Genomic DNA, 72,089 nt, shown 5'->3' with positions numbered 1-72,089 from the left:
ATTGGGTTGAACTAACTACATTTCTTTTTTACTTTTTAAAAATGAGGATTTTAGAAAATTTTAAATTAGGCACACGGTTCACACTGTATTTCTATGGGCAATGCTGTCCTAGAGGTTAGAGATGATACTTTAGTGGGGAGGGGCAGTTGTCTAGCTTGGTGCCGGGTCTCTAATTGCTCCATAAATAAATATGCACTCAGTCTTCGCACTTGAGTCCCTGCTCCCCCTCACTTGTGGAGGTCCCCTGCTGCCTGGACCTGGGCCTATGGGCTTCTGAGATGCAGATTAGGTGGCTCTTGGTTTTGCTCATTGCCTGGCTAGAATCCAGTTTCTTTGGGTTTGCTTGTCAATTACCAACTAGTTGTTTGCTTTTAGGTTTCCAAAAGTTTATTGCTATTGACTCTTTATTCTCTTTTGTCTTTGGGGTTTATACTTTAAAAAATCATTTACCATTGCTTTAGTGGGGTTTTAGAAGGGAGCAGAGATAGAAATGCTCATAGTGAATCCATTATCTTGAACTGGAAATCCTAAATATCTTTGACTCCCTTTCTTGATCCATCTTACTTTGTGTCCTCATCATTTCTTAGGAGGAAAATTGGTCAGCTTTCCATCAGCTGAAACTTCTAGTCTCTCCCCATGCAAAGTTATTTTCTAGGTTACAAACCTGACTATATTGCTCCTCTGTTTAAAACCCTTCAATGGTTTTCAACACACAAACAAAACCTCTCAAGCTCTTTAGCATGACAGAGAAGATTCCTCATGAACTGACTGACCCTTTTGTACCTCTCTGCCTTATCTGTTACTATCCCCTTTTCCAAATCTCATTCATCATCCTCATGATAGAGTTCCTCACATACAACATACCTTTTTTTTTTTTTTTTAAAGATTTTTATTGGGGGAATTGGGGGAATGGGAACAGTGCTGGGGGAATTGGGGAAAGGGGAACAGACAAGTTGCTGTCATCTTGTTCTTCAATCTAGTTGTGGAGGACGTTGCTTCACTGGCCCAAGTTGGCACCATCATTGCGCTCTTCTCTGGCGAGGCAGATCAGTCGCCGGCTTCTGGACGGCCGCTCACTGCGGCTGCTGGCCGCTCACGCTGGCTGCTGGCTACATACGGTAGCCCATGGCAACCCACTGCCACAGGGGCTGCAGCCTACGCCGTCGCCGGCGACTCATGGCAGCCCAGCTCCAGGTTGAGCTGTTGTTCAGCATCTTAGCTGTGGAGGGCAGTGTCACTGGCCCTCATACAACATACCTTTTAATAAGCATTTTCTTCGCTCATGCTATTCGCCCTTCCTCTCACCTTCTCCATTTGGCTAACTCCTCCACCATTGGAAGCACAGCTTGCCAAGCCTTTCCAAAACCTTGTTTTGGTGATGGTGGGTGAGGAGATGGGGCCTAGGCTGGGTGTCGTGTCTATTATAACAACCACAGTAAGGGCCAGCACATACAGCATGTAGCAGGTGCTATTGTGGGTCTTTCACACTTTAACTATTTTTTACTATACTCACTTCTTAAAGGAGTAAAAGAAGCACACAGGGGCTCAGTGACTTTCCCAGTTGAGTGAAAGAGTTGGAAATTGAACTCTAGAGTGTCTGCCTGTATAGGTCAAAGCTGAGGCCAGGTCTTTTTAAAAGTTCTTAATCTCTGTATCATAAATGCCTGGCACAGGGCCTAGATACAGTAGGTGCTCAAAATATGTTTGTTGAACAGACCTGCCATTTTCTACGCATCTTATTGTGGTCTCTCCCTATTTCCCTCCTGTGCACGCTGTGGTCCTTGGACAAGGTTTTCACCCTATTTCATTCTCATTGGTTTCTGTTGCTGTTGGAAGATTAGGATCCATCAAAAGACGTTTTCAGTAGCTTTCCAGGCATTTACTGAAACACATTTTGTGTGCTTTTAAACTGGTAGTCATATTATTATTATTATTATTTATTTATTTTTATATATTTTTTTTACAAATCCACTGGTTTAAATCATCACAAAAGTTTAAATGATGTGGAAAATTCTAGCGATGCTCTTTTGATGAAAATATTATTTCCTCCAGACTTAGCATAATCTTCCTTTGAATGATGCCAGGAAATCTTAAAACCACAGGTTTATTTTTTTCTCATTGCTATTCTCTTCTTTTTGGATGCCATGCCAATGAACCATGGAAAGAAGGAGGTTTTTGCATGCATAATCGGGATGGCTGAATGAGGGGCAGAGTGGGTGCAGAAAGCTCCCAAAGCTTGTGGGCAGGAGGGCTAACAGGGCCTGGAAAAGAGCCCGCTAGCCAGGGCACAAGGCACAGCCTAGTAAAAGGAGTCTTGGCCATAGAAAATAGTCCCAGGAAGGAAAAATGTTGATACTAGGAGGCCAACTGGGTAGGCAGGTGCACCCGGAAGTGATCTAAACCCTGGATCTTGATGGAGGAATCAGATTGAGCGGCTCCAGAGTTTTCATGTTGGAAGGTTTTAGGGGGTGACAGTTGGACTAAAACAGGATCAAAACTGCGAAGAGCTTAATAGTCTATATTAAAGTATGGCAGTGCTGATGGAGTTAAACTCTGATCACCCCATCTAAATGGCATCCCCCATTACTCCTATTCCATGAACCATGTTTGTTTTCTTTCTAGCCCTTCTGAATAAATTATGGGAGAGATAAAGCCTTCTGCTGCGGCATGCTTGGCAGTGCTACTAGACAGGTGCCACTGCTGGAGGGGTGGCAAGATAGAACGGTGCTTATAGACATGGGCTCAGAGTCAGATAGGTCTGAGTTCAAGGCCTGGCCCTGCCACTTATTGGCTGGGTGACACTGAGGATTCTATTCTTGGCTTCTTGGTTTCCACATCCATGACATGTGGACAACACCCACCTCTTTGGATGGTTAGGAGGATTAAATGAGATTCTAATGCATGTAAAGCTTTAGTAGAGTGCCTGCATGTGGTATATATTTAATATGTGTATTATTATTATTTGTTATTATTACCCAGATGAACTTTCTGTTCTCAGGGATCTTGGGCAGTACCAGGAGACCATGGTGTGGGGGAGGGCAGGGATCATAACTGCCTTTGGGGAGCGGCTGCAGGAATATGGTAGGTGTCTCTCAGGGTTGGACTCAGGGCTGGAGGGAGGTTGGGATACTTAGAAGGGAACGTAGCAGGCTTTAGGGTGAGGGTGGACAGAGAAAACTCTGGACAATGGACACAGCATCTGTGAACTGGGCATGGAGAGGTCATTCGTCAAGGCTCACCTGCTATGTAGGGCTTTTCAGGTCTGGGGCAAGAGAACTTACTTCCAGGCTCAAGATGGTGGAGCTAAAATTACTGAGACCTGCCCTGGTGGGTTGGGGTCGGAGGACCTTGCAGTTTGGGCTCGCCCAGCAGTGTAGCAGCAATGGGAAGTAGGCCGAGCACCTCTTCCTCTGCACTACAGACTCCTCTTCCAGCCGAGGGTGGCCTCCATGTATGTGTGGGGGGAGGGGCAGTCACACCGAATGTGTGGGGGTTGGGCAGTGATCAGGCAGAGCTTGGCAACTTCATCTCAGAGAGGCAGCCAGGCTTTGAAACTGTAACCTTCAGGAAGAGGTGGAGACCATCAGGAAAATGAGGGCTGGTCAGCCTCAGGTGCCTCCATAAAAGGAGCCGCAGAGGTGGCAGGGCTTTCTTTGTTCAGGGGAGGGAACAAGGCCCCGCCTGCACCTGAATCTGGTTCTCTATCCGGCCATCCCTCTGAGGGTTGTGGCATCAAACCTTCCAGGTCACCCCGCCCTGGCTCCATGCTCACCAAGCCACCTGCTGGCAATTTGGCTTTGTAAGAGGCTGTTTCCAGGGACACTGAGCCTAGTCAGGCCCATGCATGCGGGCCACTTGGCACTCAGAGCTCTCACGGCAAATTAATATGCTGACAACTAGTTAGATGTTGGTCCTCTGTGACTGTTGGTCTGAATTGGGCGTCCTTAGTCCTCTTCCTCTGAAGACTGACAAAATCCTGTTTCTGGGCCTACGAGGCTGAGCACCAATCCCCAGACTGGGAAATTTGCTAAAGTAGTGACTGCCATCCTGGGGGGCTGTCGGGGAGCAGCCAGCATTCTTGCTCCAGTGAGGCCCATGCTCACCTCCGGCTTTTCCCTCAGATGGCTGCCATATGTGGATGTGTCTGTATATGTGCGCATGGGTGTGTGTGCACATGTGCGCGTACGTGTGAATGTGTGTGTGCATGTGTGTATGTGTGTGCGCGTGCATGCCCCTTCAGGAGGTATATAAAGGGTCGATGTAGCATGAGACACCCGAGTCTAGACCAGTCCCACCTCCCTCCCTAGGCCCCAGAGAGTCACTGTTTGTTAAAAGCCACAGTTGAGGCCTTAGCCTGGGAGTTAATATCCTGGAAGTTAAGAAGAGCTGTAATTCCCATCTTTCTTTTTTAAAAATTTCTTTTAGCTGAGCCATCCTGCCACCTGTTGGCAGCTCAGCAGCTGCTCAGCTTGGGCTGGGACTTGAACTGCTGTTGCTCAGAGCTCAAACTCTTGAGCGAGCTCTTAACCAACTGAGCCACTCGGCCGGCCCTCCCATCTTTCTTACAACATCCTGAGAAATAGCCTGGGCCATGAAGTCAAGTAGGCGTGGTTTACAAACTAGATGCACCATTTACTAGTTAAATGCTTTTGGGCCAGCCGCTGAGACACGCCGGGCCTGTGTCGAGAGGGGGATAATAATGCTGCCCTCATACGGTAGACATGAGGGTTAAATGAGATGATGTATGTGCGGCCATCTAGCACAGGACCACAACCAGACACACAGAAAATGCAGAGTCAACGGCAGCCTATATTGTTTGCCAGATTCTGAATGGGATCCTGCACAGAATATTGAAGAGACAAATGTAGCTGCTTGCTTGGTTTAGCAGATTTTGCTTTCTATTTCCCCCAAAAGGAGTTCAGGTTGGTAATTATGAAAGGCTGCACGGAGGAGGATGCAGACCTTGATTCTAAGATGCTGTCATTTATAAGGTGTGCCACGCTTTTAGAAATAATGGCATGTGTGGTAGGAGGGAGAGAAGTAGTACAGATGAATATTTATTATAAGACATAGTCTGATTTCAGAAACATTAAAATACAGAAAATAGTGCATCTAAAATTAAGAAAATGCTATACTACTACTCTTAATAGCTTATAATGATTGAGTGCCTGCTATGTGCCAGGAACTGTGCGAAATTCCTTGCATAAATTATATGACTGAATCTTCACAATGTCACTGCAAGAGCGGCACTGTTAGGATCCTCACTTGGCCAATGAGAAAAGTAAAGCTCAGAAAGTTTAAGTAACTTTCCAAGGCCACACAGCTAGTTAAGTGTTAGAACCAGAATCTAATACCACAAACTGATGCCAATGCATTTGTTTTTAATCTTTCTACATTATTGCCTCCCCCATTTAGGATACCCAGTTCAGCACTGGAATGGACATCCATAGTCGTTATCCATTTCTAAACCCATTTCTGCTGTTAGGGGCATATATGGCTCCATTACTATATTCATCACTTTTTATAAATTTTCCTCTGGTTTTAATAAAATATACTTTCTGGAAAGAACCTCTTAACCATTTACACTTTAATGTGAATTCAAGGCACAGAATCATATAATCTTACAGTGACAAGGGACCTTAAATTGCATTTGGCTTTACTTTCCACTCAGAAACAGTTTTCTGAACAGTGACTCTAACGTGACCACCCAGACTATCCATTAACACTTCCCATGGCTGGGAGCTCACCATCTACCATTTCTCTCTATCCTCAGAGCTCTAATTGCTAGATTATGTTGAATTGAAATCTGTTTCTCTGCAGCTTTCCACCAGCAACTCTTACTCTTCTCTCTGGAGTGATCACAGAGTAAACTTGCTTCCTTCTTTCTATAACAACTTTCCAGATGTATATGAGCTCCCAGATCTCTTCTCTTTTCCAGGTGGAGTGCCCCATTCTCTTGATATAGTCCCTATAGGACTGGTTTTGGATTCATCACCATCCCGGCCACCTGGGTATCTGTACATGCTTCAACTTAAAAAAATATGGCACTGAATACATCTTACCAGGCAGGGTCCTTCTCCTGGGGCATTTGAAACTCAAACCTGACCTCTTATTGCTGGAGTAGAGGTCTTTGTTCCCTGGGAAAGAAATTTCAGAACCAACTTCCAGCTGGGAGAGCCATTATGAACCAGGTGTCACTTATGCCTAACCACCCATGACACACTTTATGTGCTTTTAACCTGATGAGAGCAATCTGTGTATCACTAGGGTCTTCCCTGTTAGGCTGTTAAGTTTGTCCATGGTGGGTATCACCTCTAATCACTCCAGGTTCCTTCCTAAGAACCTGTTGCATTGGTCTCCCTCCTTTGACTGCCAATAAATGTGGATGATTGATGGTCTCACTGGGGCCTAAGAAGTCATTTTCTGCTCTGTTGCATCTCAGAATCCAGCTGTGTCCTGCTGGAGCCAGCCCTCCCGCTCACCTGTTTCCTCTGTGAGCATGGACCTTGGTCTCATAACTTGCCCATGCATCACAATAGGATGAATCTCATTTTGGAGCTCCACCCTCTTCTACCCCAACTGGGGAGAAACCAGAATCCTGCAGGGAATGGTACATTCCAATCTGCAAAGGGCCCTGGACTCCAGCCCCACCCCCCACCATCCTTCTTCTTATATTTATCTGCCAAAGCTCAGGTAATGAGAATCTCCCAGGCATAGGCATATCCCAGGGCTGCAATTTGTGGAGAAGGGGGCGATGTATCAAACAGATGTTTCCAATTGTATTTTCATCGAGCCCCTTGTCTTCACTGGACCTCCTGGCCCCTCCCTATTCCTCCCTCCTCCTCCCTGATGTCGCCTATGAATCAAACGTCTCTTCTTAAAATTGTAATCACCAAAATAAGGCGGTGATTTATAAGGAATTCTGAAATGCCAAATAATCAGCTGAACACTTCAATTTAATGGCAGCAATAAGTCAAGTGCCTCCACGCTCATCTCGGGAGGAGGAAGCACGTCCGTCCTGGTTGTTTTGAAATGACAAATGCTCTTTTGTGTGTTGTAACAAATCAATTATCCACATGTTGAAAACTGAGCAACTCCTCTTTAAGATATACTTGTATGGATACATTTAAAATAAACAAACAAAAAATCCCAGGAAGGAGGGTACCAGAGCTTTTTAGTTATTTTTCTGGCATAAGAAAATTGGGGAAATAATAGCTCAAGGAGAAAGCTGTCTGAAATGACATCAATCAGAGATCAGGCACCCCCATGCCTACCAGAGGTGCACATGGAATTCTCAGGGTCTGTTTTTCATCCAGTCTGAGTAGGTAAAAAGGCATCTGCCTCCACCTGCAGTGGCATTTTCAGTCAAACTTACTGGCTCCTCAAAGAGCCCTGTGGGGGCATTCAATCCCTAACCTCTCCTTGGGCACATTTGTCTGCCTTGTATTTCTCATTTCAAGGAGAATTTCTTTCTTTCTTTCTTTTTTTTTCTGTTAAGAAGGAAGTCATGCCTCAGCGGCTGTCCCTGAGATTAGAACCTGTGTTATCTTGTATGTATGGCCCCATCTGTTGGGGCCGCCCAGAAGGGTTGGTGCTCTTTCCCAGGTTCTGTTTTTCCTCTCCTCCCACACTGCATTCATTTGCTACATAATGAAAGACAAGGGCATCTGCTGTAACCTCGTCTGTCAAAGCAGGCGGGGCTCAAAGTCATCTCAGGCCTTCTCCCACCTGGCGAGTTTGTCAGTTTCAAAAGGCCTTGAGAAGGTCATGCCATCACGATTCCAAATGTCACTGTTGTCCCAGTGCATAGTGCCTCAGCCATGTCTGGTGCATTGGGTACTGTTGTGGTCAACACCATGCAAAAGAGATCTTAAAACCTGGAAACTGTCATGGGAGTGGGTGACCAGAGGGTGGATGGTTCAGCTACTATCCCATGAAGAATGATTAAGGGACTATGAATGCTTAAGTAGAGAAGAAAAGACTAACTGTGTGGGGTTGATGCATAACTGATTCTGGGAGTGAGCACCGTGTCCATTGCTGAAAGTGCTCAGGCACAGGAGGGTTTTGTGTTAATAGCAGGTGACTCCGTCAGGCTTTGTGTCTCGGGCTGGCATGACACTGTCCCTCTGAAAAGTGCTGAAGCCTTTGCTGGCACTTGACTTGCAGGGCAGCTGTTGTTTTGGTGTTAGGCTTTCTCTGCCGCTGCTGTCCGCTGTCCTACCTGGCCTGTTCTCTGCCATGTTTCCTCTAGCTTGGCTTCTCTTAGCAGTCTTCCTTTCCACCTTCTTTCCTTCTTCCTTAAACCCTAATTTGTCTCAATAATTTTTTTCCCTTTGTATTTCACCCCTACCCTTTTCCCAATGCCCAACTTGCTTAGTTTGGATGCTGGGTGGGTGGTTGTTTTATGATCCATTCATTGGGTCATTCATTCAGCAATTATTCTGAATGCTTTGTATGTATTAAATAAGTGCATATATGTGATGGGTAATTTTATATGTCAATTTGCGTAGGCAAAGTGTTGCCCCGATTGCTGGTAAAGCATATTTCTGGGTCTATCTGTGAGGGTGTTTCTGGAAGAGATCGGCGTTTGAATCAGTAGACTCAGTAAGGAATATTGAATCAGTAAGGAATATTGCTCTCAAAAACAAAACAAAACAAAACATAAAACCAAAAAAACAAAAAACAAACAAAGAAAAAGAATATTGCTCTCGCAAATGAGAGTGGGCATCATTCAATCTGCTGAGGGGCTGAACAGAACAAAAAGGTGAAAGAAAGGTGAACCTGACCTTTGCTTGAGCTGGGACATCCATCTTTCCCAGCCCTTGGCATTGGTGCTCCTGTCTCTCAGGCCTTCAGACTTGGTCCAGGACTTACGCCGTTGGCCCCATTACTCTCAGGCCTTTGGACCTGGACTGAATTACATCACCAGATTTCCTGGTTCTCCAGCTTGCAGACAGCAAAGCACGGGACTTCTCAACCTCCATAATCATGTGAGCCAATTACTATAATAAGTCTCTCTCTCTCTCCTATTGGTTCTGTTTCTCTGGAGAGCCCTGACTGATACAACAAAGAGTTATACTTTGTAACAGTAAAAGCTGGCGTTGTCAGAGAAAACAAGGAGGCCACACCTTAGACTGGATAGTTAATGAACACTCCTCTGAAGAAGGGATGTTAGGACTGAAACCTAAAAATGAAGAGTCATTCAGATGAGAGCAGGGGCAAGAGTGACCCAGTAAAGGAACCTAGTAAACAAAAGCAGAGTGGAGCTTGGAGTGTTCCAGAAACTGAAGGAAGAAACGTTCAGCACCCGTTATTATTATTTGTCACAGCATTAATGCACGACAGGACCCTTCCTACCTCAGGGCCTTTAATCCTGCAGTTCCCTTTGGCTCAGAAGCTCTCAGATGGCCACATGGCTGGGTCCTTCCCATTGTTCATATCTGGGCTTAGTTGTCACCTTCGCCAAGGGTCCTTCTTTGACCACCCGCTCACACTCACTCTCCCTCATCCAACTTTATACATATAATTTTTTTTTGCACATCTATCACTAAATGGAATGATATCATTTATTTGATTACTTCTTGATGGATGATCTCTTGCCATTAGAATGGAAAGTCCATAAATACAAATCCTGTGCTAATAAGCTGTCATATTCCCAGCACCTGGCAAACAACAGGCACGTAATAAATGTTTTGTGAATTAGTGAATGATGAATGATCGGCTGGAGAAATGTATTTCCATTATAATCAGGCACCCACAGAACAAACGCTGAAAGGGAAGAGGGGGGATGTGTTAGGGATACACATCAGGACATTATTAAAGAGGTAGGAAGATGTGTAATGAGCAAATTTATTATGTGAACGTAAAGGCCAGTACGTAAGCTTCCTGCTTTTAAGTAGGCTAACATTTTTTGCAGTTTGCATTATGAATTTGCTTAGCAACTCCTGTTGCCTTTATGATAAATAAATACAGACACATTTCTGTAACAGGCGTTTTTAATAATTAAGCTGCTGCTTAGTCCCCAGTGAGTATAGTGTTTGTCACTGATTACAACAGATGCTCTGTAGCGAAAGGCTCTGATCTGCAAATGTGGGTGCCCGTTCCATGGCCGTGCTCTTCCAAGGGATCATGTCTGGTGGTTTAATGTTTTCACAGTCATGAGGGGATGAAAAGGAAAGCTGATCTGAACTTAGGTTATTCATAATTCTTTGTTGAGCCCTTAAGTAGCAGTCATTTATGAATTCCTTCTGCTTTTTCTACCATGATATTCCAGTTGCAGCTGATAAAACATAGTTCCATTGTCAGATCTCAACATAAAACAAAAAGATCCATTGCAGGAGAAGCTGGTATCCTTCATCGCAGAGCTAGTATGCACCTGGCCCAGCAGTGTGAGATGCTGAAGGGAGAGACCCAGCAGGAGCTGGAGTTGCTGCCCATCTGGCCGTTACCTCACATGGTGAGGGTGGCCAGCAGATAAGCAGCAACAGCACCTGTTTCCCTGCAGCGGCCTTTTGAGAGTAAAACAAGAACTGTCTCTGCTTCACTTCCGCCTTTTGAGTGTCATGTAAAATATCTCTTGAGGTCCATGCGACTGAAACTATTCAGGGATTATGGGAAACAGAAGTCCAACCAAGCTGCATCAACAAATCCCCCACAATGGGGATTGACAAATCCTCAAGCAATGTAAGTGACGTTATGGTTGTGGATAAGGTAACTCAGGGATTGTGTTGAGTCAGAAAATACCCACCGTTGGAAGAGTGGACAGAAGATAGGAACCTACTGTGGACAAAGAGGAGAAATCAGAAAGGTAGGAGAGAGCCTGTGGGAGTCAGGGCTGAGCTTCTGGGTATAAATGTTTGTGAGAATGTGAGTGTATTAATGATGATGATGACAATGAGTATGATGCTAACCAGGCATGATATTGAATTTAACAGCTTGTATCTATGGCACTGGCCAATCAGAATGAATGCTGGCTGTGAGGAGATTCCAAGGGTCCTGAGAGAAGGCATCCCATCACCATGTGATGGTGGTGGTGGTGGTGGACATTGGGCAGGCAGGAGCTTGGCGAAGCAGCTATTTACCATCCCATGTGGGAGTTCCCCACATTTTGACAGCTGCTATGCTATCTTTGTGCTTATTAGCAGAATATCAGCCCTACTGGTAGCTAACATTGAGAGCCTACTATGTGCCAGGTACTCAGCTAAGCACCGTGAGTCTATGTGATCGTGGTGCTATCTCTGGGGTGCTCTACCCCACCCTGACTGACTCTGGGGAGAATCAGAATCTTAGATCCTGGCAGAACAAACTGTTAGGCCCATCATCAGCAAACATCTGCTCCCTTGGCATTCACCACTTTCGCAGGAGGATGTATTTTGGGGAGGTTTTACAGGCCCTGCTCCATGTGGGGGAGAACATTTAAACACGCAGCAGCTGTTAATGAGTGCCATGCTGCTAATTAGCCTGGAGAGGTGCAGCTGCCTGCACAGTGGTGCTTTGGCGTGACATAGGCGGCAACCTCTGACTGTCGGAGTCCTGGGCCCTGTCTCTGAGGGACACATTTTGAATGACTAGGATTCACAAAGACTCGTGGAGCATTAAGCTCAGAATTTCTTGGCTTGACTGATCTGATGAGACTGTTCACCCAGGTCAAACAGCAGAAGATTTCTAAGGTGCCATTTTGATTGGTTTACGCATACAGCTTTGAGTGTACTGCCGGAAAGGATTGTGTACTCAGAAGTCACCCGGAAGTCACTCACTTTGGCTTCATCCTGCAGCATGAAGAATATTGTTTTCGACCTGACCTCTGCCTTCTGATAAGTCAAGGTTGGTTCTGCTACCTTTCCATTTCTCAGAGAGAATCATTGAAGGGGTACCAGTGTATTGTTATCTTAAATGATCTGGGCATTTGTGTTAATAATACTACTAGATTGACCAAAGGACATATACCCAGGATTGTCTCATTCTCAAATTGTGCGTTGCCATTTGGCTTGGCATTAGTTGAAGTCACAGTGAACAGGTTCAATTCACATGTGAGCCAGGCAGCCTCACTCTGGCCACAAACGTGTCTATAACTTGGGCAGTGGGTGCCTCTGAACTTTGGGGACTGGAAGAGAGGGTGAGGGTAGCTCATTGGCCCTCTCACCTCAGCCACTAGGGAGTAGCCCAAAACACATGCTTTATTAAGAGTGGGTCACTGAGTGCCACTTTGATTTATGGGGCATATCATTTGACTATACGTTCTTAGCCTGTTCCTTCCTTGGGTATTGTTCCCTACGTAACAAAGCAACTTTCAAGTTAATTCATCACATCAGAGACCTGAGTTTGCAATATGGGTTCCTTACCAATAAGTAGCAGTGTATTATTAGTCATTTGGTACAAAATACCAGGCCCTATAACTGGAAGTAAGAAGAGGGTTCCGGACAGGGACAATGACACAAGCAAAGGTGTGGAAATGTGTTTGGGGAGGAGTGTGTGTGTGAGGGGACAGCCACAGACAGGTTAACTGGAGGGAGTGAAGTATAAGCAAAGCTCCATTTTTATTTTAACAGCTTCAAAAGAAAGACTGACAGCTACTGTTTGACACTCCCCAAACTGTAAACTGGGGTTTTATATTGTTGGTCAATAATGGGGTTTAGGCAAAGAAAAGAAGAAGAAAAAAATTTAATCATTTTATGTTTAATTATATCTGAAGTAACTAGTAATTATTAAGAATTTTCAACTATTACAACCTCCAGTTGTGTTTCTGACTTCCCATGGCTAGCTAAAACATTTCACAATTCTTGATATTTGTTTATAAACATTAAAGTTCTGAGTTTCCAATGGGAAAAAACAGGCGTGTCAAAACAATTTGACAGAAAGACAGTCCTTATCTCTTTCTATAGAATGGCAGCTGAGAAATCTGTCACTTCGTGGAACATAATCTAGTTTGGTTTTACTGGGGGACCTTGTCTCAATATGATTTGTAAGCAAATAGATTCTTTAACTGCCTGGGTTATAAATAATGTTTATCTTCCAGCTTCTCTTATCAGCCAAGAAAAGCAATTTACAGCATAATGCCCAGATAAACCAAAGTACTTTTAGGTCCAAGTGATTTTCTCCAGTTCCCTTTAATTAAAGCTGATCCCCTTCTTAAAAGGTGATTCATTTCTCATCTCAGATTGTTCTTTCTCGAAGAGGGGACGTACATGATTCTGTTTTGGCAGAGATTAGTATGCTTCTCCAATATCCAAATGTGAAATGGCCTTCCATAGCCTGGAGGGTCAAGTCAGAATCCCACGAAGCCTTGCTCTGGTGTTGACTGTGGCTGCCCTCCCAGCCCCATCCTGTGCCTCTTTCACTCCAGCCCCTGCTGAACTCGCGCTTCTATGCACCATGTTCCTCCCCACCAGCAATCTTGGGTTTCCTCTGCCTGGAACATTCTACCTTCCTTCACCATCTACTACTAGCCAACTTTTGTCTTCGGTGATACGCCCCTTCTTCAGGGAATTTGCTCCGATCACCCCTTCCCCACACATTCTGGTAGTCCCTGTGCTTGTTTGTGCAGTGTTCTGCTTGCTTGTACTCATTGAATTATTGATAACTTATTTATTTAGCATTTGTCTTCTCTGCTAAGCTGTAGTTCCTTGGGGACAGAGACCAGATCTGTTCAGACACTACTGTATCCAGAGTGATTGGATGTGCTCAGTTAATGTGTTGTCTGATTGGCAAAAATGTACCTCTTTATTAAAGCAGCTAACTGCATTGAAGTAAAAACACATTACACACTTATCAATATTAACACTATATAGTTTAAAACTATTTACGAAGCAAGATTCACTTCAGTAAACTCTAGACACATCTCAGTATCTTTTTCATGGATCCTTAACTGCTACTCATCATAAGAACATTTCTTAATGATTTGTCCTGGGATCATTATCTTAAAGTCAGAAGCATCCTCAAGATGGCATTCTCTTTGTGACTTCAGCTCAATGATTCCAAGATAGTAGTTTGGCAATAGATGTCCCTCCACCCTAGAGCCGCTAGTGGCATTTTCTGCCTCAGTCACAAAGAGTTTATCATCTGCTGATGGAATCGAATCAGACAAAGTGGCCTTAGCTGTCTTGCTAGCCTCCAGTTAGGAATCCTTCCACTGTGGAATAAATTGCACCTGTAAAAACAGTTCATCAAGTCACAAAAAAGAAATTTTTTCTCGCTGTCCTACCTTTTAGAAGCACAGTGAATATCTTAGACAGTAAGTCCTGGAACACAGGGGTGGGGGTGATTTCTAAAGAGCTTATGTTGATCTCTCAAAAAGGAGAAGACTTTTTACCCCAAGTTTCACATTCTCCACTCTATTTCATTCATGTCTCAGATCCAAAGTCACCTCCTTAGAGAAAGAAGCCTTTTCTGACCACCCTGTCTAAAATAGACACACACACGCTGTGCCATTTTCTTCCCCTTTCTCATGCTTTATTTTACAGCCTCCCCACTAGAAGTAAACTCCAATGGCAGAAGGATTTTGTCCTGATCACCATTGGATCCCCAGCACCTAGAAGATTGTTAGCACATAGTAGGCACACATTAATGTTTGCGGAATAAATGAATGGGGGTTGTGCTGATTGCATACATGGGGAAAATGGAAATCCATATGAAAGAAATGGCATGAGCAAGGGAATGGAGGCTGGCTCAAAGCATACCATTTTGGTGGGAGGGAGTGGCTCATTTGAGGGAACAGCGGAAGAGTTGACAGTTGGTTTATGAATTAGGATAAGGCTAGATCATAGAAGGCTTTGAACAGCCAACTGTGGAGTTGCTATAATTAAAGGATATGTGGGTTGGACCTTGCCTAAGGACATGGCAGTAAAGATGAAAAGATGGAGAGATGTTAGCCAGAAGCTATCAGTAGGATTTGGAAAATGACTGGATGTAGGGGAGAGGGAATCCATTGAGGTGGTTCAGCTATTGAAGCTTCAAGAGTATTGGTGCTCTGGCAATATTAGCAAAGTCAAAGTAGAAACTGATTTTGGAGTACAGCCATGGGTGCTGCCAGATGGATGCTCCCAGGTGAGACTAAGGTCTGTTTCTAGTTTGCCCTGAGAGCTGGACCATGGAGTCACTGGTTTCCACTACACTTTTCCAACAGTAACCACCTATAGTTATAGCATCTACTGGTCTACTTGTGCCTGTCCTGTTGCAACCCCATTTTGCTTAAAGCCCTGTTGCTCAGTCCCTGTGTAAACCCTTTTCCCATTCTGATGAGGCACATTTTATGCCTAGCTAAGAGCCAATAGCCAGGCATGCCAAGCCTTGACCCAACTCTTGTCATCAGTCCCGGGTGTGACCAGCTATTCACCTCCCAGATCTTCTTTATCTCATAGTGCCAACCTTCCAGAGAAAGAGGCATTTCCTGTTCCTACCCCTTTCTTGATAAAGACCAGTGCTCATTTAGACTGACAGATACTTCACTTCAAGAACCAGAGCAAGGGTAACTGAAAAAATACAAGTTGTCTTTGGACCCTCTACCTCCATGCCAGTGGCCTGTCCTGGTCATCCTCTCCCTCTCTCTGTGGCAGCTTGCCCAGGCCTGCTCTTCTCAGTTGGGTTCCCCATTTTCCTCACTTATATTAGAGCCTGTAGTTAGAGAGTGGTCTGGTGGGAAAAGCATGGTTTTTAGACACAGATAGATCTTGGATTATATCTAGGGTCTGCTACTATCAATTGAATGACCTCGAACAATATATTTAATCTCTTTGAGCCTAATTTCCTCACCCGTCAAATGCAGAAAATACCATCTCATAGTGTCAATGTGAATGTCAACCAAGCCTCATTTGATGATCTTCACTGCAGAGTCTGAATGCAGAGCCAGACAACCATGGGGACATTCCACAGAGGTTAGTTTCTCTTGTGTTTTTATTTTTCCTGGGAAAGGATTTGGCTGAGTATGATCTAGTTCATGCTAAGGTGTTAATAGCTGACAAAGCTGAAATTTCCCTTACCCTAAGGACCAGGGCTGTGGTGAGATTCTAGGCACAACCAAGAGTCTCTAAGATTTCTGGGAGCTGGACAGCTGAGGGGCAGCCTGTGAGGCCCCCCGCCCCAGGCTCCCATATTGTGGCACCAGCACACCTGGCCATTAGGGACACTTTTGTTTCCTCTCCCGTTTAGCCCAGATATGGACACATGCCCTTTTTCCTCTGACAGAGCCATAAGTGGTCCGAAGTAGTGTTCCTCAAATCATGGCCCTCTGTCTACCTGAGGTTTTTGTTAAAAGTACAGATCATCCAAGTGACCTGCATTACCCACTCAGCAGCTGGCGTCCTGCCTGTGAATTGTGCTCCAGACTTTTTTTTTCATCTCTAAGAAATGCGTTTTTATTTTTTCATGAAAGATGTGGTCAACCAAACTTCATTAATTAAACAATGTGTAGTTAAAAAAAAAAGTACAGATCATCAAGCTTCATCCTAAACCCAGTGAGTGTGACTCTCTCTGAGGGTGGAATGTGGGAATGTTTTATAGACAATCTCCCCAACGATCCATTTGCTTTCAACTTCTGAGATCCCCTGGTCTAGAGACTTAAAGGGGACCATTGTTCTGAGGTTCCAGAGTTACTCAAGCAAATAAATAGATGTAAAGTGAATAAAAATGACAGAGTTTAGGTCTCTGAATGCATTGGGATTCTGAACAGAGATACCTTCATGTCCAGCTGAGGTCCACCTGGCTCAGAACTTCCACCCTCTCAGACCCTTCAGCTTTCGTCCACCTCAGGCCTTTATTCTCGTCACCTCTATGACTCTGCTCTGAGGTGACCCTGTGGGTCCTGTCCCAGTTGGATACCCCTTTTGGAGGCAGGAACTTCCCAACCTGGCCCCCATAGAAGCTGCCTAATTCATAGTCCCATGAGGCTGGTCCTGGATCCTTTAAGCACCTTTTGATCTATACTCTGTCCATCTTCTAAGCACTTTGCACCATTCCCTCTCCTTCCTGTTCTCCATCTAGATTACAAATGTGCAAGCATGCGCGCGTGCGCGCACACACACACACACACACACACACACACACACACACACACACACTGATCTCATCATCCACGGAGTCCAAAGCTTCCATAATTCAATGAGACCAATGCCTGGCACAAAGTAGGTGCCTAATAAATGTCACTTCTCTTCCCTTGACCACTTTCTATCTTCTAGCTGCTCCACTTGAGTGCAAAACTGTCCAAAAGAGTGGGAGGGAGTTAGAGAGAGGTACATTATTATTAAATTCTGAAATCTGATCAGTGCGTGGGGCTGGCTGCTGGGTTTCCACGCCTGCATACCAATGAAGCTGTGTCTGGAGCAGAATAGTTTGTGCTCATAAACCATGACCTTCATTATCCATGGAGGCGGCCAGCAGTGGCAGTCCCTGCAGAAATCTTTCCCTCCCCAGTTGCAAGGATGGCAGAGGAGACAAGACTTCACCATTTGTCTCGGCAGTGCTAACAAATGCTTTCCATAGTGTTGTGCAAAGTTCACTGTTCCTCTATTCTTTCTGGCTGGGGTGGGCTTTTTTCCCAATTAAAAATTAAAATAGCTGCTGAATTTATATTCATTTTTTGGGCCTGCCATTCACGCTCCATTTCTCATAAGCAGCCTGCATTATCGTGGAGCTCATCTACTCACATTGCCTCTTGGAAACAGCCACTTAAATCTCTGCTTGGTTAAAAATGGTTCCCTCACTCCAGAGAACCAGAGGACAGTGACACATGAAATCAAGTCGACTGAGAGTGACATGAGGCCATGCAGTTTAAACCCCTTTCTAGGAAAGAATCCCTGCCAATGCCACCCCATGGGTCATCTTGCTGCTTCCTCAGCAGCTTCAAGGTTGGAGTCACAAAGGAGCAGCTTTAACTTTTAGAAAGTTCTTTATAAGTAACTACAATTTGCATCCCTGTAACTTTCACTCCCTGTTCTTATTCTGCCCTTTGACTCACACAGATCAAGTCTTCTGTAAGAGAGGTCTTTGAATATATGAAGACTTCTGTTATGGGTGATTTGTATCATCCAAGGAATATGTTGAAGTCCTAACTCCCCGGTACATAAGAATGTGACCTTATTTGGAAATAGGGTCATTGTAGATGTAATGAAAATGGGGTCATACTGCAGTAGGGTGGACCCTTACTCAGAGATGACTGCTGTCCCTATAAGAAGACACACAGACAAACAGGGAGACAGCCATGTGAGGATTGATGCAGAGATTGGAATGATGCTGCCGCAAGCCAAGGAATGCCTTGGACTACCAGGAGCTGGAAGAGGCAAGGAAGATCCTTCCTTAGAGACTTCAGAGGGACCATGGTCCTATGAACACCTTGATTTTTGGACTCTGGCCTCCAACACTGTGAGAGAATAAATTTCAGTGGTTACAAGCCTCCCAGTTTGTGGTATTTTATTATGGCAGCCTGAGAGACTAATACACTGTTTGAGACTTCCCTAGGCTGACCACATCCAGTTCCTTCAATTGTTTCTCATATGATATAATCTCCATCCTGTCCTTGATGTCCCTCCTTGGAGCATACTTCATGTACTAGGCCAATTACTGTAGAGGTGGTCTGAGCCACACACCTTGTTCTGGGGCCCATCACCTCCCACATTTCTGGATTCTGTACCTCACAGCATAGCTACTTTCTTGGCAGCTGTTTCGTACCTCAAATTCCTACTGAGTTTATGGTCAATTAAGACCCATGATTCTTTTCCAAGGGCACTGCTGCTAAATCGTATCTCTTAACTGCTATGACAGTTCTGTTAAAATCTCTTTTAATATTGATTATTGCTTTGTCTTCTTCAGATATTTTGATTCTTGAGTCGACTCACCAATACATTCGAAATTATGCCCAGCTCCATTCTTGCTTTTCCTGTTTTCCCCAGAAATCATTTTATGTTTTCATTGAATTATTAATGATGGTGGGCTAAGAACAGAGAACTCTGGCTTATTACCAGAGACTCCTCTGCAGACTTCCTGTGAATCCATACACTTATTCATTCAATAAATATTTACTGAGTTCTTAGTGCATGCCAGATATTGTTCTAGGCACTGAAGCCTTGGTGATGAACGAGACAAAGCTTAGTCCTCATGGAAATTAATTTAGCAGATTAGTCAACCTTCAGAATATACCTGACCCTTAGGGGAATGTGTGGGTATCTGGATTCTGGCAGATCTTCATGTTTTCACAAATGCCAGTTCCAAATTTCCTGAGCCAGGGGCCTGAATAAATGCTGTCCCTGAATGGAGGATTGAATGTTGGGCTGTTCTTCCGTGCAAGCAAGGGGCTTCTTCTTGTTCTTGTCTCCTCTGTGACCAGGTAAACTTCCTAGGGGTCGCTGTCTCATTTTGCCACTTTTCTTTCCTTGGGGTTTGGGTAGGAGAGAAGCTGAGCTCCAAGTTCATCTCCCTGCCCCGCCTTTGCTCTTTTTTTTTTTTTAGCTGAGCCATCCTGCTACCTGTTGGCAGCTCAGCAGCAGCTCAGCTCGGGCTGGGACTCGAACCGCTGTTGCTCAGAGCTTGCACTCTTGAGCGAGCTCTTAACCAACTGAGCCACTCGGCCGGCCCCCGCCTTTGCTCTTTATACTCTATCAAGGCCTAGCATGCTATTTCATTTTTCCAAGTCCGTGTCATGCTTTCTCCCTCCTCGAGTGCCAGGAAAATGCTTATTTATGTTCAGAACACACTGTAAGCATCACCTTCTCTGGGAAGTCTACTTTGGCAACCACCTCTGCTTCTGCCTCAGAGCTAATCACTTTCTCCTCCGTGTATTGTACATGATTCTATTGTTGTACTTATCATGCTATATTAGAATTTCTTTTTAAACATTTCTTTCTCTCCTAATTTGCATGCGTCCTTAAAACAGGAGCTATTTGTTATACATATTTGCATCTCCAGCATTCACCACCAGTGCCTCAATAAATGTTGGTTGAATAAATGAGTGAATGAGGAAATGATTAAGAAGACACCTGTACCATCTCATTTAATTCTCACAACAGGAAGATAAGGAAAGGGAAGGCCTCAGGGAGATCAAGAACGTTTCCCAAGGTCAGGCAGCTAATAAGTGGTGGCACTGGGATATGAGTCCAGGTTTGTCTGTTTCCAAAGCCCTCGCTGTTTTCGCTGCATTAGCTGCTCCTGTTAGGCTGATTATACCGCTTTCCACTGGTGAGAGTCCTCACCGCTCTCTCTCTCCACTCACACATAGGCATCCGAGGCCCCCTCCCATAGCCCTCTCTGCTCCATTCAATTATGCTTCTTGGATATGGTTGATCTACCAACTATGAACCTGCCTCACTCACTCACGCGCCAGCCTTTATCTCAGCCACTCCAGAGAGCCCTGTGAGACCCCTTGTCAGAACCTTCTGGAAGCTCAGATACACACTCTCAATTTGATTTCCCTGGTCTGCAGATCTAGTAATCCATGAAAAAAAGAAAAGATGTGCATTGACATTACCTGCTCTTGGTAAACCCACACTGGTTCCTGGCACTTACTGTTTCATTGTTAGGTGTTTAGAAATTGATTAGGAATAATTCCCAAGTAGGAATAGAAGGTGAGCTGCAGCTTGGGATTTGGGGCTACAGCAAACTACTCTCCCCAAAGAGGACCATGCTATGGAGAAAAAAGCAAGGGCTTTAGATTTAGAAAACCAACGAATGTTTGAATCTGGTTCAGGCACTTATGAGAGGAGTGACTTTGGGCAAGTCCTTCACCTCTAGGCTTCAGTCTCATCCACAAACTGGGGCTGATTTGTTAAATGAGGCCTCAAGCTACAAAATGAAGCAAATGTTTCTCAGTTAAATAGAGCTAGGGCTAGAGAGAGCAGAGACCCTGGGGGTGAAACTAAGCTGCCCTGAAGTCTCTGGTTTGCAGGTGTCACTGATTACCTGTATGAGATGATGACGACTCCTCCCCAGCATCTCTGAACCAGAAGTTAACTCAGACCTCATCTCTAAATCTCTCAGTCTACAGATAAGGAAACTGAGGCTCAGGGAGGGGAAGTAATTCTGAAAGATCAAAGTGTAAACTGCAGAGTGGAGATTTTAACCCAGACTACTCAGCTCATTGTTGAGGATTCTATCCACAATACTAGTATATTTCAAACTTTTATGATCCTGACTCAGACTAAGAAATATGTTTATAATCACTACTTAGAACACCATCCCACATGTACGTATGGCATGTTTGAATAAAACATATTTGCAACGAAATACTCACAAGACAATACATATGTCTTCAATAAACTCTGCATGTTCTTTTCTAGTTTATTCCATCCCATCCCATCCCATCCCATCCCAACCCCTCTCAATCTAGTTCATTTAAAAACAAAAGTTCTGGTTGACACCTGAATTTGTTTTCACTTTGTTCAGTGTAAAACAGGGGTTGGCAATCTATAGCCTGTGGACCAAATCCTACCTGCCACTTGTTTTTTTTTTCAAAAAAGAATAGCCATTTATTAAAGTAGATACAGAACACTTGTTTGCTCAGATTTTAATACTGCTTTACATAGTTTGTGAAACAATTTCTGTTACGTTTATAACCAGAAATTTCAACTGCTTTGTTTGCCACTTGTCCAACACACAATTGATAATCTTGAGGGGAAAATACATCAAAGGCATGTATCTACCACTTGTTTTTGTAAATAAAGTTTTATTGGTACACAGACACACCCATCATTTATGTATTATCTATAGCTGCTTTTGCACTAAAACAGGAGTTTTTTTCTTTTTCTTTTTCTTTTTTAAATTGAGGTAACATTGATTAGTAACATTATATAAATTTCAGGTGTACAACATTGTAATTTGATATCTGTATATTCTATTGTATGCTCACCACCAAAAATCTAGTTTCTGTTACCGTATACAGAGGGTACCAAAAAAAATGTACACATGTTTTAAGAAAGGAAAAAAACTGTATTAAAATTGTAATGCTCAATATATACTGATAGAAAAGATGATTACAAGTCATGTATACATTTTTTTGGCACCCCCGGTATTTGACCCCCTTTACCTATTTTGCCCTCTCTACCCCATTCCCCTTTGGTAACCACCATTCTGTTGTCTGTGTCTATGAGTTTGTTTTTGTTTGTTTGTTACATTTTTGTTTCATTTTCCACATATGAGTGAAATCATGCAATTTTTGTCCTTTTCCATCTACAATAGCGGAGTTGGGTGCTTGCAACAGAGTTGGTATGTCCCATTAAGCCAAAAATGCTTACTATCTGGCCATTTACTGAGAGCATTTGTGAACCCCTGTGGTTACCTCACTTTGTGCCAGGCTGAACCTTTAAAAACCTTTCTCATGAGTAAAGTGTGATGATGGGTGGAAAGGAGTGAGGACAGGGAGGGAAAGGCCTCGGGGCCCATAGCCAGTGTGTGCTTTCAGAGATTTGGGCTATAAGGGAGGAGGGAAAAGCCAGGAAGCCTGGGATTCTGAGCATTTTCTGCTGGCCTATCTATACCCTGGAGGCTTCCACAGCCCCAGTTTTGGGCTTATGGATCATTGGGGAAGGACCACAGAATGCGGCTTCTGAATTAGTGCTGTGGGGCAGGTGGAAGATGGGAGGAACAGGACCGTAGCTGGTTTCCAGGCCCAGATCTTGCAGCTGGGCCCAGAGATGTCTATTAGTGAGTCACTGATTGGCAGGTCTCGCTTTGGACTCTCCCGCCCCGACAGTTCTTAGTGGAAATCCTAGTTTTCAGCTCCATTGGCCCATGCTTTGACAGGTGCTGGGTAGTTACCAAGTCTTTGGGCAGCCAGTCCCCCTAGCCTGCTGCCTCGTTGATGCACGACGAATCGAGCTGCCATTGTGTATGCAATGCGGAGACCTGGAGCCTGTCTTTGGCACCATGGAAACGGGATGATGCCTTTCTCAAATGAAACATGACAAGTAGCACCTCAGGATCTGGGGTTAGGATTGGTTGCTAAGAATAAGTGAGACAGATTTTTTTCTGTTGTTAATTAGGAACAAATGTTCATATGCCCCTTGTTCAGCTCAGAGAGACAGTGGTATTGCAACTGTTTTTTGGGAAGTGACACAGTTGGTTTTCTATTTGAGGATCACTGGTCTCTGTGCAGGACCACTTGTGGAAATACATTCAGCTCAGTTCCTGTCCTGCACATATTACAAAAACAGACTGTAGAGTTCAGTGGCATGTAGATTTAGTGCACACATCCATGGGCATGTGTGCATTTACCTATGCAAAGTGTAAGTCATGGGAGATCATTAATAATTACAGCAAGGAAATACATTCAGCAAGTGATTGAAGCGCTGTTTAGACTGCTGTGCCAAGCTTTACTGCTTGCTTATTTTTAATAATGATGGTAATGATGATAATCACAGCAACTGTTTATTGAGTACCTACTATGTACAGATACTATACTAGGTGCTATAAAACATTTTCTCATTTAATCTCCCCAGCAACCCTTTTGCAGTAGATGTATTCATCTCCATTTATATCAGAGGAGTGAGCAGAGTTGACCGAAGTCACAAAGGCTCCTGCTTGCTGCTCTGCAAGTAGATAAGTGGAGCTCTCAGGACCTCCCCATCTACTGTTCAATCGGCCCTATTTGGCTCCCCACACACTGGCTGCTGGTCACATTACCACTCTCTGCACAACCCTCACTGAGCTGTTGAGGGAGTGGGTAGATAGGGCAACACAGTACTCTTCATACCATCTGTTGTGGGGCTCTAGGGTTTCACCTGACATAGTGTTTGTTCACTGCCTGACCCCTTGGATGGTGCCTAAGTCCCTAAGGTTAGGAAGGTGAGGGTCAGAAGCTGAAAGATCTAATCAATTTTTATGAAAATTTGGTTAATTGTGGGCACAAGTAGAATTACTTTGGCGTCTCAGGAAAAAGCCAGATACAGATTTGGGAACTTGCTGTTCTCTGCATGGAACTCTGCATGGAACCCAACACTGTTCTGGCTTCCCAGCAGTACCCCAGGTGCATTGGGAAGTGACACCCTAGCAGAGCATGGCGGACCCTGTGGTAATGGTAAGGGATATCTTTGCAGGTCTCTGTGAGTCTGAGTTCTCCAGGTAACCAGGACACACTTGGAGAGCAGCGTCTCTAGCAGAGGTGGCAAATTCACAACACTCTTGCTGCTACAGTAGTCCACTCTTATCCACGGGGAAAAGCTCCAATACCCCAGTGGATGTCTGAAACCATGGATGGTACCAAAACTTATATATATTATTGTTTTCTTATACATACATGCCTATGACAAAGTTTAATTTACAAGTTAGGCACAGTAAGAGTTTAACAATAACTATAATAAAATAGAATAATTATAACAATATACTGTAATAAAAGTTATGTGAATGCAGTCTCTCTGTTTCTTTCTCAAAATATCTAATTGTACTGTACTCACCTTTTCACCTAAAGGAAACACTTTACAGCTTCTCTTTGGCATATTCGAGTTGCCAGCATCACTACTCTTGAACTTTGGGGCCATTATTAAGTAAAATAGAGTAACTTGAACACAGCACTGCCAAGATAGTCAGTCTTATGACCTAGATGGCTACTAAGTGACTAATGGCCAGTAGTGTACATAGCATGAAAATACTGGACAAAGGGATGACTTACATCCCAGGCAGATTGTAGTGGGATTTCATCATGCTATTCAGAACAGTGCACAAATTAAAACTTATAAATTATTTATTTCTGGGATTTTCCATTCATATTTTCAGACTGTGGTTGACTGTGGGTAGCTGAAACTGTGGAAAGTGAAACCGTGAGAGTGGGGACTACCGTACTCCTATTCTTCTGTACTCAGTGCCAGGACAGACATCACTAATCTATCACTGCCCTTTTTCTGATGAGCTCAGATGCAGTCTCCCTACCCTTCTTAACTTAGTATTGCAGGCAGCCCCAACCAATCAATCAAAGGTGAGGGAGAGATGAAAGGCTATGCAGCCTTTGACCTATATAAAATCTGTGCTTCTGAGCAGAAGTCTTCAAGGTCTTTCATGTTCTGGCTGATGACCAAGCCTCATTTCCCAGCCACTTATCTCCTGAATACTCCGTGACTTTGGCTACACTGTTCTACCTTATCCCTGCTTCTTCTTCCTCAGAAGATGCTTTTGCATCTCTTTTAGCCTATATATAGTCTATGCATCCTTCAAGACTCTTCCTCTGTGATATTTTCCTGGGATCATCCCAGGTACTTCCAATAGCTTTGAAGATGTAAGCTGCTCATTCTCCACTGTTGGTAGGATGTATGCCATGCAGTCACTGAAACAGTGGAGGTGTGGACTAAATTGTGTCCCCCCAAATTCATATGTTGAAGCCTTAGCTTCTCCCTCCTCCCCATGGGATTGTATTGGAGATAGGGCCTTTAAGGAGGTAATTAGGGCCTTTAAGGTTAAAGGGGGTCATAAGGATGGAGTCCTGATTTGATAGAACTGGCATCCTTATAAAAGAGGAAGAAACGTTAGAGAACTCACTCTCTCCATCAAGTGAGAACACAGTGAAAAGGTAGCCATTGCAAGCCAGTAAGAGAACTCTCACCAGAAACCAAACTCTGCCAGAATTTTGATCTTGGACTTTTCAGCTTATAAAAATAAATTTCTGTTATGTAAGCCACCCAGACTATGGTGTTTTGACATGGCAGCCTAAACTGCCTAATACACGCATGTTCATTGCACAGCTAACCTGTAGGGCCCTGTGGTCTGAACTGGGAGTACACAAATAATAAAGGCATAGTGTCTGACTTCAAAGACCTCATTCACTAAGAGGGGCAGGTAGAGACAACCATGACCAGAGGCTAAGGGGTACTGTGATAAGTGTTTTGGTAAAAGAGAGCCTGGGGACATGCTGATATAGCACAGTGTTTGGCGAAGCTTTGGAGTCACACAGATCTCAGTTTGAAACCTGCACCTACAATATGACCTCATTCAAGTTAATTGTTCTTTCTTAACCTCAGTTTCCTCATTGTAAAATAGGGATAATCATAATAATTCTTCATAGGGTTATAATGAGGATTAAATGAGGTGCTCAGGTACTCAGTAGCATGGGCACCTGAGAAAATACTAATAGCTATATGCAATATTATTGTCAATGGCACTTGGAAAGGGCATCATATTACTGGAAGGATGGTCAAAAAATCTTCTCAGAGGAGATCAAACTAGAGCTAGGTTTTACAGGACCGGTAGCAGTTAACCAGAAAAAGAAAGATGTGAAAGACATCCCAGGTAGAAGGAACAGAATCTGCAATTTATGGGAACATGCTACATTTGAGGAACTTCTAATGGGATAAGTTCAGTGTAAGGATGGTGGTAGGAGATTGTAGGAAGTGGAAAGGGATGTGGAGCAAGAAAGATAGTCTGGAACTATGAAGGCAGAGTTTGAACTTTATTCTGAAGACTTTGGGGAGCCACTGAAGTATGTTAAACAGTAGGGCTTGGATTTACATTTTTGAAAGCTCCCTCTGGCAATAACGTGGAAGATGGATTGGGGACCGGTTAAAGGGGTCAGAGAGACTTGTATGATATTTTAGTGATCAGGAGAGAAGTGACAAGGGTTTGAACTAAAACAATAGCAAGGGGACAGAAAGAAGTTGGCAGATCTAAGAGATTGGGAGATTAGATGGGGAGAAGGGTGAGGAGAAAGCAGCAGGTAAGGAGAGAGAGAAAGATAGAGAAGATGGAAAAAATTGATTCCTATGTTTCTGTCTTGATTTCAGGATGGATGGTGGTCTCAATTTTTGAGATTGGTAAGGCTTGGAAGTGGGACTGGGTGAGGTGCATGTGGGACACAAGATTTTGGTGTCTGTGGGTCATCCATATAGAAATGTCCTTCAGTAAGGAGCTGAATATAGAATTCTGAAGTCCCATTGAGAGCTATGGGCTGGAGAAATAGATTTGGGTTTATCTTCATATTGGAAGTTGAAGCCATAGTTTGAACAAGGTCACTTAGGGGAGAAGTGTGTAAAGCAGAAGGCTAAGAAAATAACATGGTGGGCATAGACATGTTAGAGAAAAAGGACCAATCGGAGCCAATGAAATGATAATAGAGTGGTCAAAGGATCAGGAGGAGGGAATGGTGCCACTCAATAGAATGGAAGGGAAAACTTCAGGAAAGAGGACATGCCAGCTATACATATGCCACATGGAGCCAGATAAGGTAAGGCACATTGGATTCGACCATCAGTTATTGGTGGCGTCATGGGAATTGTTCAAAGCTGAAGAGTTGAGAAAGCTTGACTGTTAAGTGAAGGCTAAAAAGAGGAGGTTACCTTGGGAGGGCTATGGGGCTATAACAGGCACTCCTTTCAAAGAAGGGAGAGACTCGTGCACATTTGTAATTTGTGGAGAAGGAGCTAGTGAAAAGGCTAAGGTTGAAGTTACAGGAAATAGTGATTGATGGGACCAAGTTCCTGAAGGGAACTTACCTACCTAGGAAGGATCAGCAAGTCTACCTTTAGACAGGAGGAATACCTCTTCCATTGAAGAAGTGGGGAAGAAGAAAGAGATACATGCAGATGCAGCTAAGTTTGAAGGGGACAAGAAAGGGAGTTTTCTGGCTTGGGTTTCTCTGTAGGATCAAAGGAGAGTTTACCTGCTGAGATGAGGAGCTTGAAAAGAGGGGTAACAGTTTGGAATAGTGGCCAGAATGGGGGAGAAAGGTGCTAGGGACATGTAAAAGATTTTCCAGCAGCAAAGAAGTCTTGGCATTTGTAATAGGATCTATATGGGGTAGCAGCGTTGAACCCAATGAAGAGAGGATGATTCAAGTACTATGCCATGGGAAAAGAAAGGAAGCTACAAGCTGACCGACATTATAGCATGGCCAATGTACTGGAGGTCTCTACTAGATATGCACTGGGAGTAAGAGAATGAAAGATTTGCATGTTGGTATTTGAAAATGATCAGAGAGTACGACAGGATGATTACAAAGGTGGAGGTAAGGCTAGATTATGGACATGCTCATGGGTGTCTGTAACAGCTAAAGTAAATGACCAGGAAACTTCTGGATTATAAAGGTCCAGGAACTGTGAGGAGAAGGGTTATGGATGGGTCTTCTACATCAATGATCCTTAAATTTTAATGTGCATATGGGTCACTAGGGGATTTTGTGAAAAGACAATTCTGATTCATGAAGTCTGGGGTTGGGCCTGAGTGTCTTCATTTCAATAAGCATCCCTGGTGATGCTGATTCTGTTGGTCCATGGACCACACTCAGAGGTACAATGTGCAAATGAACATTGAAACAGTCCAGGATGAAGGTTGGTCTAGGGATGGAGAGGAAGTCCTTGGCTGTGGCCTTCCTGACCAAGGGTGCTCCTGAGTGCTATCATGGAAGGGAGATGGAGTAGGACTGAGGGGAAGTGTGAGGGGAGACAGCTCTGCCTGGAATGTCCCACAGCAACCTCCCCACAGTAAGAGAGAAGTCTGCTAATTGGCTAGCAACACTCAATATTAATTAACTCAATAGAATCAGTTCCCCTGAAGCCTGTTTTGCATAATTAATGAATGCTTAGCTAAAAGCTGCTGAAAATACTAAAGCCAAAGTGTTACAATTTTCCAATCAGCTAAGCAGAAACACCGCAATCCATACTGTTTGTGGACACAGTGCAAAGCTTAATTCTTGCTAATTACTGAAATTGACTATAGAGCCCTTGGCTTTGCAATATCCTAATGTGGGGAGGTAGGGCTGGACTGAGACACGTGGGCACCCTGGGCAGACTGATAATGTGATGCCTCTTCAACAAAATATTCTTTAAATATTTGTTCAACATTTAGTAAGAGAAGAAGCCGAGAGAAGCCTTGAGGAAAAGAAGAGTTGGAAAATGCTGGACCAGGTGCAGTTTTTCCTCTGTTGTTTCAAGCAATTCAGCTCTGGCCCAAACTTCATAACATACTCAGCAAAACAAGACTATAGTTATAGGCCCACCACTCCTTAGAAATCAGGTTTGCTACCACCTCTGAGGATGACTGGAAATGCCCCTGGGAGGTCCTGCCTTCTATTCCAAGTTGTTCTCTGAAAGATTCTTTTTGAGAGCTCATTCAACAAATAAATTTCTTTTTTTTTGTATCTTGTTACATTTCTAGAGACGTTTAGCTTCACTTTTCAAATGGCACCACGGACAACTGCTCAGATGAAAGTATCATTGTTTGCATCTGGGGGATGGTGCTGGGATGGGTTAGTCTCCTTAGCACTCAACCAGAGCAGAAGTTAGTGGGAAGAGTTCGTTCACTTCTTTATGTATAAAAACCTACCCTGGGCCGGCCGAATGGCGTGTTGGTTAAGAGCTGGCTTGGGACACCAGAGGGCCCCGGCTCCGGTCCCACATATGAGGGCCGGTGACACTGCCCTCTACAGCTAAGATGCTGAACAACAGCTCAACCTGGAGCTGGGCTGCCCCAAGTCGCCTGCGACAGCATAGGTTGCAGCCCCTGCTGCAGTGGGTTGCCATGGGCTACCGTGTGTAGCCAGCAGCCAGCGTGAGCCGCCAGCAGCCGCTGTGAGCCGCCGTCCAGAAGCGAGTCCAGAAGTGAGTGACTGATCTGCCTCGCCCGGGAAGAGCGCAATGATGGTGCCAACTTGGGCCAGTGAAACAACGTCCTCCACAACTAGAATGAAGAACAAAGGACAGCAACTTGTCTGTTCCCCTTCCCCCAATTCCCCAGTGCTGTTCCCATCCCCCAATTCCCAAATAAAAATATTTAAAAAAAAATTTAAAAATTAAAAAAATATAAAAACCTACCCTGGCTATGGTTAGGTTACTTAACTTCTCTGAACCTCATGGATCAAAAGACTTAATATTGTTAAGATGGCAATATTCTGAAGTTGGTCTACAGATTCGACATGATCCCTATAATTCCAGCTGCCTTCTTTGCAGAAACTGAAAAGCTGATCTTAAAATCATATGGAAATTCAAGGAATTATTAACAGCTAAAACAATCTTGAAAAAGAAAAAAAGTTGGAGGACTCATTTTCCTTATTTCACAACTTACTACAAAGATACAGACAGTGTGGTATTGGCATAAGGATAGACTTACAGATAAATGGAATAGAATTGAGAGTCCATAAATAAACACTCATGACATTTATGATCAATAGATTTTTTTTTTTTTTAGCTGAGCCATCCTGCCACCTGTTAGCAGCTCAGTGGCAGCTCAGCTTGGGCCGTGAATCAAACCAGGGACCCTGTTGCTCAGAGCTCAAACTCTTGAGTGAGCTCTTAATCAACTGAGCCACTCAGCTGGCCTGATCAATAGATTTTTGACAAGGGCCCAAAACAATTCAATGGGGAAAGAATTGTCTTTTCATCAAATAACTCTGGGACAACTAGATATCCAGATGCAAAAGAATGAAGTTGGGGCCCTACCTCACACCGTATACAAAACTAATTCAAAATAGATCAAAGACTGAAATATAAGCTAAAACTATAAACTCTTAGAAGAAAATATAAAGGTATTTGCCCCTATGTTTAACGATCTTGGGTTAGGCAATGGATTCTTAGCACAGGCAACAAAAGAAAGCCAACTTTACATTTAGGGGTGCAAACCAAAAGCATATGGTGTTTACCAGGATCCTTTTCTCTTTGGAAGAAAGTGTCAACTAGAAGTAGATGAGCCCTCACAAGACCTGAAGCTCAACTTCCAGTCATCTAATATCTGATTATAATTAAAGGCAATCTGCCAGAAACAAAAGTAAATCCTCTCTGGAGTAAAATATCAGAACCATAAATGATCTCTACAATTTGTCACGCAATAAAAAATAATCAGGCATGCAAGAAGACAAGATTTGTGAAAAAATACAAAAGAAAAAAAAACCAGACAAAAAGACATATTCATGAAAGATCCTGACATTAGAGACATCCACACAGATATTAAAATAATTTTATTAATAATTTAAAGATTAAATATCAAGGTGGAGAAAATTTGGCAGAGAACTAGAAACTATCAAAAAGAATTAAATTGAAATTCTGGAACTGAAAACTCTCTCCCTCTTGAAAGACCACGCACTCTATTATTTTTTTGTCACTCAAGTTGTGTGATTTCTAAAAACTTTCTCAGCCTGTCAATCACTGCTTTTGGAATTGTCCCTTGCCTCTAGAAAAACACCAAATGCAAGGTTAAACTCTCTTGTTTATTTTACTCTTTCCATGCTCTAAGTTTTTTATAACCTTATAGCTTTCCCATGCCTTCAAATTTTCAAAATATTTGGGTTAGATCGTATAATTATTTTTAGAGAGACACTTGGGCTGAAACAATCTAGTCTGCCACTGCCAGAAACAGAACCCATTACAGAGTTTTCCAAGATGTTCTTCTGGGCTTGATTTTATGTTGCAAAATAAGACCATAGTCTCAGAATTTAAATAAGACATTTCTGTTTTCTACAGAAGAAAGAAGATAAGCGCTTACCAACCAGAACATGGATGACCACCACACCCTAGTTTTTAGTCCCTGAAAATCACAGGCTTTCTTTTATACACAAATGTAATCTAAGATCACCTTTGAGAATTGTCTTATGGTCAACAAGGGAAGAGCTAATCTTTTGATACCCTTGTGGGGAAGATCTCATGCTACTCAGGGGAAGTGCAGGGAATCTAGTAGTCCTATGTTAGGGAATTTCAAAAAGTGTTTGTAAGAGATACTGACATCATATGTTGACACAAGAAACATCCAAACCTGTAGAGAATTTTTATAAGGGTTTATTTGAGCCAAACTGATGACATGCGCTGGGGAGCAAGATCTCAGATTCCACGGAAAATAAGTTTTGCAGCTTCTTTTATGTATTTGAAATTCAGGAGGGAACATAAGGAAGGTTACATGAAGGTGAGAGAAAGCAAGGTGGGGATCAGCTTACAGGACCGTAAACAAGATTATGTGTTCTCTTGAGCATTAATACCCCCTTCGAAGGGTATTATTTCTGGTATTTCAAAGATGTGTTAACCTAGATGCACAAGGCTGGCACTGAACAATAGACAAGGCTGACTTAAAACCTTTCACTAAAGAAGTTGGGGGGGGGGCATGGTTAGCTCAGTTGGTTAGAGCGCAGTGCTCATAACACCAAGGTTGCCAGTTTGATCCCCACATGGGCCACTGAGTTGTGCCCTCTACAACTTGATTGGCACAACTACTTCACTTGGAGTTGATGGGTCCTGGAAAAATACCCTACACAGCTAGATTGGAACAACTACTTGACTTGGAGCTGATGGGTCCTGGAAAACCACACTGTTCCCCAATAAAATTAAAAAACAAAAAGAAGTTATAGGCCTGGGGCATGATGACCCACCATGACCTGCCCAGTTAGGAATTTATGATCAGATCACCCTATGAGATTACTTTCCATAACCGCCCCCCCTGCTTTTTTCACCCATACGTGCATTTTATGGATGTCCTTCGTTATGCTGAGGGTTTAACTTTCTTTGACTAACAATTTCCCTGTTATGCATCTCTCTCTGTGCTGTAGAGTGCAGGGATGATTTTTGCATCCCTTGGTTCTGGCTAGTATGGTTTTAGATGAGGAAAAAGCCTGGGAAAAGAGTATGCTTTCCAATACTTGATAGAAGGAAGACATTTACCACTTTGCTCTAATCACCTTTCAAAAAAGACTGTAGAAATTCGGGGAAAGAGCTGATCTCATTTCTGGGAAGCTCCCCTATCCAAACAGTTACTTTGGCTGAAACCTATGCTTTCCTTGGAGCCTGCTGATAATTTTCTAAATTGTGTACTAATGTGTGGAGAACTTCCAAAGTGGCTGTCACCTTGAGTGGCATGATTATAGGCTGTGTACAAACCCTTGATAAGAAAATGGAGAAGAAAATTGTGGAGAGAGTCTTATGAAGACTCTTCATAAATGTTAATAGAGATTTTTATCAACTTATTTTGGCTGCAGTTTCCCATTTTTAAAAATGTTTAAGTAATTCTTCCCCACCTTCCCCAAATCCTAATTCTATAGATTCATTAGTGTTGAACCAATGCTTTCTCATGCCTTAATTCTTTGTATATGCATTCTTTTCAGATGTATTAAGCAAACAAAAACCTTTAAAAAAAAAAAAAGGAAAATGGAGGAGAAAAAAAAATCAGGATTTTTTTTTAAAAAGCACCTGAGGATAATGAAGGTGGTAATGAACTCCAAGGGCACAGGGCTGCTTTGTTTCCCAGTGGTGAGAAAAAGAGGAACAGAGAGAAAATGGGCATATTGAACCCAGTTTGCTGTCATCTGGTTGCCCTGATGACCAGGAGAGCAAGGATTAGCACGAGAAGAGGTTGCGTGGAAAAGCCTGGGATTCAGAGAAGGAAGGACACTCTGATTCTGGCTCTGCCACTCACAAGGTGCATGACCTGAGAATATTACTTCTTCAGCCTCATCTATAAAACAGTGGTGATCATTTTTACTTCACTGGGTTGTTGTGAGGATGAAATGTGGAAACTATGGTGAAAGTGTAACATTTAGCACTATTAGATAGAAACAAAACAAAACCACCCAAAAGCCTGGTATGGTTAGTTTAGTGTTGTAGTTAAATATTTGGAGGTAAACAGGCCTAGGTTTGAATCCCATTTTCTACTTCCTCATCTGTCAGGATTAAATGAAATGATGCAGGTGAAGTGCTTAGTGTGGTTTCTGCCATCTGGCAAATGCTCAGTAAAGGTTATCTGCTATTGTTGTTTTGTGATAATGTTGATAATGACATAGGGGACCTTCTTCTTCTTCTCTCTTTTTTTTTTCCCCATTCTGGAATCAAGACAATGTTTGTTATATTCAGATTAGGTCTCCCAAGTCCAAACACTGGATAGCATTTTAATGTAAGACCTAAAGAGATAGATAGAGGAAACTTGCGAGCGACCATCTTGCTCCTGCCCCTGACAGGCTCTCCTGTCCAGGTCACTGGGACGCCCAGACAGCCAAGTGGCCCCTCGCTGACCATGTTGTCCAGGGTGGTATTTTCTGCCACCGCCACAGCGGCCCCCAGTCTGAAGAACGCAGCCCTTCTTGGTCCAGGGGTACTGCAGGCAACAAGGATCTTTCACACTGGGCAGCCAAGTCTCGCCCCTGTACCACCTCTTCCTGAATATGGAGGAAAAGTTCGTCATGGGCTGATTCCTGAGGAATTTTTCCAGTTCCTTTATCCTAAAACTGGTGTAACAGGACCCTATGTGCTCGGAACTGGGCTTACCTTATATTTTCTATCCAAAGAAATGTATGTGGTTACACCAGAGACCATCTCTGCTGTATCAACAATAGGGTTGCTTGTCTATGTAATTAAAAAATATGGTGCCTCTATTGGGGAATTTGCTGATAAACTCAATGAGCAAAAAATTGCCCAACTAGAAGAGGCGAAGCAGGCTTCCATCAAATCTATCCAGGATGCAATTAATCTGGAGAAGTCACAACAGACACTGGTTCAAAAGTGCCATTATCTTTTTGATGTCCAGAGGAATAACATTGCTATGGCCTTGGAGGTTACTTACCGGGAACGGCTGCTTAGAGTATACAGGGAGGTAAACAATCGCCTGGATTATCAGATCTCTGTGCAGAATATGATGCGTCGAAAGGAACAAGAGCACATGATAAACTGGGTGGAGAAGCACGTGGTACAGAGCATCTCTGCACAGCAGGAAAAGGAGACAATTGCCAAGTGCATTTCAGATCTAAAGCTGCTTGCAAAGAAGGCCCAAGCACAGCCAGTTATGTAAATGCAGCCATCCCGATTGAGACAGCTAGAAACAGTTGACTGACTAAATGGAAACTACTCGATGTGACAAAATCTGTCTGTATTGCAGCCTCTGAAGTTCCAGTTTACCCTACTTAAAAATCAAATGCTTGAGTTTCATATAGTGAGAGAATTAAAACAAACAATCTTTTGGCCAGTGAGATGTTTCTTGTCCTTCTTACTCTGCATTTTGAGATGTTACATTAATCACTTTTGAATAAGCAATTAGCTTTTAATAAAAATTGATGTCTGGCTAAAGATTACCAAGTTATGGTTTAAATTTGTAATTAATTTTACCATCTTGCAATAAATGGACAGTTGAAACAAACAAACAAAAAGAGATAGATAGACAAAAGGATTTCTGGAGAATTTCTGAACTCATGCTCTAGAATGAGAATTATATGTAGTTTATTCTATCTTGACCTGAGCATAAATATATGTAGCTAATTATAAGTGAACTAGGAAGCTTCTGTAGAAATATCTACAGGCTCCTCTGAAGGAACTAATGAGCATCTTTATTAGAGAAGCTAGGGGGTATGTTTGTTCTGGCCTGGTGTGGGAGCCTCTGACTAGATTCTAAAGATTCCCTTCTATACATTTCGATGCTCTCTTCCTACAGCATTTGAGCTGGAATCTTTTGCCATGTATCCTCCCTGCTTTGGAAGGAGAGACCAAATCTGAAGCTGAGCTCAAGGGGTGGTAAGGATGCCGAGAAGGAGCAAATGTTCTCGTGTAAAGGAAATGGTAGGCTCAGATGCAGTGTTTGGTTGGGAACATAGAAAACACTGAATTTCTTTCTGAATTAATCATGTTCTCCTACCTTCCTGAGCATTATATTGCTTTCCTTTTCTCTAACTTCTTGATTTCAATTCTCAAAATATTTGAGGCAGAATATGTGTGTTGGAAATTAAAGAGATGAAAGGAAATGACTTTCTCTGAATAATGTTTTGGCTTTATCCTATAGATTTTAATATGCAGTGTTTTTATTTTCATTATTTCCCCGATATTTTCTACGTTAGGTAGGGTTCTTTCAGCAGCAAATAACAGAAAGCCTTGACTCAAATACCTTAAAGAGTCAGTATTTCCCATAACGAGAAGTTTGAGGTAAGAGTTTCAGGGCTGGTTTATTCAGCAGTTCGAGTAACTTCAAGCACCCCTCTTCTTGGCTGATCTGATTTTGCCATCATCAGAATATAGGGCTTGTCCTTAGGCTACAAGGTCAGATAATTAAATTCCTGAACTCATTCTAGAAAAAGTACTACATACCTCATTGCTGAATATCACTATGGTCACCCTCAAAGTACTCCCCTTGGGAAGTTATGCACTAATGCCAGTGCCTAGTCCACCCTTCCAAGCAATTTTGAAACTCTTTTTCTGGAATGGCCATCAGAGCTGTTGTTGTATCACCTTTGATATCCTGAATGTTACCAAAATGTCTTCCTTTCAATATTTACTTTATCTTCTGGTAAAGAAAGAAGTCACTGGGGCCAGATCAGTGAGTAGGGCGCTTGTTCCAATACATTTATTTGTTTACTGGTTCAAAAATCCCTCACAGACAGTGCTGTGTGAACTGGTGCAGTGTTGTGACGCAAGAGCCATGAATTGCTGGTGAAAAGTTCAGGTCATCTAACATTTTCTCACAGCCTTTTCAGCACTTCCAAATAGTAAACTTGGTTAACTGTTTGTCCAGTTGGTACAAATTCATAATGAATAACCCCTCTGATATCAATAGAAGGTTAGCAATATCATTGCAACAAGTTTGCAAACTTAATTGTCAGACCATGTGTGTGGTGTGGTGTGTGTGTGTGTGTGTGTGTGTGTGTGTGTGTGTCATAAAGAGGTTTTAATTTCAAGAATTATAAATTTCACCTTCTGCTTTGTAATTGTGATTGCTTTAGTTGCTGAGACTTAAAAACTTATATGGATTCATTGCTCTGGAGTACTGTGCTGATTTGGGGCCAGATTCTGTCCCAGGGCTGTGTTCTTTAGCTCTTAGTTTGTTCGCTCTGCTTTGTGGTGAGCTGCCCATGCTTGCATAAAATCCTAGAGGTTCCTGGCTTTTGATTTGAAATGGCCTTGTTATTTTTTCTATTGCCCAACTGGGCCATTTGTCAGTTATCCTTAAGGGTATATTTTCTTGTTTCTCTCCTATATTGTGCTCAGGAAATTATGTACATTGGGGAAAGGGAGCTCTAGATGGAGCATTGTATATTCCCTCTGGCCACTTTTAGCCCTCGTTCCCATTATTCCAAATGGGATGTGGAAAAGATATTAGTAAGATCTTTATTTATTTATTTATTTATTTATTTATTTATTTATTTATTTATTTAAATTTATTGGGGTGACAATGGTTGGTAAAATTATATAGGTTTCAAGTCTTCATTTCTATACTACATCACCTATATATCACCTGTGTTCTCACCACCCAGTCAGTTCTCCTTCTATCACCATATATTTGATCCCCTTTCCCGTTTTCTCTCCCCTCCCTGGCACTTGCCCTTTGGTATCCACTAAACTGTTGTCTATGTCTATTAGTTCTTGTTTTTTTGTTTATTGTCTTGTTCCTTTGTTGTTTTCAGCTCTATATCCCACATATGAAAGAAGTCATATGGTTCTTGACTTTTACTGTCTCACTTATTTTGTTTAGCATGATAATCTCAAGATCCATCGCAGCATTATTTATGGTGGCCAAGACGTGGAAACCACCAAAGTGTCCTTTGATAAATGATTGGATAAAGAAGTGTGTTATATACACACAATGGAGTATTACTCAGCCGTAAGAAAAGATGAAATGCTGCCATTTGCGACAACATGGATGGATCTTGAGATTATTGGTAAGATTTTTAAGAATGCTTTCCTTTTAGTCTCCATGACTTTGTTTTGCACTCCCTCTGACATATCTTCTAGTCAAATACCTTTTATTTCAGTTCTAAGATATTTCTTGAAATTTGTGATGTGAGATACATATTCTGCTATAGTTTCAATGCCTTTGGTACATGTGCTATTCACTTCTTTTTGTTCACTCGTATAGGTTTTGGATACTTATCTTTCTATATGGTAGAAGGTGGAGACCTGACTTCGTTTTGGCCCAATGGTTAGTGTTTTATATCAAATAATTTATTGAATAATCATGGTTTGAAAAACTACCTGTACTGTAAACTAACTTCTCATATATACTGGGATCTATTTTTAGCTTTCTATTGTTTCACTGATCTTACTGGTTTTTGTCAATGCTCTACCTCTGTGCCCTCCACCACCCCAAGCCCAATTCATCGTGTTTGGAGAGTGAAAACCAGAGCCAATAATCAGTCTTGAATCCAGTGTTTTCTTTGTTTTTTCTGCTCCTTGAAAGCAAGGAATATGCTCTCCTCCCTATTTGGCCTCATTGTGTCCCTCACTCAGAGATTCTTCTGAGTCTTTAGAGGTTCCTGATGAAATATCCTGTTAAACTTTTACCCAGTTTGTATTTCTAAGAGGACAGGGATGGCTTCCAGGACCTGAGAAGTCTGTTACCATCCACAGTCCTGAGGAAGGAGTGGGTAAGCTTTTCAGGGTACAGATTTTCAGCCATCTCCAGCCCACAGGCCCATCCATTCCTTCTTCAGACCTCCAGCAGAGCCACCTGGGGACCCCACCCCTTCACCACAATCTCATCTCATCACCGGCAACGTCTTTTGTGTAGAAACCACTTTGTAGAGCTCTAGATGACATATATTGAGCATATAAATTATTTAAAATTTGGGCGTGGACCTGTCTTCTCCAACTTCATGAATATATGAACAACTCTCCTAACCCCCCCCCCCCCCCCGAAAAGTACAGAACTGAAGACATACTTTGATATGTATGACTGTTCAGAGCTGCACAGGCCCCTCAATCTTGGAGCAATTTTGACTTTTCAGGAATTCTGAACCTGCTATAGGGGAAACATTGACAGAAATATATATTTTTTCCTGGTTCATTTAAAAAAGGCAATTTTAGGGAAAATTGAAATTTATGATATAGTCATTTTTTTAGCACTCTGTAAATCTGAAGCCATCTTGATAGCTGTAGAACATAAAAATATGCTATGGATAACTTGGTTTGCTCATAAAATGATCATGTTTGGCATATTAAATGTCAAAGTATGGTTTATGGAGACAACAATTATACACTTACTAATTGAATTGACATTCAGATGCATCCTGGTTTGTAGTAGACAGAATGACAATACAGTGGAGCTTAAGGAATAGAGAACTTCAGAGTACTCACAAAAACAGCACTTTTATTTCTGCTCCTTTGTGGACTTTATGGTCACTGAACCAAGTGGAGTGTAGTCAAGAATTTCAGCTTCCAGAACTGGTACTGTTTTCTTCCTTTGTATCTTGAGAGGCAGGATTGTGTAGAGCCAGGCTGCTGGTGTCTGAATCCCAGCTCTGCTACTTACTAGCTGAGTGAACATGGTCAAGTTTCTTAAATCTCTCAGTGCTTCAGTTTCCTCCTCTATAAAATAAGGATGATGAGGGATTACTTTGTAATATTATTGTAAGGATTAAATTAATATATGTAAAGTTTTTAGAGGAATTCTCAGAATATAATGTGGATTATATAAATATTAGCTACTGTTACTGTCAAGACTTCACAATAATTCTTCATGTTCTATCTCTCAGTGCAAATAAATGGATGCAACTACCTGAAATTTTCTTAAGGGAAGGACTATACCAGTCCTGGTGTATTCCCAGGGAAGACTCTAGTTTAGGGACCACAAGTTTGTGGCACTGGGAAAGCAAATTGAGTTCACAGATGTGTTTTGTTTGACTTGAAAGTATTTACAGTTTTTGAACTTGAAGGCCTTTTGTTGGGAAATGCATTCCCCGGTTAGCCAGTCCCCATCCTTCCCTATTACTTTTTACTGGGCTCAATTTATTAATTTGTGTTACCTACCTGGCCCCTGTAGGCATTTTGTTTAAGCAAACAAGACTGCATCTATACACAAAGAGCCAACAGAGTCCTTTATTCTTTTTCCTTGGCAGCAGAAATGCAATTGCAGAAATAACTAATAACAGGAATAATCTCTCAGGGGATTCAGATATTGAAGTTATCAGATAAACCTAAAATAACTATGGTTACTGTGTGCAAGAGAATAATAGAGAAGATTGAGAACCATGGTAGGTATCTGGAAACTATAAAAAGAAGCCAAATGGGAATCTAGCAGTTAAAAATACAGTCACTATAAAGAATCAAAATCCTTCCCTACACCCAGGTCATAGAGGAATTTACTCATGTTTTCTTTTAGTACTTATATAGTTTCATTTTATATACTTAGGTACTTGATTCAATTTGAGTTTGTTCTTATATATGGTATAAGAAAATAATATAATTTATTTATTTATTTTACAAATGGCTATCTCATTTTTCCACACCATTTATTAAAAGTAATTCTTTGCCCCATGATTTGAGGTACCACCTATATTATATGCATGATTTCCATATGTACTTGGATCTGTTTCTCGAATTTCTGCTCCATTTCAATAGTCTTTCTGTCAGCTTATGTGTCAGCACCATACTATTTTAGTTATAGAGGATTTGTAATATGTTTTAATAACTGGTAAAGCTAGTTCCATCTCAGACTTCTTGCTTTTCAGTATTTTTCCTAGTTTTTCTTGTGTGTTCATTTTTCTGTAAACTTTAGTATCAACTTGTTCAGCTCCAGAAAAACGAGTTTCTATCCAACAAATTAAAACTGCACGTTTGTCTCTTCAAGTATACATGGAACATTCTTATGCTGGGTCACAAAACAAGTTTCAACAAATTCCAAAGAACTGAATACACAATTAAACCTGAAATCAATGACAAAGGCATAATAATACATTTTCCATATGTTTAAAATTTCATAAATACATTTTGAAATAGCTTGTAGGTCAAAGAAGTCATAAAGGACATTAGAAAATTTTTTGAACGGAATGATAATAAAAATATCAGAATTTTTGTGTGTATTTATGTGAAGTAGAAAATATCTTTATACTATGATAGTACAAAGTAACAAATCAAGTTTCTTTGTCAAGAAGTTAGAAAAAGAAGAATACATTAGTAGCTAAGAAAGTAGAAGTAAATTTAATAATAAATGTAAGCAAAAATTAATGAAACAAAAAATACAATGGAGAGGATCAACAAAATCCAAATTTGGTCCTTTGAAAAGACTAATATTCTTGATACACCTCTACTGAGTAGATCAAGAAGAAAAGAGAGAAGGTGCATATCCATGTTAGGGATGAAAAAGGCAACATTGCTAGAGACTCTGCTGATACTAAAAATAATAAGATAATATCAATGCATATTATTAATAACATAGCCTAGGTTTCAGTTATAGGGGTAATTTTCTAGAAAAATGAAACTTAGCAAAAGTGAAGATCTTCATAACTTTGGTGTATGAAAGATTTCTTAGACTGAATATAAATAAAGTGCTAGCTATAAATGAAAATATTAACGACATCTACTACATTGAAATTCAGAACTTGTCTGGTTATCAAGTAGCACCATTAAAAAAGTGAAAATTCAATGAACAGTGGGAGAAAATATTTGCCATACATATAATAGACAAAGGGCCGATACTGGGAATATAAAAAGAACTATAAACCTACAAGGAAAAGTCAACAGTCACATAGAAAACTACACAGAAGATTTGAATAGGCACAAATGAAGCTGTCTAAATGACCAACAAACACATGAAAAGGTGTTGGACCCCATTGCTAATCAGGGAACATAAATTAAAACCATGAGATATCACAACACTCAACCAGAATGGATACGTTTTAAGTCTGGTAATACCAAGTGCTGGAGTGGATGTGGAATGATTGGAACTCTTAACATACATTGCTGATAGAAGCGTAAATTCACACAATTTCTACGGAAAAGAGTTGTCATTATATTCTAAAGTTGATCATATACATATGACTCAACAATTCCATTCCTGATGATTTATACCCAACAGAAATTCATGCACATGTGTACTAACAGGTTTATATAAGAATATTCATAGTTCCATTTTTCACCATGGTCCCGAACTGGGAACAGCCTAAATATGCACCAATAGTAAAGTTGAATGACCTAGAGCCTTATGCCAGTAATGTTAGGTGAAAAAGTTTGACTCAAAGGAATAAATACTGTGTGATTTCATTTATATTAAGTGAAAAAAGCAAGCAAAACATTAGTATTTAGCAATGCATGTTTAGGTAGTAAAGCTATAAAATATTAAAGTAATTGCCATAAAAATCAAGATAATGTTGCCCTTGTTAAGGAGATATGGCATCTGGAGTGTTCATGACCATCTAAATCAGAGGTCATCAAGTTAGTCTCATGCTTACTTTTGTAAATAAATTTTTATTGGAACAAGTCAGGTCCACCCATTTACTATTGTCCATAGATGCTTTCCCGATACTATTGTAGAGTTAAGTATTTGCTAAAGGGACCAAACCAGCTACGTAAAATATTTGTTATCTGGATATTTAATAGAAAAAGTCTGCTGACCCCTGACCTAAATCTTCACCTGGAAATTGATTTCACAGGTGTTCCTTTGTGACAAATGCTGCCCTCCACATTTTTCTTTTTTTTTTCTGTACTATTTTGTTTTGTGTATATTTTTCTGTATATATGCTATATTTTACGATAAAATTCTATTTAAAATCTATACTTGAGTTCAAGCAGAGACCCCCATAACCATAGCTGTGTGGGGATGTGGTGTGTGATCCACTTCTTTAGAAACACCTAACATAGAACTTATGATAAATCTCAGCAAATTTACACTTCATGGGTTTTCAGGGTTACTCAAGAATAGTCAAAACAGGAATGTCCCTGAAGCTAAGGCTCAGAGAGATGAAGTGTCTTGCTAGGATCTCAGAGCTTGGGTGGGGAGATGGGATTTGTACCCATTCTGTCCCACTGTAACGTCCGTGGTATTTCCACTACACCATAGAGGCTGTCTCCTAGTTACTTTTAGAAACAAATCGGAAGAGAAGGAAAAACAGCCTGATCTTCAAGCATTTTAAAGGCCTATATTAAACCCTTAAATTTAGTCAGTATGCTTTTCTCCAGAACACAGAAAACTAATGCTTACTGGATCATGGTTTCAGTCTCCTGAATAAATAGCTTCACCAAAAGGCTTGTGGGGCAAGGAGGAGAAAAGAATGAGGCTCTGGAAACTCTAGTTCTAGTAACTTACAGGTAACTTACACTCTAGTTACACAGGCGAGCCCACCTTTGATTGCGGAGGCCTGAGGTGATAGATTGCTTTAATTACTACCAGCCTTCCAAACCTTTCTGCAAGCCATTAAGAAATGGCAGGACTGGCCCAGCCACTCATAACCTATGGCAGCTTGTTTTCTCTGCAATATGCCGAGTCACAAATGAAATAATCACCTTTTCCAAGTAACAATTAAGGCAGAGAAGCCTTCTCAGGATCTGCTCTGCTTTGGCAAAACCCTAATGTCTCTGCTCAACAGTTCACAAAGTGTAAATAATGGAGCAGATTAACCTGCCTATTATTACAATTGTTCACTCAACTCTTTACACCAAGAGCAGTTATGTGGAAATTAGTCCGCCGGGAATGCTATTTACAGCTGCTGGCCAATCACCTAGTGGATGCTCCTAAATTCATTTACAAGTTTCCCCCTTGGACATTTTCAATGGATTTACGTTACTCAATCAGATTCTTCAATCTTTAAGTGACCTTAAATTGTCCAGGTCATCGTAGTGGCATTTTCTTTGCCATCATACTTGAGATTATTTATGTAACAGGCAGGGTTATGCCCAGTATGCTTGTTAGCCCTCAAAGATATTAGGGGGTCTGTGGGTTAATGTAGTTGATTTTGGCACCCGACAGATGTGGGTTCAAATCCCAGCTCTTCCCTTGCTAGACTGGAGATGTTAGATGAGTTATTTAACCTCTCCGAACTTCAGGTTCTTTACATATAAAATGCACAGTTGTTAAGATTCAAAGAGATGACAGATACAAAATATTGAATATGGTATCAGGCCTGTAGGAGATCATGGTAGTCTCATTATGGTTGTTTAATTCCTGGTATCTATTACTGTTGTGTAATAAAACACTAATTTTATTTATAGACTGGTCAGACTAGGAGGGGCCAGGAGCAATAGGGTGGGTTTATGGAGCCCGTTGGAAATGCTAGTGTCTGGATGGCCTGAGGACACTCAGTTAGTAAATGGCTCTGGGATAGAAAATCTGCACCCCCCGCCCACTGCCACCCACATTCCCTGGACTGGGGCCTCTGCTGCTCTACCCACCAGACCTCATGTAGTCCCACAGCCCAGGGCTGGGCACAGTCTCTTGATGATTCATAGATTTCTGCCTGCAGTTTTGTGCTCTTCCTGGCACTGTCTTCATAGCAGCAGAATTTTTACAAACCTCTGCTTTTGTTTTGTTTTGTTTTTTAATTAGAATATAGTAAGTTAACTAGGATATAGTAAGTTATCATTTCCTCACCATTCCAGATCTTGCGTATTTCTGAAGTTACCTTATTCTCCTTCTCCTAGTGGCAGGGGTGGGCCTCTGAGCTGCTGCAGTTTTGCTATTTAACATTTTCAAGCTCACTTACAAATGAACCACTTACTGTAGATGTCACAGAACTTTCACCCCTGTTTTCTCACTTGATCCTCAGAACATGCCTGTGAGGTTTGCTGGAAGCTAGTATCACCCCACTTTACTAAAGAGGGAACAGGAACTCATAGACTAAGTTATGTCAGGGGTGAGGTGCCAGACCTCCTGGGTCTGTGCCAGAACACTGTTTCTCTAAAGATGCTCCTGATACCCTCCCTAGAGACTAGCCATGGCTGCAGAGGGCGTGGCAGCTCGTGGGAAGCCAGCCCCTTTAAAGACTTGTCACTGTTCTGGGGCAGGCCCCAGGTCCATGTAAAATCAACCTTCCACACGTGCAGACTTAGCTTCTGAACACCCATGTCTCGAACTGGTGCCTTCCTCCATATTCCAACCTGCTTAGCATCAGCCCTCACCTGTCCTTTGTTCCCTCCTCTGCCTGTTCTCTCCCTTGGCTGCTTCCTTCCATCAGTTCCTTCCCGCTTCCAACCTCTGGCTTCCTTTCCTGGCTACTGACACCCAGGTTGTATCTCCTTGGGAGAACCCTGTTTGACCTGGTCCCAGCCATCACAGCTGTGTGCTACCCTCTCCGGCAGCCTTCATTTTGAATTAGGCTCTTGGACCAGCTCAGGGAGCCCCTGCTGGCCCCTAATGCTCAGTAATATCATCCCAGGGCTCATTATGTGCTGGGCCTTGTATACCTGGTGCCACTCAGTCTTATCTGCAGAACTGAATTGGTCCAGAAATCTAGAACTGCCAGGTACCTGGGCAAAATTTCTAAAATGAGGATAATGTACCTTAAAATGCTGCTGAGTTAATACCTGGTCACCCTCTGCCCCTAGCACAGGCCGCCCTTCGTCTGGCAAGAGTCCAGAGGTTCAGCAGCCAGGACTGCATCTGTAAGTCATCCTAAGCCAGCCCTTTTCCTACCACCTCTCGCCCTGTCTGCTCAAAGTCTCTCCCCTGTTTGCCATCTCAGCCAGTTTGCTTCGGGTCTGTCCCCACTTTTGGACCCAAGTTTACCTGCATCTCTCTACTTCATTCCTCCATTTCAGCTCCTGGCTTACGTCACGTCTATTCTCTCTTTAGATGTGGCACAGTACTATCAACCATCTAATACAGGGGATGGTTAAGAGAATGGGTTCCAGTGCCTAACTTTTTTTTCCCCTATCAATTCATGAATTTTAATGGTCAATGTACAAGTTATATATTTTTCACTTTTGTACTGTGATAAAATATACATAACATAAAATTTACCATTTTAACCATTTTTAACTATATGGTTTGGTGGCATTATGTACGTTCACATTTTTGTGCAACCATTATGACCGCTATCCATCTCCAGAACTTTTTCCCAAACTGAAATTCTGTGCCCATTAAACAATAACTCCCCATTCTGCCCTTCCCTGTGCCCTGGTAACCACCATTCTGCTTCTTGTCTCTGTGAATGTTAATATGAGGCACCCTAGACACCTCATATAAGTGGAATCACACAGTACATGTCCTTTTGTAACTGGCTCATCTCACTCAGCACAGTGTCCTTGAGGTTCACCCATGTAACCTGTGTCAGAACAGAGCCCGACTATTAAGCTAGGCATCCTTGAGCCATTTCCTGAACTGCTTGAGTTTTCTCATCTGTAAAGTGGGAACTACAATAGCATCAACCTTATGGAATGAATCAGAATAAAGTACAGTGTAAAACGCTTAACAGCAGCTGGCTCACAGGGAGAGCTCAGTAAATGCAGTCTACCGCTGTGATGCTGTTTTCTGGTCTGGTTTCAAGGGTTCTTTTTCCAGATATCCTGCCCCGTTGAGCATGGTGTTCTCTAGCCCATCATGCAGGTAGCACCTTGTACGTAGTTGGTACTCAATAAACATTTGTGGGGCCTGCCGAGTGGCGCGTTGGTTAAGAACTGGCTTGGGATGCCAGAGGGCCCCGGTTCGGATCCCACATATGAGGGCCAGTGACACTGCCCTCTACAACTGAGATGCTGAACAACAGCTCAACCTGGAGCTGGGCTGCCATGAGTCGCTGGAGACTGCGTAGGCTGCAGCCCCTGCTGCAGTGGGTTGCCATGGGCTACCGTGTGTAGCCAGCAGCCAGTGTGAGCGGCCAGCAGCCGCAGTGAGCGGCCGTCCAGAAGCCAGTGACTGATCTGCCTCGTCCGGGAAGAGCGCAATGATGGTGCCAACTTGGGCCAGTGAAGCAACGTCCTCCACAGTTAGACTGAAGAACAAAAGGACAGCAACTTGTCTGTCCCCCTTCCCCCAATTCCCCAGTACTGTTCCCATCCCCCCAATTCCCCAATTAAAAATAAATAAATAAATAAATAAATAAATAAATAAATAAACATTTGTGGCATGAGGGTACGAATGAAATTTTTTCTCTCTCCAGTTCTGGCTCCAGAGGGTCAGATGAGAGACCAATTCTCTAAGATGTGACAGGGAAAAATACAGGGCTCTCTCGAGGACCACAGTTACTTAAACTCCAATAGTTTTGTTTTTGTTTTTGGTTTTTTTTAGTTAAAGTTTAGTTGACATACAATATTATATTCAATAGTTTTTAATATGGTAAACCCCAGTAGGAATGAGTTGATAATGTCAGGTCAGGATGAAACAGGAAGCCACACTGTCCACATCTTGGACTCAACAGGCCCAGTGCAGAGCTTAAGATCTCGCTTTGCTAATTTAGGAACACAACCTTGGCCCAGCCTCAGTTTCCTCATCTGTCAATGAGGACAATAATCCCTACTTCCCAGGGCTGCTGTTAGAAGTGCATGAGATCATGACAGGAACACATCCTGTGTACTCTCTATTTCTGCACCTGCAGAGGCGGACCCCTTCCTTGAGGAGCAGACTTGCTCAAGGGTCTCAGCTACCTGGTGAGCAGCACATTATTCGCAGTTTGGATTCAATTTCCTCCCAACTCTTCTTTTTGTTACAAACATAATAGAAGTGGAAGAGACAGATGGCAAGACTTGATTCGCTTTTACCAAATGTTGTTAGTGTGTGACTATAAAACTGGAAACGAGGGGAAAGAGAAGGAGGTTTGGCCTCTGGGAGAAGGCAAAGCCAGGCTGTGGAGGCCCATGGCTTGGGCAGTGCCATCCAGCCTCCACCACCCTGGCCAGCCTGGGGACTCTGCTATTAGTGAGGAGAGATAGAGCAGAGAGACTTCTGCCTGGACACGACACCATCCCCAAGGTACATGAGAAAGCAGAACATAGGTCTCTCCCTCGCTGATGGCTCTGGGGTCAGACCTAATGATGCTACCTTTTCCAGAAGGGTGAGGGCAATGTTGTCTGGCCCACGCAAGGGCAGGGCAATGCCTTCCCTGAGCCTGGGTTTTTCTGGAACGTTCTGTTAGGCTAGGGGTTCTCAACCTCAGCACTACTGATATCTTGGGCATGATAATTCTTTGTTATGGGGGCTGTCTTGTACATTTTCATATATTTGTAGCATCTCTAGCCTCTACCCACAAAAGCCAGTAGCACCCTCCTCCCCAAATTGTAAAAACCATACTGTCTGCAGACAGTGTCAAATGTTCCTTAGGGGGCAATATTTCCCCCTGTTTATGACCACTGGGGTCAGGGCATCAGCCTGCTCTGTCCAGGTTAGCTTGTCTCATGGGGTGGGTAAGTAAAAAATGTCCTAGGCAGTTATCTGATAGTCCCACACTGGATACCTTTGACTCTCTCTCCACCCTTCTCCATCCTGAATCAAAGGGCTCTCCTGCCCTCTGGCTTCTACTTGGCTTTGGTCAATGGAGAAGGATGGAGGAGATTTGAGGCAGGGAGGAGAGTAGGGTCAGGGTTCCCATTCCCCCACTTTCTCTCTGTAGGTGGTGAGGGGCTTGCTGCCTCTGTTGTGAAAGACCACAGCTCCTGTCAGGTGGCGCTCTCCAGGTTTGGCTCACTGCTTCTCCCTTAGCCCTACCAGGCCTAGAGTGACCTCAGTTCTGTCTCCTTTCACTATTACCAGCCCCAGCGTGCTGCGTGCCTTGGCCAGTTCCCCACTCTGTCTTCACCTTCTCAACCCCTCTCATGACCCGATCTGAATGTGCCTTCTGTTTGATGTTGAAATTTGGTCACAAATACACATGTGGCCTTTAACAAACATTTTCACAAACAAGTATTTATTTTTTTTCTTGTGTTAGTTATTTGACCACTCATTGATTCAATGCATTATATTTTTATATCTGTCTATTCTGGAATGATGCCAGGTGCTGTGGCCACAGATATGGATCAGACATGGTCTCTGCCCACAGGGAACTTACAGTCTGACAGGGGACTCAGATGTGTGGATAGTAACTGTCAGGGACAGGTGCTCAGGTGCTCTGAGAGAGGTGTGATGCAGCCTCACACCACCCATGGAAGGGCATGGGGAGAGTGTGGACCCAGGGAGAAGATGCTAGATCTCCCCCAAAGGTGTTGCATCATCCGGTGGCTCTATGAAGGTCTCCAGATCACAGCAGTGTGTCCTTGAAAGGGGCACGAAGTCTGCAGGCTCCTCTTTCCAGGCCCTGAGGACTCGGTCCTGAAAGGACCAAGCTCCACATCTCCCAGCTGAGAGCCTCCTCGCCCCATCCCCAGAGGACATTTACCTTGAGGCCCTCCACCCCTTGTCTGCCTGACATCCTGACTGATGCTGTGAAGAAAGAGAACATTCCAGAACAGAGAAGTCCTTCCCTGCAGCTTCTGCCAAACAGGCTTGCATCCAAGTGCCTCCCTGCCACCTGCCAGCCAGCCATATTGCAAGGTCACTCTTTCCGCCCAGCCGTTTTCCTCAGAGCTGGAGTCGCCAGGACCCCGAAATAAATTAAAATATTGATTGATCCTTAATATTCTCTGAAATCTCTCAAAATCTCTGGGTCTTATATAAATCAATGTGCCAGTTACAGGGACTTACTCAATACTCTGCGAAGTATCCTGGTAATTACTTTTGGGTTCACCCCATGGCAGAAGTAGGCCGCCTTTCCATCATTTTTAGGGCTCTGGGTGCAATAACCTATCAGGGGACTCTCATTTCTTATTTTAATTACTGAGTCTCTTTGGCACAGTGCCTGTACAGCAGAAAGAAGCCCACATACTGGAATCAATCTGTTGGACGGACCCGGATCAGGAACTTGCAAACTCTGCCACCTCTTTCCTGCCTTGTCTGCCTCCCCCGCTTTCCCTTCACCTGTTACTCCAGTGTCCTTAGCTTTCTGTCAATGACAGTTCGGGAATTAATCTAACAGCTCCTCATTTCCCCAGATTAAATAAAGAGCTTGTCATTACAGAAAAGCTGTCAAAGCCTCAAGCACATAGGCATTTCTGAGGCTGACCAAGGCAGCTGCCTGGATTTGGGGAGCAGAGGTGGGAGGGGGAAGAGGAGCAGGAGATGGGCCATATGCCTCCCGAAGAAGCACTTGTTTACTCTGTGGTAAATTCAAAGGGACGAACGCGCTTCTCCAAGAAAGGAGTGTGCTCCTAACAAGATGCCGCTTTCTGCCAGGTCCTAGATCTATCTGGCCCCTGCTCCTTCTGAGCCTTGCATTGTGCTCTGAAATCCTCCCGTGCTAAACTCCAGCCAGATGGATGGCCAGCCATCCCTGGAACGTGTTTTGTGATTTTGCCATTCATCGCCTGGCAATTTGTTCTTCTGTCTCCATCTGGGATGCTTTTTTCTTATTTTTTCCACCTGACAAACTCCTGGTCACTCTGCAAAGCCTAGTTCTAATGTGAATGCTTATGGGAAGCTCTGTGTCCCCCCCCACCCCCCACACACACCCTACATTTTCCTCTGTAACTGGGGATCCAGATAAAGCTCAAAGGTATTTTCATGTCTGAAGGAGTCTGACTTCCATCACCTTAGAATAAAGCCCTCAAGGTGACCTACAAGGTGCTTTCACTGCCTCTGAGTGCATCTCCTACTCTCTCCACTGCTTCACCAGGCTCCAATCACACTGGCTGCCTTACTGTTCATCCAAATGGGGGCCTTGCATTTGCAGTTCCCTCTGCTTGGGATGCAGTCAGTCCAGGGGTGGGCACACAGTCCTTCAGGGCAAATTAGTCCCTCCCTCCCATCAAGAGTCTGTTCTTCCCTTTGGAGAGTCAGCTCTGAGTATGATGAGTTGAGTCTGCCAGAAGCCATTTTCCTACCACATGGAGAATGTCAGCTTGCAGAATAAAGTCATCACCTAGGTGGAAGTCAAGCTGAGAGAAAGAGGGAGCAGGAGAGCCTTGCTGACTCCATTTGAACCTTGGTTCTGGTCAAGCCTGTCAATTCCAGTCTGGGTTTGTGAGGTCAGAATATCCAATAAATCCCCCTTTTGCTGTGGCTGTTTTGAGCTAGATATCTGTCACTTGCAATCAAAATGTCCTGACCAACACTGTTGGTCAGTTCCCTCTCCTCTGCAAACCGTAGGGCCTGAGAGCTCAGTCCAGGAGAAATCTGGGAGCATTGGTGGAATCCTCTCCCCAGAGCTCTCCCCTTCCCACCTTCTCCTCTCCTCGCAGGCTCCTGTGCAGTGGCAGGAGCAGTGAGCTGGTACTTTCATTGAGCCAGTAACGCCATGCACGTTTAGCCCCAGCTGCCCTGCCCTTTCTTCAGCCAGTTCTATGGCTTTTCTTTTTTGTCCCAGTTCCAAATCCCCAAGAGATGGGAGGTGGAGAGTAGTTATAATCTCATTCCCCACCTCCAGGTGGACACTTAAGGTTCAAGACAAAATGTTGAAATTCCTTTTTACTTGAGAGGACCGGGGCCTAGCCTAGCATATGGGCCTCCGTGGGACTGTAGCGAGAGCAGAGAGTCTCTCAGTAGGACAGCAGGAGATGATAAAATAAGATGGAACTTAGAACCATACAGAAAGCTGAGGTCCAAGAGGAGGGTTAAGTGATTAATCTGAAGAGGCCAGAAGAAATGTCAAAACTGGGGAGCAGACTCAGACATCTGAGAACCAGGGAGATATGAGCAGGCATAGGTGGCACAGAGGAAGTGAGGAGGCACTAGGACAGTCACCTGGAACAGGCAGAGTGTTTGTTGTTGACTTCCATGGCTCCTCAAAAGTCTGATCAACGGGAGGGGCAGGCAGTTCCTCTGGATAGTTGATTTCTATGGGGATCAACTGCTTCTTTTTTCAGTCTTGCCTTTACATAATCATATTAGGACAACCTTTGTCTTTGCTTTCTCTAAGTTAACGAGGGATAGTAATCATTAGATTTTTTTTTTCTGAAGAGATACCAGATCTGAACTTATCCATCTTTGTTCATTTTCCCCTTGTTTCCTGCATGGCAACCACATTCCTTTTACTCTATACTTTCTTCAAGGAGACACTTTCAAGGATCTTCATTTTTACTCACCTTAGGAAATGCTGTAGTTCTGAGTAGGGACTTGGGACTATGGAACTCTGGCCCCTTTCCTATCACTTACCAGCTGTGTGACTTTGAGAATGTCACTCATCCTCTGTGGGCAAGTTTACATCATGTTTAAGGACCTTCCAGCTCTGCTATTCTGGGATTCTCTAAATCTGTCTCCTCTACTGATCAATCTCTATCCCACAGGGACCCGATTCAGAAATGCCATTCCGAATTCTCACTGGTGAGCAGGTGTCTGCCCACAGACCCTTTCCCCCAGATGCTACAGGCAATTTGGGAACTATATTTTTAAAGTCACCACAGATGGGAAGAATGAAATGAGACTTGTTTGAAAATGCTGCTTTTAGCATTTTAGCCCCATCTCTTCATCCCTCATTACATTCAGCTTTTCAGATGGCCGCCCGAATAGCTCATGATCTTCCTGATTGCTCAACAGTCTCCTGGAGAAGACCCTCAGATCACTGCCGGCTGTGGCCCCTCCTCCCTGCCGCCTTACAATTCTCATTCTAGTCCATTGCATGTCTATTGAGATTCCATGTGATCAATGTCATGGCCTCTTTAACAGCCTCTGTTATCTGCATAAACATGGGCAGATTTGCTTTTTCATTGTGCCCTGGAGGTCTATAACAGCTTGTATTATCTTCCCTACCAGATCTGTCTGTAACGTTAATCCAAGTTCTTGGCTCTGTGGGTTCATTTGCATATGCCATCTTTTTATCTACACAGTAATGTTCTTCCTGCCTCTGTATTGCTATTTTCCTTGCCTGGAAACAATCTGTCTTCAGATAATATCCCCAGACTTGGAACCATTTCCAACCCTAACAAGCTGGGCCCTAGCTTGTTGAGTGACATGGCTTCTGGGTGCGGGGCTTGTCCCAGGAGCTGGCCTTGTCTTTGGGGAAGCATGGCAGTGGGCAGAGCCTCAGGTTGGCTGGATGGTGAGTGAGTTGGGAGCCAGGCCAGGAAGCAAGCATGAGCCAGGGTGTAGGCCTGAGTAGCATGAGAGTCAAGGAAGGGAACGGGGAGCCAGGAATTGCTTAAGGGAAGTCACAGGTGAGGGGTGAATCAGCAGAAGCTGGGGGCCTGTAACCCACGCCAGCTAAGGTTGATCAGTAAAGGAGACAGACTTATTGTCTGGGAGCCTAGGCAATGTGACAGCCCAGGGCCCACAAAGAGTTCTGCTGGGGACCTTGCATAAAACGCTGGAGCTAGACCATTGGGTTTACATTCTGGATATCCCCTCATGGCTGAGTGGCTTGGAAAAAATTATTTGACTTCTCTGTGTCTCAGTTTCTCCATCTGTAATTGGATGACTATAATAGTACCTTCCTCATAGGGTTGTTTAAGTGAGTTAAAATGTATAAGTTCTTACAAGTGGGACTTGGCCCATAGTGGCATCAGATTCAGATGTATTTAATTTTTAAAGGAAATTAAAGAAACTAGGTCACTTTGCATATGGAGAATTCTGCACCAAGAGTATGTTATAGGCTTCGAGCAGCTTCTGATCCTGTTGTGGGAATAGATCTCTCTCCCAGGGAAGGTTTGGCTTTGGTTAGTGTGGCATCCCAGTCCCAGTTCTTGCTTTTTTCATGTGTTTATTGATTGGATTATTGGAGAACTACCCATTTTTATTTCTAAGTTGTATTGGACACATGGAAAATAAACACAGTATATTTCTGAAATAACCAGGGTGTGGTCTTCAGCATTAGTCAGTCCTAGGTTCAAATCCCCAGTCTTCTATTCACTGTCACATGACATATGATAAGTTTTAACCTATATGAGTCTCAGTCTCCTCATCTACACAGTGGAGGTACCAACATCTACCTCACGGAATGAATTCAAGCTTCAAGATAAAATGTGTAAAGCATACACTCAATGCTCTTTTTCTCTTCTTTTCCTCCAAAGAGCCCCCATGTCAGCAGGGACTGCAGTCTCATCTGGCGGCTCTACAGGCGGGCGATTCACTTCCCAGCCCACTTCTATGCATGTTGGCAGGGCTCAGCTCCTCACAGGCTGATGGCTGAAGGCCACCCTCAGTTCCTCATCATGTGGGTCTGTCCCTAGGGTAGCTTACAACATGGCATCGGGCTTCCCTCAGAGCAGGCAAGCGAGAGAGCAACAGAGAGTGAGCAAGATGGAAGCCAGAGTCTTTTTGTAACCTAATATCAGAAGTGATGTCTCACCACTATTCATTAGTAACCCATACCCAATAGCAGGGGTTCCATGAGGGTGTGAATACCAGGAGGTAAGGATCACTGCAGCTGTCTTGGAGGCTGCTTACCACACTCTGAAACTGCCTCTTCTTGACACATGTCCCCACATTTCTCTCTCTAAAGGCACCATTAGCCACAACCTCTGAGTCATTTTTTATTTTACCCCTTCCCCATCCTCAACCAGAGCCAAACCTCACATGCATCAAGGCTGTCAATCTTTGAGCAAGAGATTTACCTTAATAGAGACTCTTAATATAGTAATTCCTATTTTTCACTTGAAATTTCTCTTGTTAGCCCCCATAGTTCTCTAAAGTTTCCTTTTTTTTTTTTAATAGTCAAGGGGAAGCTTTTCCCTCTACCCATCCCCCAAAAAGTTGAAGTAGCCAGAATCTCCCTTAAGTGTGTGTTTTACTATAGGATATTTGAACTCTTCCTTTATTGTGTATTCAGAAAACTTCTAACTTCAGTGCTGTTTAAAAATCGCCTTGGACATGGCTCGGATGGCAAAGTATGTTTGCTTCTGTGGGGATGGATTAGCCCTGCCATTCACTCCAAAGCTGAGACATCTGTTTAGGGTTTACCGATTTCTTCTGCCAGGACGCACATTAGTCTCCAGTAACAGCCAGGTTGAAAAGGAAAGAGTGAGTGATGCTGAGATGGGAAAGCTGATAGCAAAGTGGGGCCAGCCTAGAGAGGAGGTGGAGAACTGTGGGATGGAGGAAGTCATAGGAGGTCTGTGAGCAACTAGTCTTGGGACTCAGCAAGGAATCCCGGAGCTAAATATCTGTGCCACAACCTGAAGTCCCAGCCAGGGGTCAGAGTTTAAAAGAGGTTAGAAGCAGCAGTAAAATCAGCATCTGGAATAATCCTGGAGACTGAATAAAGTACTGAGAGGTAGGCATTGGTATTAATGGGAATGTGAGACTCAGAGAGGTATATTAATGGGAACGTGAGACTCAGAGAGGTTTGCTCAGGGTCACACAGCCTTGAAGTAGCACCATATCTCCCATACCCCTTCCTTCAGGCTGGGTCCAGAGCCCTAGCCCTGGGAGGGGGCATCAGGCAAGTTCAAGCCCTTCATTGCACAGATGTGAAAACAAACCCAGCAAGGAAAGGGACTTGCCCGAGGTCACATAGCAAGGCAATGGCCCAGAGTTCTCCTCTTATGTATGCTACACTGTTTCTACTATGACGTATGGCCTTTCACTTTAACAGACTACATCTAATTCAGCCACCTTTCCTGTGCCCCTGCCTCTGCCCCTATGTTCTTATTTCAGTGCTCCCAGCCTTCCTATCACCATGGATACATTTTATGTTGTTTTCTCCCTTAAACTCCATGCTTTGGAAAATCCTATCTACCATATACTCTTCACTTGCAGATGGTAAATTTACTTTCACAATTTTATTCATTAAAACCAGATATAACTGCCAATCAGAGCTTTTGATCTATCAGTGATCTCACAGTTGGTATAAATATTGAGTTGATATAAATTGAAGCTTGTAGTTTCATTTAGTTTGGGTGGGGGGAGGGGGTTGATTACTGAGAAAAATGTGCAGTTTTCATGAGGAGCTTAAAATTTTTGAAAATAGCACATAGACATCTATGATTGCTCCTACTGTGGAAGTAAAACAGGGCCCAGAAGCCCCACCCTACAACATGAAGCTTCCTGTGAGAAGGGGCCTAACGGCAACCACTCTTCCAGTCAGGCACTGGTCCCCTATTCCTGGGCTCTGGGTACCCATGAGAGCCTTGTGAGCAGGACCAGATGCCTTCTCATTTAAGGGGAAACCAGGCAGGGCTCTCTGCCCTGTGACCCCACTTCCATCGCTCACCTTTCCACCATTAGTACTCCATTCTTTTGATTCTTGAAGCAAATACACTTGGGAAGGTGGGCAAGTGGGCACAGTTTGAACTGTGATTAACAATTTGCTCCTAGCTATCAGTTAAGCCCTCCGTAGAGTTTCCTGACACCTCCTTAAATCAGATGATCTGAGATCTTGGCAAAGCCTATGGGAGGTAGTGAGGGCCCAAAGGTGGCTTGGGAACGGTTCCCAGTTGTCCAAGCCCTGTGGGCATGACGTATCCAGGCCTAACAAAGGGGTGGGTGACCAGATCAGCTGTTGGCACCTCCGCTCAGCACACCACCTGCAGCCCAGACATGCTGACACTACAGAGCTGCCTCAGCTGGAGGGTCAGGGCCTCAGTATGAGGTGGAGACACGGGGCTTTCTTCCCAGTGTCTAACCATATCCGGTTATTCTTCATGTACTGGTCATGGGGCATACAGCTTCCAGACCTCATGGCAGCCTAAGGGTTCATTCAGCTTGACTTCAAGATGCTGTTGGCAGGAGTGTAGGCCTGGGGCTGTGCCCAAACAAGAGGCAGCAAAATGATCTCCATAGAGATGGGGGAGACAGAGATGCCAGGGGGCCCAACTCTGTCTCCCCTGCAATCCTGTGTGCCGAGGCCCTCTTCCAGCCCAACTCTCTGCAGACTTTCTACTGCTCTCCCCACCGCCAGCCACAGTTATGTATGATACTCTCAATAAAGTTTAAAACACTTGAAGTGTTTTAATGATAGGGATGGGGAACCTAACTGATGATTCAGGTTAAGAAAGTCAAGTCATTGAATGTACATAAAAAGGTAAATAATGAGTTAAAAAAATTCCTTGCCTTTTAACAAATGCCACAGAAAAGTGCCAGTTTATTTCTAGATAGTCTGATCTGGGCTGCCCATCTGTTTAATAAAAGGTAGCCTATTATAAGAGGAAAGCATAAATAACTAAAAGAATAACAGTAATAAATAAAACAAAGCCTATAGGAAAAAGGCTGGTCCAAACTGAATCATCAAAGAGCCTTCAGAGTGAGCTTATTACATGCATTTTTCAGCAATTTTAAATGAGGTCAGGCTCCAGTGGGTCCAGAGACCTGGTTTTAGGGATATATCAACACCTATCAAGCTGTGAATTTTGTGCCTTTACACCTCTAATTGTCTGGGTTTCTTCCAGTCCCAAAGGCAGTAATTCAAAGGTCTCTTTGACTTCATAAGCCATCCTGATTTTCAGAAGCTCAAGCAACACATCTCTTTTCATGCCTAGAACTGGAAATTGGCTTCAACAGATTCTTTTTTCTTCAAAACTCCTGAAAACACTGCTCCTGGGCAAGCAGCAAGCATGTGCTGTCCTTCAAACCAATCAGCAGGGCCAAAGGCAAGGTGGGAGATGCAGGAGGAACGGTCCCCTTTGACCTGTGGAGGCCTGCCTTTAGTGCTGGCGTTAGGAGACAGTGGGGCTGTGATCAAAAGACGCGGAACAGAGGAATCTCAGCTCTTCATTTAGCTCTAAAGTGCTGACAATTCAAGCTGCTGCATTAAAGTTGGGAAACTAGGTCAGAAAGGGCCTTTCTTCTCTTAAAACCTCAAAATTGTTTTCTAACCTTCTCCATGTTACACCGTACTGGCTATAAGAGGTGTCCTCAGGTGACGCCCGCAAATAGCTCAAACCCATTCTTTCCTTAATAACGTGTTCTCTGTGTGAGACTTTGTGCTGATTGACAGCAATCTTGCTGCCCTGGACACAGCTGACGGCACCAGAGCCCTTTGTGTTGGACAAGAGGGAAGCCACTGCCCACTACAGGTATTGGCATGAAACCCCTCAAGGGTGCGCTATTCTCATGACCATCTGTTCAACAGGAATACTGCATATTAGATAGTGATGAGCCAACCCAATCAAACCTTCAGTTTTGGAAAGAGTGAATGCAAGGTTTACACCATGGAGTGGCATTTACTTGAATTCAAGTTGTACCCTGAAAGGTAATGAGCCACAGTTCTGGTTCTCTAGGACAAGCCCTGGACCCAGAGTGTATGTGCAGATAGGATGATGGTATCCCATAGTTCCTGGCTGTATTAGTTTCCTGTGGCTGCTGTAACAAATTAACACAAACTTAATGGCTTAAAACAACACCAATTGATTCTCTTACTATTTGGGCTCCAATTTCTGCCCTGCTCACATACCCTGGAAGGGACAGAGCAAGCATCACGTGACTCCACCCTCTTGGGCATGGCAATAGTTGGTGAATAGCTAATCTATTTTCTGGTTAGTGACCTATTGTCCCATTTACCAACCTGTGATTGAGTTCTAAAGAATTTGAAAGAAATTGCACAGTGGGTTGATGGTAGTTTCTTCAAACTAAAAATGACCTAGAATTAGGATTGAGAGCTACCATGGAGGGCCATGCACAGTAGGTATGAGCAAAGGAAGCCGGCTGATCAAGAATCAAGAAGAAACAGAGTTAGACAGGCCCTGTGGCCTTAGAGAGACTGAGATATTCCCAGGTCTAGACCTTGTAGGGCCTTGCTGTGTTTCCTACCCTGTCCATTTCATCTAAGTTCTCTCTGTGTCACTGCAATAAACCACATCCCTGTGCTTGAGCCAGTTGGAGTGATGTTTGATTCCTTGCAACAGAAACAGCTCCAAATAGACTAGAATAGTCTTTTTTCTCCTTTCTTCTTTAAAACGGTGACTTACACAACCCTTTAAAGATCGCGTGTTCAGGAGGGGTCTTCGAAAATGTCAAGAGCAGTGAGGAGGAGGTGGGATGGTTCTGCCTGTGGTCTCCTGATAGCCAAGGTGCCCCTGCACCTGGTGGTCCTCACTTCCCACAGCTAGAACTATGGAAGCCCTAAGGGCAGACCCAGGTTCTCTAACCCTGATCAGGATGGTGGGTTATCTGACAATTTTCTCAGGGCTGACTTGCTGAGAAAACAGCCCTACTCCCACATTCTTACCCTCGCCGCATTATCTCAGGCCATAGATCTGGACTTCTGCCTCAGTTTCCCTGTGCTGAGTTTCCCTGGTCCCTCGCTCTCAGCTTCCCCTGTCCTACTCTTTCCAGGTTTGGCTGCCACTTCTTTACTCCTAGACATTGGTTGGGGCCGTGCTGTGGCTGAGCCATCACTCAGAACCTTATTACTGAAGTGCCTTCTGCTGTCTAGACGGCTGTTGCAGCCCACCCACCAGGCACAGTCACCCGCGCCCCCCCATGCCTGAGTTGGCCCCGTCCTTTGGACATCATGACTTGCATCTTTCAATTTCCTGGCAGGTTCCTCATGCTGATGCCCCTGTTGCACCAGATCAGGGGTTCCTCTTGTTCTGTGCCAACAGGTGTGAGTGAGAACCCCACCACCCCACTCTCCTTGCCACTCCCTAGCTGCCCGAAGTTGGGACTCTTCAGGAAGCACCTGGAAATCCCAGAGCTCAGGACTAATGACTTGAATTTTGCTCAGCAGCATGCATTTTGTGATACAAAGTGTTAATGGGGTCTCTGCTGCCTCCAGTGCCGTAGTTGTCAGGGAGAAAAATGAAAAAGGCCTTCAACTGCTGAGGAGCCAGCTGGGGATTTAATTTCCCCTAATTTTTCTACCTCTGGGGAAATGGCCAAATTAATGGAAAGCCAGACTTCAACTCTGCTGCAACATGCGAGTGGTTGCCCCAGCAGTGCAGGTTCATGGACCGGGCTGGGAGGTCTCAGATGCTGAGTCCTGTGGTGCAGGGCCACCTGGGGATCCAGTGACAGTTGTTTCTGCCCCCCTGCTGCTCTGCCACAGGATCCAGGGCACATTCCAGGGAAATCCTGCCTCGGTATTGCTGCTGAGAGCTCTCAGGTCACCCTGTCGGAAGCTGCCTTTTAGTGTTATTTATTCCCCTCTTCCTGGTGGCTCTTTCTACTGTGGAGTTGGTACTGTTTTCCCTTAAATTCTTGGGGATGCCAGACAAGATCTGGGTGTGTAGACAACACCCCGAGGTGCAATACGTTGGTTTCCTAAGCCCTGAGCGTAGTGCAAAGAGCCCTGCAGTAGGCGCTATATAGCCTAAGATGGGGTTCTGTCTGCAGCCTGCAGCATTTCCCATTTATTTGGTCTTGGAACACTGGTTTTAGAGCACTGATTAACATCTCTCTCTCTAATAGTGTTCTGTGGAACACATTTAGGGAAATATTATTCTAAGATTTATCACTCTGTATTGCAGTGATTTATTTGCATGTCTGATTTTCTCACCAGGCAGTGATTTCCTAAAGGGCAAGAAATGTATCTTATTCATCTTATCTCCAGCACCTAACACAGGTGCTGCTTTGTAGAGTTGGTCCCCTCAATAGCTCTTGCCAAAGTCACCGCCAACTTCCATCTCCATTCTCATTTTATTCAAATTCCTGGTAACATTTTACTCCATTTGCCACTCCTTTGTACTTCAAACACCTTTTTCTCTTGACTCCTGTGACACCATATCCTCCTGGGTTTCTTCCACAATACCAGCAACTCCTGTGCAGTCCCCCCTGAACCCTCCTCCCTGCCTATCATCTAATTGCGGAAGTGCCCAGAGCTCCACCCTTGGACAATTCCTCTGCTCCAGCTACATTCTTTCTCCAGGTGACCTCAAGCAGATCCACAGAATAAAACACTTTCTATAAGGTGATGATTACCTGTAGAGGTAACCTTTCTCTTGAGCCCTAGACCCATATCTAGCTGCCTATTTGACATCTCCTTTTAGATGTCAATAGTTAGCAAGTCCATACTCTTGATTTTACCCAGCAAACCTGTTCGTCTTCCAGTCCTTCCCATTTTAGTAAATAGCATCAGCATCTACTCAGCTGCTCATATCCAAACTCTAAATGTCATCCCCTTTCTTTCCCTTCCCTTTCAATCCATCAGGATGTCCTACTAGTACTGCCTCTGTGATCGTTTGGAATATGTTTGGCAAGTATTCACTCTCCTTCCCCTCTCTCTGTTGAGTAATTCCCTCACCCCCATTGATATTGGACTTGGTCCAATTGGGATGTTAGCAAGTATGTCCAGAGCTGAGACCCTGAGTTTGGGAAGTGTGGTTTGGCACTTATATCCTGTATCTGTTATCAATGTCACCTGTCAGCTCCAAACTCAGTTTGTTACCTGAACTATGGAAAGGAATAAGAGCCCTTTACATATTTTTTCTTTGCCAGCTGGCTTGATATTAAGCTTTGTCTGTAGAGGGCACTGGATATGTCCAACTCCTTCTGTGCACCCATCTCCCAGCCTGCAGTGTCCTGCTCCCAGCGGGGGTTTCTGCTTGCCTGATGACTGTGGATCAGCTCTGGTTTAGGAACCCAGGGAACTTCTCTGCCATCATATTTCTCTTGGACTATTTCTATAGCCTCTTAACTGATCTTTTTTCTTCCATTCTTGTTACTCTGGAGCATATCTTGATCCCAACTGATTAATGATTCTTCAATTATCATATGTGAAGTTTTAATATATATGAGGTTGTGTTTTGGACTAATTTATCCTATTCTATCATATAGATCCATCTATTTATTTGATTTGGGGCCCTTAACACAATATCATAATTACGATATCTTTCTAAAGTATCCTCATATATGGTAGGGCAGATCCTCATTGCTCTTCAACACATTGTTTTTTCCAGCCAGTCTTTCCTGTTCACTCTTCCAGATGAATTTTAGAATAATTTTCTCATGTTCCAAAAAACCCTCCAATATTATAAATTCATCTGGAAAAATGAACATCTTTAGACTGTTGAGTTTTTCCATCTAAGAGACGGACACGTCTATATTAGTTATCTTCTTTTATGTCCTCAGTAAAACTTTCTGATTTTCATTATATAGGCTCTGCACTTCCTTTGTTAAGATTATTTGTAGACATTTATGTCTTTTGTTGCCATTGTGCACAGGATTCTTTATTTTTCTGTTACATCATTTAAATGATTACTGCTGCTATATAGAGAAGTTATTGACTTTTGCATGTTTATTCTGTAATGAATCATTTTATGAATTCTCCTTATTAATTCTATGCATTTCAATGGATTCTCTTGAGGTTTGGGGGGTATGAAATCACATTTACTGTAAATAATGATGGTTTTTCTCCTCCTTTCCAATCATTATATCTCTTATGTTTTGTATCTGATTATTCCAACCAGAGCGTCTAGAACAATGTTACCTAACAATAGTATTCTGGAAAATTTTTACATTCAAATGCAAAAAAACGAACCCTTTTTTACTCCATATACAAAATTTAACTCAAAATGAGTCTTAGACTCAAGCGTAAGAGCTAAAACTATACAACTTTAAGAAGAAAGCTTAGGAGAAAAATAATCTTTGTGTCTTTGGGTTAGGCATTAATTTTTTAGATAGGACACAGAAAGCATGAATCATAAAAGAAAAAAATGGTAAATTGGACTTTATCAAAATCAAACTTTTGCTTTTTGAAAGACATTCTTAAGAAAATGCAAAGATAAGCTACAGGGAGAAAATACTTGCAAAACACAAATCTGCTAAAGGGCTTATATTCAGAATATATAAAGAAATCTCACAGCTCAATCATTAGAAGATAAACAACTCAATAAACAAATAGATGCACAGTTTCAACAGATACCTCACCAAAAAAGATACTGGTGGCAAACTGACACATGAAAAGATGCTCAGCATCATCAGTTATTGGAGAAATAAAAATTAAAACCAAACCAGGATACAACTGTACATCTACCAGACAGCTCAAATTAAAAGACTGATAATACCAAGTGCTGGTGAGGATGCAGAGTAACTGCAACTCTAATGCAGCATCAGTGGGAAAACAGGGCAGCATTTGGAAAACACTTTGGCAGTTTCTTATAAAGTTAAATATTTACTTACTATGACCCAGCATTTCTGCTCTTAGATATTTACCCAATAAAAGTAAGCATATATATATTTATGCAAAAACCTTTACACAAGTGTTTATAGAAGCTTTATTCATAATAGTCTGAAGCTGAAAACAACCCACATGTCATTGAATGGATAAACAAACTTTGGTGCATTTATACAATGGAATACCATTCATGCAACAATATGGATGCATCTCAAAAGCTGTATGAAAGAAGAAAGACACTAAGGCCTGATTTTATTATATGATATTCCAGAGGAGGTCAAACTATTGGAACAGAAATCAAATCACTGGTTGCCAGGGCTGGGGTTGAGGAGTGAATTAACTTTAAAAAAGCTTGAGGAAAATTTTTGGGGTGATGGAAATAGTTAATTCATATATTGAATGCCGTGGTGCTTAAATGACTGTACATATTTGCTAAAACCCATCAAACTGTACACTTTAAAGGGGTAAATTTTAGCGTATTCAAATTGTACCTCAACAAAACTTTTTAAAAAAGACATGGATACATCGGCAAAAAGAATAATAGTGTTCTTAGCTGTAATGCTTGTTTTGCTCTTTGTTTTAATGGGAATGTCATTATTCATGGATATTTTTTTGGCCACAGTTGTGAAAAGAAGACATATTTTTTTTTATGTTAAGGAAATAACCTCTGTATCATTAAGATTTCTTAGCTCCAAAACCAGACATTGATTCTGGATGATTTAAGCAGAAAAAGAATTTATTGACAGGATGCTGGCTATCTCAGATAATCAACAGAAGGTCAGGAACAAAGGGAGCCTGGGTAGCTTGCCCTAAGCTCAGCTCATGACATAGGACAGAGAGGAACAGCTGCTGCCATCTTGAAATGTGGGATGCCACAGCTTGAAACACCAGCACTGCTGGCCCCTGGAGCCTGGATGCCGTGACTTGTGCTTTTGTCACTGCTGTCCTTGCAAACTGATGTTGCTGCTCTTACTGGAACCACGATAAAAAATTCTCGGCACTCAATAAAGATGAAATGAAAAAAGAAAAAAATGTTCTGCTGCCTGTCTTCTTTGCGCCACCATCTGAGCTTAGGCCAAATGCCTCACTGTTGCTGCAAGAGTGGGACCAGTGCCCAGAACAGTGAGCATCTGTTTTCTCCACTTCCATAGTTGTTCTGCCTCCCACCAAAACTCAGACAGTGGGGAATGTGCTAAACATAGGGAGGGGATTCAGATGTGGGGTGTCCTTCCACTAAAAAACCCCAAAACCCCCCACAAATATCCACTTGCACCATCTATTCTTAGTATTTGAGAAAGTGTTCCTTTTTAGGAATCAATGTTGAATCTTCATAAATGATTTTTCTGCTCTTATGGAGATAATCAGATAGCTTCTTTTATTTGACTCATTGATGCATTCTATAAACAGACTTACTCATATTAAAACAGCTTTGCATTCTTTCGGTAAACCCTACTTGGTTGTGGTAAATTATTTTTTGAATATACTGATGAATTCAATTTGCCGATGTTTAGTCTAGAATTTCCACATCTGTGTTCGTGAGTGAGATTGGTATTGTTTTCTTTTATTTTATGCTGTCCCTTTGTCCACTTCCATGGTATTCTGGACTCTTTCTCTTGGGGATTCCATGCTCCCTGGTTGGGAGCGGAACCCTGCAATCTTTTTCATAAACCACAAACTTTACTACAGCCCACATGGCTCATCAAGTGTTAGGAAATGATAGGGATGGACACAAATATGATGGAAAAAATCCAGATGCCTGAGGCACCCCTTAAATGACTTCGAGGGCTGACCATGTGCCAGCTGCTCAATTATTTAAGCTTCAACTTAAATAGCTTCTTCTCTGTGGGTGGAATTCAGATGATCCATGAGGATCATTTGGAAATGGAAACTGTAAGAGGAAACCTGAAAGGCTATCTCATCTATCTCTGTTTTTTGTTGTTGTTGTTGTTGTTGTTGTTGTTTTTAATTGGAGATTATTGGGGAACAGTGTGTTTTTCCAGAACCAAGCAACCCCAAGTCAAGTCAATCTAGTTGTGGAGGGTTCAGCTCAGTGGCCCATATGGGGATCAAACTGGCAACCTTGGTAGTATGAGCACTGCACTCTAAACACCTGAGCTAACAGGCCTCCCCCTACCTGCGTTTTATGGTCAGGAAAAGGAAGCCCAAAGAAGGGAAAAGACCTGTCCAAGGAAACCCTGTACATACCTGGATTTCTCTGACTCTCTGAGCCTTGCTCTTTTAAGCATTCTACTTTTTCATAGACAGAGCAGCCCGCAAAACAGGCTCAGCCCCTGGTGTAACATTTTCATCAGCAAAGGTGGACAAGCTAGAACTGTTAACACAGTTGGTATTGATATGCTACCTAGTTAGGCCCCAAGCCCCTCTCTAGACCCCTGAGCCCTGGGATATTATACAGACCCCTGCCAGCCTGCCCACCCCATGGCCGTCCTGTCTAAAGATAAGTTCAAGAGGTATCAAATATAGCTCATAGATTAAGTCAAGGGTGTGGGGTCAAGCTGCCTGGATTCAAACCCGGCCTCTACCACACAGTAACCATGTGACCTGGGATTCTGAGGCCTCAGTTCTTCATCTGTGAAATGGGACAATGAGTGTGCTTAAAGTTCAGCCTGTTCCAGGCTCAGAGCAAGCACTCGCTATTTCTATAAGGACTGGGCCCTGTGCCACACCTGTGCCTGACAGAGAGACTACAGAGGTAACTAAGCCTCAAAATGATGTACTATTGTCGTGCAAACATCTGTTTGTGCTCTGTGATGAAGAAATGGAAATCAAAATGGCGTACCTCTGTGGCTAGGCTAGACATGTTGGGTGCACCTTACTAAGGCTGGGAAGTTAATGAGGGTGGGAAAGGCTGCCCTCCATGGCGGAGCTCCTGAAACAGTGCTGTGGGCTGCACTCTGAAGTCTTCAGGCTGGTGGGGAGGCACCAAGTGGAGCTGCACGGTGTTCCCGGGGACCCTGGGGCTGATTTACTGTCTCTTCTCAGAGCTCACTAGGCATGGGCAGACCATTCATTCAATGTCAGTCACTAGAAGGCCTCCCCAGGATGGTCTAGGCCTCTTCTCTCATCTCCCAGCTCTCCAACTACATGCATGGTGGCAGAAAGCCCATTTCATACCCCATACCCACACCTCCACACTGTACCAGAAAAGGGAACATTTATTTTGAGAAAGCTTCCTAGGCTCTGGAGATATTATAGTGAGCAAGCAGGCTAAGTTTCTACCCTGAGGAACCTTATGGCCTAGAGCAGAAGGCAGGCACATCCACTTTGTGTCATGAAAGGAAGGCAGGAACAGGGATTATGAGAGCACATTGGAGAGCACCTGACCTTGAGGGAAAGGTTCGGGGGAGGTTGAGGCACACTAGGGATGACCTTCCTGAGGAAGGGTGCTGGGGCTGAGGCCTGAAAGACGAGTTATGATGGCAGCTAACGTTTCTGAGCGCCCACAATGACCTGGCACTGTTATGTGTTTGCTGTCTCCTTTACTCCTGCAGCTAGAGGTATGATTATTGTCTCCTTTGACAGATGAGGAGACTGAGATGTGGAGGGCTTTTGTAAATTGCTCAAAGTCACACAGTTACAAAGAAAAAAACGCTGGAGCTGGGATTTGATGCCTGACCATCTGCCTGCAGGCCTTGCATGCTGTAACCACTAACCATAGCAGATGTTAAGTAGGCAAAGGTCGCGGGATAACATCAGGGATGCCTGGGGAACACACTGGGAGGAGGCCAGGCTGACTGGAGCACAGCGAGTGAGGTACAGCTGGGTGCAAACTGAGACCTGAGGTCCTGGAGGGGCTTGTAGGCTGTACTAGGACTTTTATTCTTTATCTGGAGCACAATAACTAAGAAGACACCGAAGGAATTTAAGGACAGGAAATACATGATCAGAACTGTGTTTTTAAAAGACCATTTTGTTTGCAGATTGGAGAACAGATTGGAAAGGAACAGGAGTAGACGTGAGGAGATAATTTAGAGGCCACTGCAGGGCCCCAGAGAAGAGACGGTGGCAGGTTGAGGGAGGGGGCAGTGAAGAAAGAGAGGCGTGGAAGGGAGGACTGAAAAGTTCTCTAACAGGGAAAATTGACAGTGTTTAGTGAAAAGGGGCTGCAGGAGAGGGAGGTGTCGAGGAGACTCCCCATATTCTGGCTTGTGCAACTCGGCAGAGAGCGAGGCCATTCACTGAGATGGAAGACGCTGGATATTTTCTGCATTTGTCCACATTTTTATGTCTGTGTGACTCAAATTCCAAGGATGATTTCACTTTGAGAAAGTTTAAGAATAGCTGTGTGTGAGGGGGTGGTTGATGCTTCCGGGAAATGATGAAATGGCACCTGGTCTTCCCCGCCACATATGGACCCTGCACTGGCACTTAAACAATGACGTGGAGGATGGCCCCGGAGCCCACCCCCAGCAAAGTAAAGGGAACGAGGTTCTTGGCAGCCTTTCTGGAGGCAAAGCCTCAGCCCGGCTTTCCAAGCTCTCTTTGCGGGAATTCATACTACTTCCTAGCTAGCATTCCTCATCCCCCAGAGCCCAGGTTCTCCCAGGGAGGCCTCAGGATGGGGACATCCATGTAACCATATGCAGTAGGCGTGAAGCAGTTACACAGAAAATCTCAAGGAAGCCTTGTGAAGTTCTACCTCCAGCCACTGGAGCAAAAGCCAGGCGGATTCTAGGCCCCAGTCCTCGAGGGTCCTGGGTTCCAGGCATCAAGGTTACCTGATTTGTGGAATTCTGAAACATGAAACTGTGGGGCCTCTTGTTCAAATTATTAAGAATTTCAAGAGTACAATGGCAGAACATTAAACCAAGCCCTGAGCCTTTCTGAGCATAGGTGGTATATTAATGAAACCAGCTCTGCTAGCTTTGGGGCAGTGAGGAATGAAGGATAAAGTCCAGCCCTGTTACCTGGACCAGGCCAGGCTGAAAAGGGCAGAGACCTGATGAGTCCTAGGCAGTGCTGCTCAACTCTGCTGTGACTGGGAGTCACCAGAGGCTTGTTAATAGGCAGATTCTGACGCAGGAAGCCTGGCTGCCATGGGACCTGAGAGTCTGTGTTTTTCTCTAGGTCCGTGGGGGTGCCTAATGCTGACTGTCCTTAGCCCACACTTTGAGTAGCAAGGTTCCAAGAGACCCCTAGGTCAAGCAAGCACACACAGGTGATGGGGACCTGAGCACTGGTTTTTCTTTTCATCCCAGTTTCTCAGGCTACCAGTCCTATCTTTAGGAACCTGGCACATCTGATGGGAGAACACCTGAATGTTTTACTTACCTGTTATGATAGAAGTCAGCCTGGGTTTAAGGCAAAGATAGGAAATTTGGATCTGCTAAAGGTGGGTTGTCTGTGTCAAGCCTATTACTAATAACAATAGCAGCAACAATAAAATCACATTACCTAGCAGCTTACATTTATCGAGTACAAACCATGTGCTAGAAACAGAACTAAACGCTTTACAGGCATTGTCTTTTATTATGGTTTATAACTGTATTTAGTTGAAAATTATTAATAATAATAGCTAATGCACATGTGCAAGGACCTCATATCAGTGATTATATTATATATTAACTTATTTAAAGTTATACAAAATTTTTTACTATTAATTTTCATGAATTATCTGGTATAGGCCTTCTAACATCCCTGTAGTAGGCAGTACTGTTATGCCCATTTTACAGATGTGAAGACTGAGAAATGTTCAGCAACTTGCCCATACATGGCTCCAAAGTCTGTGCTCTCAAACACTCTCAAGTATTTCATCCTAGTTGTGAATGACCTGGGATGGGTTGCGTGTTGGCTAACACAGGACAACATGCTCCCACAGGTGAGAATTCATTTAATCCTCACAGCTACCCTGTGAAGCAGTGTTGGATAAAGAGATTGAGGCCTGCAGATGTTCAGTGACTTGTTCAAGTTCATAGTCAGTAAATGGGGGATGTGAGGAGCAGGGAACTTGGGCTCTGTGGGCACCACACCCTGTCCCTTCTCCATTGGGAGGACGATGGAACGGGGGTGTTTGAGGACGCAGGCATCCAGCTGCAAGTCTGACGAGTTCAGGCGATGGCTCCAGGGAAGGGAGAAGGCCAGGGACAGAGCTGGGGAGCCAGGTGCTCCCAGGGTGGCCTTTCCAGCAGCTGGTGCTGGTCTTCTGCTTCCAGGGGAAGGGGGTGAGAAGTTGTCCCTTCCTAAGGACTTTCCTCTGCCTTTCCCAGGGCCAGACAGGCTCAGGCTCTCAGGTAGAAACCTGACTCCACCTCTGACTGGCAAATTGTCCTGTGTCAGTTCAGTGGAATTAATAACAATGCCCCCCTAACTGGCTTGTTAGGGTGAAATGAGTTAATCCATGGAGAACTTTGAGTGTCTGGCTTTTCCTCTTATCAATAGGTGCTATCTCCTTGCAAAAAGCTGTCACCTTGGGATGTTTGGCAGGGCCAACAGCAGGTCCTCCTGAGCTGAGGGGCTGGGTGCAGCACCCAGACCTCCATCCTCCTCCACACCTCAGTTCCACTAAGATTTTGGGAAGCAGCTCATTGTTGAGATTCCTTCCCATCCATACGGGGCATTTATTACCTTCAAAGAAAAAGACACCAATTTTCTCTCAGAGTGCGATAGAATAGAAATAGCTCACATTGGAGTCGGAAGGTCTTGGTTCTGGTCCCAGCTTTGCCATCGGGTAACTGTGTGATTTTGGGAAGACCACCAAAACTCTCTGGGCCATGGTATCCCCATCTAAAGAATGAAGGAGTTGGATTGAATTTATTTTTTTTAAAAGGTGCCCTGGGCTCCCACTCCATGCTGGGCAAAGTTTGGGGCACTAGGGATGTAAAATCAAAGTAGCCAAGGCCCCTCCCTTCAAGGAGCTCCATGCTGAGGCAGAGGAACACTCCAGAGATGGGATGCATCATCTACTAGCTGTGTTTGGCTTTGGCATTCTAGAATTATGCCCATTCTCACCCTTGACTCCTACCATCAATGTTGGGCTGAACAGTGAACAAATAAGTATGCCCATTACTAGTCCTTGCTCTTTCCCCCATTCTGGTTAAAGGAAAAGTCCTTTAGATGACAATCTTAAATTCGGAACCCCTGGCTTAGTGTAGCGTCTGTCCCCAACAAGGTCCTCTCGCTAGTCAAAGTCCAGTGGCTTCCAAAGTTTAGATCCAGTGATATTAGCAGTGACCTTGCATTTCTTTGGGTTGGTGAAGACAGACATTGTGAGGTCACCTCCAACATTCTCCTAGCTCACCTATAACCTTTTCCAGGAGGCCTCCGGATGACGGTGCTGCAAATCAGCTGGCCTGGAGGCTTATGTCTTAGTAATTCAACAACTATAGCAGCTGGTTCCTTTCCCTTAAGATTTAGTACTTGTCATTTATCTGTGTCAGAATTGCAAAGGAGCAAGTTCTCAAAGACAGATTTATTATGTGTGCTGAGTGTCTCAGGTGCAGCCGTGCATAGAGATGGGCTGAATCCCATATTTTCCCTGGGTTTTTGTTCTATAAAAATAGCCGTTTTTACTTTGCATTCAGACAAGTGAGAAATATACAATCTTGAGCTGTGAGTCACCACAGGGCACTCACAGAAGTAACATTATTATGAAACTGGGTCCTAGCTATTGGTTTCAGGGTCAGCTGCCAGGCTTGCACAAGTGTTGGCTTATGCAAGGAGCAAGTTGTCACCAGAACTGGCTACATAATTTGTGAGGCTCAGTGCAAAAATGAAAATGTGGGTCCCAAAGGTTAAAAAGCAAGAAAAAAAATGCTGTTATAGATAAAGCTTTTTTCTTTCTTCTGCAGTCTCTCTCTCTCTCACTTGTCATAGTGTTTTTCATTTGCTATTTAATGCTATTCTAAGAAAAATGAAAGTTTTCAGTTATTAGCATGAATTTTACTGTTCATCTTTATATTGCACAATGCAAATTTAAATGCAAATATAAGAGCATATCGTTTTTATTTTGCAGTTCCTCCCTAGAGGGTGCCTTGAGCTGGCCAAAGTGACAAACCCAAACCAGGCTCAGGAAGGCAGAAGAAGGACGAGAGATCTCCCCCAGGCATGGAGGTGGCTGAGGGGGTGCTCAAGGCATGGGGGACTCTTGCAGGAGAGTGTGGATTCTCACTGGTGTCCTGGGGCCCCTTTCCATGTTGCAAGGTGCATGCTCTTCCTGGCCTGAGAACTGCCGGTTTCCCCCTTCTGGTCCCCTCTTGCCAGCCTCAGGATTGAGGTTCCCTAGAGACACTGGGGGTGTGAGTGTGGAGAAATAAAGCCAGGCAGCTCCCCTTAACCATGAGCTCACCACCCCAAAGCACATAAGATGGGTTCCTCCACAGGCTTTTAAATGTCTACGCTGGGATGGCTTGGTACCTGGATTTAGGGCGGGAGAAAGGCTCAGTCCCCTGGAGGCTTGGCCTCTGGCCGACCATTCACCAGAAGCATTGTGGCGCTGCCAAACCCCATCCCAAGATGTTGCATGTAGGGTGTGTGCTGAACCCCAATCCTCCCTGTGCCTTGCCTGGGGTGGAGGGCAGTGGCGGTTGTGGGATGGAGGCTGGGGAGAGAGAAACACTACAGGACCCCAAGAATGGTTTTAGAGAGGTGGTAGGAGGAAGGGGCATGAGTGATCTGAGGCCCTGAGCCCCTGTGATGCCTCATTGTCCCATCAGACCTCACTTAGAAAACACAAATTCACAGATAACATTATCAAGAATTTCAAGATGGTGACCACAGAGCATTAGAGCCCTAGCACAGGGCCCTTCTGAGGATGCAGCCTTATGTGACTGCACTGCCCACACGGCTCATCCTGGTTGTAACCCTAGATCCACAGCATAGCTTGGGACTGACAGGTAAGATGGTCTGAGTTCACTCACCATCAGACTGTGGTGTCCAGTATCGGACACAACATACCTGATATGCTCTGACTGATCGGTTTCTTCCCAAATAGAGCCCGATGGGCTCCACTGAGTATGGTCACCCATCTCCCATCTGTTTGAAGAGTTGCACTATAAGAGGCTGTGGAATAGGGGCTGGCTCCTCCTCAGTATCTCAGGGCTTGAATCACCTCACCTCTTCCCTTGAGGTACTTCTGACCGGGCAGCAATAACCTCTCACCTCCAGGTGTCAGCTTCTGCTGGTGTGGGCCTGCTCATTCCTGCTGCCCCATGAGCACAGAGCCATGCTAAAGAAGCAAATAGCTCATACTGTACAAGCAGGTGCTCAGTGATACAGTGGGAATGACCTTGGCACCTCCCAATTGATGAACAGTCAAGCTCTAAAGCCAGGCATCTCCTGTAGGTTACCTAGTGGTTCAGCCTCCAATTTAAACTCCTTGATTCTCCTATATTAGGTAAGGCCGTCTGTCCCTCTGCTGGGAGGGTAACTTCAGGCCTCCATGTTTCCTCATGTTGATCTTTTGGTCTGGAATGTTCTTCCTGCCTTCCCTGCCTCAACCTTCAAGATTTAGCTTGCAAGTTACTAATGTTGAAAAACATTCTTAGCTTGCAGGCCACATAAAAACAGGCTGCAGACCAGGTTTGGCCCACGGGCTATGGTTTACTGGCCCCTGATTTAGGAACTACCCAATAAGAATATT

At 43.6% G+C, this 72,089-nt stretch overlaps 1 pseudogene across 1 annotated transcript; it reads left to right on the top strand.

Moving 5' to 3' along the window:
• Positions 1-33,787: 33,787 nt before the first annotated feature.
• LOC109390120 (ATP synthase F(0) complex subunit B1, mitochondrial pseudogene) lies at positions 33,788-34,709 on the top strand (annotated as a pseudogene). Its single transcript, XR_002125505.1, has one exon. The product of XR_002125505.1 is annotated as an ATP synthase F(0) complex subunit B1, mitochondrial pseudogene (transcript).
• Positions 34,710-72,089: the final 37,380 nt, after the last annotated feature.

Source organism: Hipposideros armiger, unplaced genomic scaffold (genome assembly GCF_001890085.2).
Source record: "Hipposideros armiger isolate ML-2016 unplaced genomic scaffold, ASM189008v1 scaffold_256, whole genome shotgun sequence".
Classification (NCBI taxonomy): domain Eukaryota; kingdom Metazoa; phylum Chordata; class Mammalia; order Chiroptera; family Hipposideridae; genus Hipposideros; species Hipposideros armiger.
Note: the sequence above shows the minus strand (reverse complement) of the source record. Positions and strands in the feature narration are given on the sequence as shown.